The sequence below is a fragment of the Teleopsis dalmanni genome, chromosome 1 (assembly GCF_002237135.1).
Source record: "Teleopsis dalmanni isolate 2A chromosome 1, ASM223713v2, whole genome shotgun sequence".
NCBI lineage: Eukaryota > Metazoa > Arthropoda > Insecta > Diptera > Diopsidae > Teleopsis > Teleopsis dalmanni.
Genome location: NC_051846.1, coordinates 68,650,868 through 68,722,956, shown reverse-complemented (window position 1 = coordinate 68,722,956; position 72,089 = coordinate 68,650,868). Strand labels below are relative to the sequence as shown.

The 72,089-nt window shown below is 30.5% G+C and overlaps 5 protein-coding genes across 5 annotated transcripts; 2 read left to right on the top strand and 3 right to left on the bottom strand.

The window, feature by feature from the left end:
* Positions 1-8,353: 8,353 nt before the first annotated feature.
* Positions 8,354-9,230, bottom strand: LOC119672240. The gene is made up of 3 exons (XM_038083244.1): positions 9,065-9,230; positions 8,706-9,006; positions 8,354-8,623 (listed from the first exon to the last, which is right to left on the bottom strand). Exons 1-3 carry the CDS (start codon positions 9,109-9,111, stop codon positions 8,525-8,527), a joined length of 447 nt encoding a protein of 148 aa, XP_037939172.1. The 5' UTR covers positions 9,112-9,230; the 3' UTR covers positions 8,354-8,524.
* A 15,995-nt stretch (positions 9,231-25,225) lies between these two features.
* LOC119683910 (beta-1-syntrophin) lies at positions 25,226-65,722 on the top strand. The gene is made up of 7 exons (XM_038097801.1): positions 25,226-25,376; positions 27,909-28,118; positions 43,465-43,754; positions 43,810-43,895; positions 55,448-55,556; positions 55,936-56,289; positions 65,518-65,722. Exons 1-7 carry the CDS (start codon positions 25,226-25,228, stop codon positions 65,599-65,601), a joined length of 1,284 nt encoding a protein of 427 aa, XP_037953729.1. The 3' UTR covers positions 65,602-65,722.
* Positions 31,997-34,341, bottom strand: LOC119672018. Its single transcript, XM_038082968.1, has one exon. It carries the CDS (start codon positions 34,249-34,251, stop codon positions 32,119-32,121), a length of 2,133 nt encoding a protein of 710 aa, XP_037938896.1. The 5' UTR covers positions 34,252-34,341; the 3' UTR covers positions 31,997-32,118.
* LOC119672020 lies at positions 37,610-38,656 on the bottom strand. Its single transcript, XM_038082970.1, has one exon. The coding sequence runs from the start codon at positions 38,553-38,555 to the stop codon at positions 37,773-37,775; it is 783 nt and encodes a 260-aa protein (XP_037938898.1). The 5' UTR covers positions 38,556-38,656; the 3' UTR covers positions 37,610-37,772.
* On the top strand, positions 44,150-45,688 carry LOC119672019 (tubulin alpha-8 chain-like). The gene has a single exon (XM_038082969.1). The coding sequence runs from the start codon at positions 44,289-44,291 to the stop codon at positions 45,645-45,647; it is 1,359 nt and encodes a 452-aa protein (XP_037938897.1). The 5' UTR covers positions 44,150-44,288; the 3' UTR covers positions 45,648-45,688.
* Positions 65,723-72,089: the final 6,367 nt, after the last annotated feature.

Here is a 72,089-nt window from a genome sequence, read left to right as displayed (position 1 = left end):
AAATTGTGTTTATTTAAAAAAAAAAAAAAAAATTTTATTGCAATTTTTTTAATATATTTCACTTTTTGGTTATTGTAAATTTTACTATATTCCAAAATTTTGTTTAATTCACTTTTAGTAATTGTAAATTTTAATATATTACAAATTTTGTTTAATTCACTTTTGGTTATTGCAAATATTTTGTTTATTGCGATTTTTAATATATTTCAAATTTTGTTTATTTAAAAAAAATTTATTGCAATTTTTTAATATATTTCACTTTTGGTAATTGTAAATTTTACTATATTCCAAATTTTGTTTAATTCACTTTTGGTAATTGTAAATGTTAATATATCTCACTTTTTGGTTATTATAATTTTTACTACATTGTGACCGAAAAGTTTTCGGAGGTTCTCATTTAAAATTCGCGCGCTGTATATTTTTCGATATTTTAAGTTTATGTAGTTTGGCAGCACTGTCCTTAATTACTATGCCAAAAATGAGCGCGATCTGTCAGACAGTTCGTTTACGGCAGCTGATGAAACCAGTTCACCTCAGTAGTGCGTTGCGAAAAAAACAATGGAAAAAAATATTGAACAAAGAGTTTGCATCAAATTTTGTTTTTCGAACGAAATTTCGTGTGCAGAATCGTTGCGAATGCTACAAAAGGCTTATGGGGAATCAGTTTTATCGAAAACTCAAGTTTATGAGTGGTACAAAGCCTTTCAGGACTGTCGTACGACCGTCGAAGACATGCCGCGTTCTGGACGACCTTCGACCTCTACCACCGACGAAAACATTGAAAAGGCAAAGGAAATCGTGTTCAAAAATCCTCATGTGAGTGTTAGAGAGATAGCACGAGAGCTAGGCATCGGTCGTGAGATGGCTCGTTTGATTTTGGTGGACAATTTGTGTATGCGACGTGTCAACGCCCGGCTTGTTCCGATTCACCTCAATTTGTTCAACATTATCAACGATTTTAAGGCCAAACATTCAATAAATACCATCGAACAGCCACCGTATTCACCTGATCTTGCACCGTGTGACTTTTTCCTGTTTCCCAACCTCAAATTACCACTCAGAGGAACGCGTTTTGAATCCATAGAAGACGTAAAACAGAATTCGCAGAGGGAACTCAAAGCCATACCGGAAAGCGCCTATAAAAAATTTTTTGATGATTGGAAGAAACGTTGGCATTTGTGTATCGCTTCTAATGGAGCATATTTTGAAGGAGATAAAATAAATATTGATGAAGATTAAGAATTTTGCGTTTTATTTAAAATTTCCGGAAGCTTTTCGGTCACAATGTATATTCCAAATTTTGTTTAATTCACTTTTGGTAATTGTAAATCACAAATTTTGTTTAATTCACTTTTGGTTATTGCAAATATTTTGTTTATTTTAATTGCGATTTTTAATATATTTCAAATTTTGTTTATTTTAAAAAAAATTTATTGCAATTTTTTAATATATTTCACTTTTGGTAATTGTAAATTTTAGTTGGGCGCCAATTAATGAGTTCTTTACGATTTCTTTTCTTTCGGATTACTCCGAACCGTTTATTTCTAAGATTGATAAAAAACTGATTTGAATAAAATCTTACATTAGTTCTTATAGTCTAACTTAATAATAAAATATGCAGCATCAACAGGAACTGTTGCTCGCGTAGTTTCCCACGAGAAATGCGATCGTCTGCGATGCACGTTGCATCTGCAACAGGTAGGGGCAATGATAGTAGCACCTGCATGCTATTTAGCATGAATTGAATTATATTGTCGACGCTGCAAGCTTAGCTTAATTAGGTATTTGTGACATTAAGTGTCACCGGCATTAACTTATATACCACATGTGAGTGCATTTTAATATAATAATTGCATGTTTTTTATATAAATATAGAAACGAACTCATCTTGAAGAACTCCTTTGCTACTAAGCAAGAAAAACATATACTTATTAATCTAAAAAATATACTTAAATAAATTTCAGCTGGAATAAACATTGAAACGTTATAAATCTACTATAACATACCTATAATGAGTTTAAAGAGTGGTAAAACTTATTATAAATTATTTATAAAAACTAGAAAACATGTGACTTCTCTGTTGTGCATTGAATGCCTCAAGTCCTAATTTTATGGTGACTTTTTTTGGTTACTTATACGCACAGAGTAAAGCTAAGCTAATACTCATTTCAACGGATCATATAAGTTCAGATTGAGCGGTATCTATTTTTTCCACCTCTTAAAATGTCCAAGAAGAAGTGTTTCATAACGAAAAGAGATTCCATAGACTACCACATATTCATGTGGGTTCACATCAAACAGTATCTCATATTCACATCCCTGATAGCGCCATGGAAGCACTCAAAGCAATATTTTATAAGGAATACATATTCCATGTGATGATGGGCCCTAATAAGTAAACTTATACAGTTTGGGCTCTCTGTTCGCACTTTGACTAAGTAGTAGTTATATATAAAAAAATGTAATATAAATACCTTATCTCTAGAAACTAAAGTAAAAATATTAAAAACACTCACTGAAGGCAATCAATCAAATCGTTTAGCTCTACATTCAATGTAACGAAATTACCCATTACCAATATAAAATTAAAGAAATAAGTTAAGTTTCATAAAATACTCATGAAAATATATTCTTATATGTATAAACAAAACCTAATAATAATATATGGTACAGTACTAAATATAAGAAAACTTGATGCTGCTCTTTAGATTAGTGAGAGGAATAAATAATACTGTTGGAATTAAGCTGTACCAGTAATATATATAAAACTTGAAACAATTTTTGATGATTTATATCCCGATAAGGACAAGTAATGAATTGTTTAAGAAATTAAAATACCATTCATTAATGAATTCTATTCATTAATTTTATGAAATTCACCAAAGTGATATCTTATAAATTAGATAGATAATCAAAGATCTTCAGAAACAGTAATTGAGATTGTGTCTAAAGTTATAGCGAACTGTAATTTGATGTGCCTATCTATCTTCAGCTAGTAGATAATTCAACATCTTAACAGCCCGACCAGATAGAGCTGTCCTTCAAAACTAAGGATATAACCAAGATTAGTGACTTTTTAGGTGCCTTCATTTTTACTCAAATGGAAGAATAGTGCCTGTTTTCTGCAACATTGTATGCGCACTTAGTTCTTCCGTCCTTTTTCCTGTTGTGGTGATCCACATAGTATGGCGTATGAATCAGCATATTATTGGTAGTATCTCAACGAAGTATTATTCGTGCTCAAATAAACTTAAATGTGTACAAATACGTAATTTTCTTATAACCTTTTATGAGTACTTTTCCATCGTAAAACCAGTGCATATTATATTCAATCTACATAAAAACATATTATAAAATGTATTTAAAGTGTCAGTAATATCTTTATCAGTATTATATCGTCATTGCTAAGGGGTTAAGCGACTTAATGCATTTTTTTCATAGCATTTACGGTATAAAAAAAGATATTCAGATAAATTCACACGTCACTGGTTTGACATCACGCAGCAATTGATTGGATATGAAAATGAAAAATTTGCAATTTTGCTGCTGCAATTTTTGAACTTTTTTCAAAGATTTTTTAAATATCAATTCAGAATTAAACTGCATAAATAATTAAGGTATGCAATTTTGCATAAAATAAACTTCAATTACGCAAAACACACATTTTCTGCCACTGGAAACGCAAACACACAGATTAATTCATGGAAAACAGACCAAATTTACTGCATAGACGCGTAATGAAATTAGATTTTTATTCCACTCAGCCGCTGCAACCACAAATTTCAATTGTAATTAACGTTTGTGTCTGTTTACGTATAAACAAATATGTATTTAAATTGAATCGAATAAAACAAATGTAATTATTTCAGATATTTTAAGCCATTTTGGTAACGGGCACAAAGACACAAGCGACCGTTCAAATGAATTTTGGTGAACCTCGAACAATAGTTCCATTTCAGCAAACAACCCCTACGCCCAAGCCCAGAGCCCAGTTGTTCTGTTATTTTATATTACACAGGTTTTTGGAAATCTCTGGTTCTTTAATTTGGCTTAAAATTTTTAATGTATAACAATATGAAATTTTTGTTATGTTACTAATAGCTTTGCAAACCAATATCCTAATATCGGAAATTGCGGTTCCAAAAACACACATTGTTGGTAAATGGAGGATTTTGTACTTTATACACTGTATTTTTTGATATTTGAAGTTAATGAACATGTTTGTAATTGACAGAACAGAAATGCACTGGAACTGGATTAAGGTAAGGATTTTTGTTCATTCAATAAACTTAAATAAACTGAAAAATGAAAGGATTTAGAATTTCTAACTAGAATTCCGGATATTCATTCAATTATTTTTAATTTCTATCAGGAGTGCTTAGCTGCCAAAAATAAAGTGAGGTGATGAGCAAACCAAATAATGTTCAGAATTAAATTTAATGATAAAATGGACTTTTAGGTATATTACCCGTAACGAATTTTCACTGATAAAAATAAAGTTTCATATTATGCATGAGGTGGTTTTAGTGTAAAGAATTGTAATGATCAAACCCAAAACAAAATTAAGTAAAATACTTTAATCCGGTATAAAATTTTAATGAAGAAAATCCACTAAATAATACTTTATTGTATTGAATGAAAAGCAGAAATATAATATATATAAATAATATATATATCGAAATACTATTTTTATCTGGTCCAACAAATTATGATGTACTTGAAGGGTACCCTAGAACAGGCGTAACACAACGAATAATAATTCAACTTTGTGTGGTATTTGACCAATAATTAAACAGGGTTGAAATTGTCGATGCCATAAATACCGAATAAAAATTATTTGGAAATATTTTACATGTTAAATTACACAAAAAGCTATAGATATGATATATGTCACAACTACTAAAAAATAGCTCTTAAGAAAAATATTATGGACTTAATTAATTTCATTGATTATAGATACAAGATTTAACATTTTTGAGATACAAATTTATTTATATTATTTTTTGAAATGCATATAAAAACAATAATCGTAAATTGGCCATTGTAAAAAAACCAAAAATATTCTATGACATTATATCTTTCATAAAATTTATAAAAATATTACCTAATTGAAATAAAAATTTTTAAAAATATAAAATCCGTATACTTTACATACAGATTTGCGCATATATTCGTTTATGAAGTTTGCTTGATAGATTGGTTTGACTCATGAGTTTCATTGAAAAGTTTGATATACGTAATAAGTTATCATGGTACCTGATTCTCCAAATATTTTTGTTAACAACACTATTCAATCCAGTCATTGCAGTATACAGATCTAAATTTCGTCAATATTAAATTTTACTAGCTCCCCAAAATTATTGGTTACCCTAGAGATGTGTAATTAAGGAATTGCCGTAAAATCATATCATCGAAGCAGAAAACAAAGCAAAAAAAATTATTTTAATTCAACCAATTGAGTAGAGTATTAGATTCTCCTATTTAATTGTTTTATTAGAAAGTGATTCATTAAATAGAAAGACGTTTAGAACCAGGGCATCAAACTGAAACCGAACCGAAAACCGGAAATAACCGATATTTTTGCTGGAACGGAAACCGGGACCGAACCAAAAAAAATATATCGGTTTATTTCGCTTCAGCACCGAAATAAACTATAAAATAATATAGTTTGGTATCTGTGCATCTGTTTCTTCAGTTATTGATTTATTTATTTTTTTGAAAAATATTTGAAATTGACTAAAACTTACTACCATTAATGGGCGTTCTTTTGAAATGTTGGAGTAACTTTTAAATAATAAAATCTACATATATATGGCAATACTATAGCTTTCAAAGAAAAATACAAAGAAGAAAATGTATTAGAATTTTTTACTCACTTGATTTTTACTGCTTTGACGTCGGTTGCAAGCATTTTTTATTGCTGCTGTCGTCTACTGCAGGTGATGTTTTTGACGCTGCTTCTAGAGATGTAGCTTTCCTTTCATACAAAACTCTTTAAGTCCGACCCTGTTTTTCAATTTCGTACAAACGAATGTTTTATTTTTTATTCTTTTTTCTAATATCACATATATAATTATAATTAATTAATATTTAAATTTCACTGTATATTTAATTAATGTTATCTATTTATAACTAGCATTTTTTTACTATGCCTCATATTTTGATGCTTTTTAAGACAAATATACATACACATATTCACCATTCACTCAATATTTTGTTAAAAATTTCAACACCAAACTTTTGTTAAATTCCCACTTTTCAACTTTTCAATAATTTTTTTAAAATAAATAATAAATTGTAATAAATATAAATTTATTATTACAATTATTAATAAATTTAATTAATAAATTGTAAAAATTTAATTATTTTAGAGTCACTTTACCAAAAAATTTGTCATTCTGCAGTGAAGCCTTAAATAAGAGCAACTAATCGTAGAAAAAACAGTGAACTTTCAACAAAGCTGGAAACAATAATCCAACAAAAACAACATTGCCTTAAAGTGTTAGCAGAGAGAAAAGAAAATAAAAAAAAAATTAATTTCATACACACTTTTATTTGTGATCATTGAAGTAACGGAGACTTTTTGCATTGATATAAAAGCTAAGAAGAAAGTAAAACAACCTGGGGAGTAAAAGGAAAACTGACCCTACACCAACGAGGTATGTACAAAACTACATACACACGTTTGAGCACAAACTTAAAAAAAGAATATATTAAGTAAAATATGTAAAATATGTAATATGTAAACAAAAAATTAGACAGTTGATTGAACCTCCCTCTCTTACTTGTGTACATATAAACACAGAGAGAAAAGAAAATAAAAAAAAATTATTTTTAAAAAAACTTTTATTAGGGACTATTAAGGTAATGGAAACTTTTTGTATTGATATTGAAACTAAAAAGAGAGTAAAACAATGTGGGGAGTGAAAGGAAAATTGGTCCTCTATCGACGATACATGTACAAAGCTACATACATAAGTTAAAGTAAAATCTTAGAAAAAAATATATATGTAACAGCAAAGCTCTCTCTCTCTCCCTAACTTACTTGCGCTTTGATGACTAAATGATAGCCTTTTAATATTTAGTGTAAATATAATTATATTCGTGGCCGATACTTCTTTCTTTTCTAGTCAGTTATTTAACATCGAGTGATCTTTAAAAAAAAAGCTAAGCAAATAATGATAGTTGTTCCGAGTCAAGTGTTGTTGTTGTTTTCGTTTTGGTTATTTCTTGCCAAATTAAGTGCTAATAATTTTTTATCGTGGAAACGCTTTTGTTTTATTGTTAAAAAAATGTGTTAGTGTTATTTTTTGCCTTTTAATTTTTTTTTTTCACTACGAGTGCTTCTTTTTTATATCTTGTGTTTCTTTTTCATATTATTCCTAATAATATATCAATTTAAAAAAATTTTTATTGTGAAAATTATTTATCTGCTGAAGTGAAAATATTAATTTTTTATAGGTAAAGACTTTTAACACTTTGTTTTAATAATATAATTTTTATCATATTCATACATGTTTTTATTTCAACTATAAATTGACATCAAATTATTAAATTTTTTGTGTTATTTTATAGCATTCTTTTAATTTACCTATTATTACAACATTATGACCAAAGCTTTCTAACATAAAAGGTAAGTACCGTTTTTGATTTTTTATTCAATTTCTTCTTTAATACCTATAATACCTACATAAAAAATATTTTCTATTTCCCAAAATATAATAAAATTTTAAAACTAGAACTATATGAATATTAACGGTAAATGATTAAATTAACTGCCGTGCTTTGTAAACAGAACGTTCTACAAGATATTCAAAATAAAGAACATGGAAAATTCTATATTTTTGAACATCCACGAAAGCCAACAAGCATAACCTAACAAAAAAAATGAATTTATATAGTATTTGATAATAATATAAAAAAATAAATAATTGAAACTCTTATTTTGACAACTTTTTATCAAATACTAAATTTATCTCATAGATTACTTTACATAAATGAAAACGATCGTCTATAATTTAAAATATTAGATTTTAATAATAAATAAGATGTGATATAATGTAAAAAACGAATTTATAATTTGCAATTAATATACATATATATTTATAAGAAAGCATGATTTTTTTAATTTTAAAAGTTGTAAATAAAAGTTGTAATATATGAAAAAATGTCATTTTGTAGTATATATAGTATTATATAAGTGAAACTGTAATTGACAATAAATTTTGTGTAAACACTGAGAGTCCTTATACTATATACTTGTATACTTATATCTATACTGATCTTTTACTAATGAATTATTTTTATATAAAATTTTTTTTTTGTATTATAATATATCATATTTATTGTAAATTTAATTTCAAATATATGCTGATCGAAAACATTTTATATCAGTATGTAAAAAATATGTAAGCATCATGCTATCTGAGGGTTATATAGTTCAAAAATACAAACAAAAAATACGGATGAGCTTCACATTCAAACAGGTATCAAGTTGAATGTGATATGCAAATTGTTGTACGATTTAAGTTGGAACGTGTGAGTCTTCTCCAGTTTGTAAACGTTCAGACTTAGCTTTCTCCTTCTCAAGTTTTTCCCGAAGTTTATTATAGCAATAATTGTTCTACAAAGCAATTAAACGAAGTAAAATGATAACCAATATATAAGAAATTTAATACTACTAAGCAACTTGCAACTAAACTTACTTCACGTATGAAAAAGGATTCCTCATTGGAATTTTTGTATTTACTTTTGCAACAAGACTCACGTATTACTTTAGAGGAGATAGTTTTTGCAGCAGACTCTGCTTTACTTTTTGCAATGGCTTCACATTGTTTGGTTATAAGAGTTATACCATTATTACGGATCTTTTTCAATAGCTCAATATCCTGATGGTTAAAAAAACGTTCTTCTACAATGCGACCCTGGTACTTATCAAGACCACCACAAGGACTAATGATTGGAGAACCCTTTTTATCATCTGACTTATTCCGGACTATGTTATTGCTAAAGAAAATATATGATGTAAGTATAGATTGTTCTACAGGTAATTAAGTATTATTACCTATTAAAAATGGCCCTTGCAGCAAGTCTCGTAAAATTCCTGAACATGTTAAAGCCTTTAACCTTTATCGTACAACCATATATATATTTTCACTAAAATTTTGATGAAATTTAAAAACTGCTTAAAGAAGAAGTATTTGCCGGAGGGTTTTAAAAATGTAATTTATTTTCATGAAGTAAAATAAATAAATTTGTTTTAAACGTTAGTTAAATTTAAAAAAAAATTCTATATGGTTTCTTTGATTTAAAAAAATATATCATTTTATGTGAAAATGCTACATATCATCTAATTTTGATAAATATCATCTACGATAATTTATTATCTAATTTTGATAGTTAATTTATTGGCCCACTAAATGAAAATAACTGTGAATGCGTTTATACCAGGAAAGCAAAGATTTAATAATCTCATGTTTTTAGGGTTATGTTGCCTTTGTTATTCTGTATTTTCGGGTAATATTTAAAATGAACCCTCTGATTCACAATTTTTTTCCAATCATCTTAGCAAATAAATACATCCCGAGGTTAAAGTACATTAGTATGAAACAACCCATATTTTTTTTTCAATATTTGGAAATCATCGAAAACCACCAGAGTTTGGCCGTCTGAAATCTCCTTTTGAACATAATATGTAAAAAGTGCATATGTCTATTGTGCCCAAAACAATTGCTCTGCTCAAGAGAGTACTACTCATTTTATTATGAAGGAAATATGGTTCTATACAGTAGATACTCGTATAAACCGTGACAAAATGACTTTTTTTTCTAAAGCAAATAAACCTTCAACCGTCACTGCCATCCTTCAGTTGAACGTAGTTGCAGTTAAATACAGGGTACCCTGTATTTACATGTTGAATTATAACCGAAATATTTTTTTTATTTTATAGTACAATTTAATAGTTTTTCTTTTAATATTAGTACCAATATTAAACATAACATTTAAACTATTAATTCAGTATTAAAGTAAAAACTAGAAAACAGTTGAAACACTATTCGTCTCAAAATTTACTAAAATGTAGTGAAATTCAATATTTTCTATTTAAGTTTTTCCAAGCAAATGCATCCCAGCGTTTGCGACTATCAACAAAAATATCAAATTTCAGAAATCATTCTCCCGTACTCCTCATAGTGGTATAAGACAAATACTCCATTAAATGTGTATATTTGCAATGACAAAAAGACCACAGCAGAATAGAAAGCCACAAAACAAAAAATTCTAAAAGTATTTGGTTAAATTTGTTGGTATTGCTCCCAATTAAGGTTGAAGATACACGTTCGCAAAATATTTAAGCTCCTCTGCGATGCCAAATATCGTAACCTTGGAGTTTTATCTAAAAGTCAAAACGCACATAAGCCAAAATTGACGTACAGCAAACACTGCATCCACCATCCACACTCGCAGCTATTCCATCCATTTAGTCCTCGCATACAAGTCCTCGCATATATAGTGCAACGATATGCTCGGAATTTTAATGGATTTTTCGTATATGTAAGCAATTTAATTTATAAGTAGGAATTTCATGATAAAGTAGAATGACATCTGTCAAATTGTGTTCTGTGCGCAAATTTGTCAGATAAACATCATCAAACCGTTTATGCTTATTAAATTTAAGGGAGCTCATTTAAATGCATTGTTTTATGTGTGGAAAGTTTCACTTAAATCTGATATGAGAACTAATATGAAAATGAAATATTTGCTGAAAGCACAGTTTTCTTTTAAGAAGTCTTAACAATGGAAAATTCTTCAATGTAATGAAAATGTAAAAACTACCACAATATAAGGAGAAAGTCAAAGGTGCGATAATTATCACAAAATTTTCTAAGAATTTATTTAATTTCAAGATGTTTTTTAAGAAGTAAATCTCAACATATGTAAAGTTCTTTGTTAACTTTTCAAGAATAGAAGGTTCTGATTTCAATTAGTTATATTTATTGACTTAGTATACATTTGGGATTGAGTAGGAAATACCAGGAGCGTAGCCATATAACAGATCAAAAACTGATAACATTAGAAACAGATGGCGTGCGATCGATAGAAAAACTTATAAATAAAGAAATTACTTAATTAAAACTAAAATTTCTATATATTTTAATACTATAATATTATATAATATATTGTTATTACAATAATAAATAATAAAAAAAAAAGTAACCTAAAATTTTAGTGAGAAAACATTTTATAGTTTTAAGCAATGAAAACAATTATATTTGCATTTATAGTATTGAGATAATAAAATATACGAGTAGAATTCACGATAAATAAATAATATTTTGAAACTATTAGGAAAACTGGTACTACATCTCAGGAAAGTGCTGTCATTATCATCAAGTTATGTTTTTCATTCATTTGCATAACAATAAACTTGGAAACTTGGATCTGCCAGCAGGGAATCGACATTATTTTATGTGTTTACATCATGTCTCAAGTTCTAGTTTTGGAATATTTAGATCATGTTTTTATGAATCTAATTGTTGTGATGAGATTTAACCAGTTGCTGTTCGTCTGTCACATGATATGTGGCAGTGGCAGTGTTTCTGTCTAACTAGCAGAAAAAAAAATTGATTAGAGGCATTAAGTCTTTCATGCTCGTTATTGTGTGCACGACAAGCCTAAACTAGAGATATCTCACTGCCATCACCCGATTTGTTGATATTTTACGTACACTAACGTTCTTAATTGAAAGAGATGACATAATATTGAAAACTTTCCAACAACATGAAAATTGTACTTCTGAAAACTTATATCAGAACAGGCTCTACCGATAGCAAATAGTCCAATCTACTTGAGATGAAAGCATGACATGGAACTTAAGAATTCATATCCACAACTATAGAACTAAATGCTAACTTATTCCTTTGTACTTTCCTCTTCAAGATAGAAGTTAGTTTATGCCCGTTGCAAGGCATATCGTAAAAAGCTTTTATTTTGTATTTCTACATTTGCTGCCGCACTGGTTTATGCAACCAAAGTCGATGTCGTCCTTTTTTCATCGTACATTGATTATATTAGGGAACTGTTTATGGGTATCAGCAGTGATATTAATGAAATAAGGTAATCATAGGTTTGTATAAAAAGTGGCATCAAATTTACATTGGAAGAATATTGAAATTGAACGTTCTGTGTCATATTTACCTAAGCTTCTTTTTAATGAATTATATTAAATTGATTTTGAACATCCGTTAGTAGTAGTGCAGTAGTGCACTGCAACAACAAAAGTTTTTATTACTTACTTAGTTGGCCATTACAGACGTGTGTCGTCCTTGCCCGCGTCGAGTAGCCTCCGCCAGTCAGCCCGATTAGTTGCCTTCTGACGCAGTTGGTATTACCGAGCGCCCCCAAATCGTTGATCACCTGGTCCATCCACCGAAGATGCGGACGTCCTCTACCGCGTTTTCCACCTGCGGGTATCGAATCAAATACCTTTCTAGCCGGAGCACTTTCTTCCATTCGCACGACATGACCAAGCCAGCGTAGCCGCTGAATTTTTATGCGCTTAACTATGTTAATATCGCGGTATAGCTCATACAGCTCATCGTTCAATCTAATTCGATACTCGTTGCCAACGCGTATGGGACCATAGTTCTTCCGAAGAATTTTTCTCTCGAATGCTCCTAACGCCTTCTCATCACCGTTGGTAATTGTCCAAGCTTCTGCACCATACAGCAAGACAGGCATAAGAGATTTGTAGAGTGTGATTTTTCTTTGTCGAGAGAGGGTTTTATTTCTCAATTGCTTACTTAGCCTTAGTAATATTTGTTGGCAAGAGTGATTCTTCGTTGAATCTCAAGGCTGACGTCATTCTTGTTGTTTAAGCTGGTTCCTAAATAAACAAAATGTTTCACAACTTCGAACTTATAATTGTCAACAGTGACGTAGATCCCAAGACGCTCAGGAGATTTGTTTGTTGACAGAAAGTACTTTGTTTTGTTTTCATTTACCACAAAACCCATTTGCTTTGCTTGTTTTTCTAAGTTGGAAAATGCCGCACTGACGACGCGGATGTTCAGACCAATGATATCAATATCGTCGGCATATGCAAGCAGCATTACACTTTTGTAGAATATTGTGCCAGTACGGTTTAAATCTGCTGCTCGAATTATCGTTTCCAACATTAGGTTAAAGTAGTCACACGACAAGGAGTCACCCTGTCTGAAATCTCATTTGGTATCAAACGGCTTGGAGAGGATCTTTCCAATTCTAAAGGAGCTTACATAGCCGTATAAGTTTTGCTGGGATACCTAATTCAAACATAGCGGCATAGAGTGTGCTTCTAGTCGTGGTGTCAAAAGCAGCTTTGAAGTCGACAAATAGGTGGTGTGTGTCGATTTGTTTTTCTTGAGTTCTCAGATTGTATTCATTATGATCGGGAGGCGGGACGATTATTTCATCGTCAACGATTGAAAATTCGGGATCATCTTCGCTTTCAGTCACATTGCTACTACCGCCATTTAGTAGTTTCGAGAAGTGATCCCTCCAAATATTAAGCATGCTTTGGACATCTATCACCAGATTACCGTTTTCATCTTTGCAGGAATTAGCTCCGGGTTTATAACCATTTGTCAGGCTTTTAATTTTTTGATAGAATTTCGAGCCATATCCCTGTCGCCCAGCTTCTCAAGCTCTTCGTACTCACGTCTTTCTGTTTCCTTCTTTTTTCGCCTGAAAAGACGTTTCTCTTTCCTTCTCTTTTGCCGATATCGCTCTTTAACAGCGCGCGTCGCAACTGACCGCAGGGTGGCTTGATATGCTGCGTCTTTCTTGCGACACTCTTGGTCGTACCAGCTGTTTCTTTGTATACGGTGATAGCCGATCACCTCTTCTGCAGCGGTACGCATAGAGTTAGAGATGTGGTTCCATTGCGCGCATATATCGGCTTCTTCAGATGAGTTTTCTAGATATTGGGAGAGTCGAGTAGCGAAGTCATTAGCTGTCTGTTGTGATTGCAGCTTTTCGACGTCTAGCTTTCGCTGTGCTTGTTCACGTACCTTTTTCATCGCACATAAACGTGTGCGGATCTTGGCTGCAACAAGGTAATGATCCGAGTCGATGTTGGCTCCACGGATAGTACGTACATCCAAGACACTGGAAGCATGCCTTCCGTCTATCACAACGTGATCAATTTGAGATCTTGTGTTTTAATCAGGTGACAGCCATGTTGCCTTATGTATGTTGAGATGCTGGAATCTGGTACTACTAACCACCATGTTTCTAGCCGCGGCGAAATCAATCAGCCTTCTTCCATTATCAGAAGTTTTCGTGTGAAGGCTGAACTTTCCGACAGTAGCACCAAAGATACCTTCTTTACCCACCTTTGCGTTGAAGTCTCCAACAACTATTTTGATGTCATGATGGGGACAGCGTTCATATGCTTGTTCAAGTTGTTCATAGAAAATTTCCTTGGTGTCGTCATCTTTATCTTCCGTCGGGGCGTGCGCACATATTAGAGTGATAAAGAAAAATTTTGCCTTAATCCGGATTTTTGCGAGCCTTTCGTTTATTTGTGTAAACGTTGAGACCAAATTTCTCAGCTTTTGGCCTACCGCAAATCCGACTCCAAACTCGTGCTTTGTTGCATGGCAGCTGTAGTAGATGTCACAATGATCTCGTTTAGAGCATCCTTGTCCCGTCCATCGCATTTCCTGGAGAGCGGTAATGTCAGCCTTATATTCGTTGAGGACATTAACCAGCTGTATAGATGCACCTTCTCTGTAAAGAGTTCGGACATTCCAGGTGCATATTTTTAAATCGTGTTCCTTAATACGTTTGCGTTTGTCGTCATCAGTAGATCGTTTCCTTATCCGAGGCTGCCTCTTCGTTTGCATTGAAAAGGATTTTTTTAAATGGTGGGTTCCAAGCCCGACGCAAAACCTCATATATCCCTGAGGTGGATTTCGCTGCACACATTAGTTCACTACGCACGGATGATTGTAGCTATCCAGAGGGGCCACGTGGAGGCTGTGTGTCAACTTGGAGAGAACAGTGACAAGGATCGCGCTGGCATTTACCATGTTAAATGCAATCAGACACTTTACCTTGTATGTTCAATCCCATCCCCCCATTAGGAAAAACTAGGAGAATAATAATAAGAAATATAATTTCACATCAATGGATAAGTTTGTTCTTTAGTAAATAATTCAATTGCATCACGAATCCATAGAATTGAAGAAAATTAAGATGATTCCAAACAATAAGTTAGTGTTACTCTATTTTATGTCAAGAATTGCAAATTTAAAAAAAAAATTAAAGATACATATCGGAGCACATTAGGAATGTATCAATATAGTCCATTTCAATTTCTACAGCAATTCATAACACAAATTTCAGAAGAAATTTTGTGATAACTCAGATCTACTTAGTAAGTCATGCAACTGTAAATATATATTTTAAAAAAGTTTTATTTACCTTGAAATCGATAATAAATAGAGCAAACATATTCCTTATAAAATTCAATTTATTTGCTACTTTAATCCAATATAACGCAATGGTCGTGTAGGGTCTAAGTTAAAAGGTCAACTAAACTGATTACTACGTGGATTCACAACAAGATTGAAATACCTTCCCTCACTTCTGAAGTCATCTTCTGAAATTTCTAGGTATTTTATGAATACAGTTTTAGATCAAAATTACTAACTCAGGTTAAGTAGATTGAATGCATGAGTGAAGTTTTGACTCAGTGATTGAACTGGCTTCGATTTCAATTAAATGGCAAAATTTTTTTGAGGAAACAGTAATTAAACGTTAATTACGTTAATTAAATTAAAATTATTGAGATAAAACAATCTTGTATGTGATATAGGAAATAATGAAATAATTTCTTATATTGACTTTAATCAACTGGAATGCGGTTTAGAAAATAAATTATCTCACTATTGTTACTTTTGTTTATAAATACATATAAAAAAATACCTCATTAAGTTAGTGTTTCAAAATAGATATATTTTATAAACAGAATGCAAAAGCTTAATAGAGGCAATAAATTTCAACAGCTGAAAAACTTTATCAAAAGTTTTTGCTATAAAAAAAATACTTGATTTATTACAACAATTACAATCATAATTAAATGATCATTAAATTTTGTTTGGTACCCACAAATGGTGTTCAAGAAGTAACTACTACTTCTTTCACTTTACTCTCCATTTGTGAATAATTCTGCAACACTTTTCTTTCCTTTCCCCTCCTAACTACATTTTCATGTTCTGCTCTGGAGTGGTGCTGGGTCTCAACGAAGCCATCGAAATTGCATTTGCTTACATTTTAATAAATTTTTCATTGCAAATGTTGGTTCAATAAAAAATGCATTAGAATCGAATCGAAGTAAAGGAAAAACGGGAAAAGCAGGAAAAACAGGAAAAACAGGAGCAGGAACTTTAAAAAACGCAAGAGTTTTCTACGCCGTGATGGGGCAAAAATTCCCAGGACGCGACTGTTGGCGCAAACAGCACATGCAGCTCAGCACTGAATAAATAAAATTAAAATAAAATACGCAAAAAAATGCAAAATAATGTAAAGAAAAATTGTACAGCATATGCAAAATTTTTCACCGAAAAATTCAGTAGAGGAAAAGCAGTTAAACTGCTAAAATAAAAAAAAATAATAGAAAGGATATGATGTTTTATATGAAACACTAGGACATGTACGAATATGGGACTTGAGCTACGAGTTTATATGGAAAAATCTGTATTTTATTTACAGTTTAATTTCTTCCTTCTAACGGCAAATATATGCTGCATAATACTTTGCTTAGATGATCACATTTGACAGATAACTTCCAATATGACAAAATCTAAATAAAATCTTAAATGCAGCGTGGCCTAATTCTACTATAAAATCACCTAAATGTCTAACTCTATCAAATACTTTCAATGACAAATACATTTATGGACATAATTCCTGGATTTCCAACCAAGAAGGCAACAAATTAGAACAAGGAGTAGCTTTCGGTCCTGAAAGAACGACTATCTAATTATTATTAATTTACATTTTTCCATCATTCCACAATCCATCATTTTCTTTCGATTATATTCAAAATTTTGGAAATTATTTTAAACACATTTTTGAAAACCTTTTGGCATTGATATCTTTAGTACTCCTTTCCAAACATTTATGAACATTTTTATAAAAATTTTAATGCCCTTAGACTTTAGAAATAAAATTAGATATTGGTTTACAATTATGTTCACTTCAGTCTTGTGCTGCTGGTTGACCTTTATTATATAAAATGAAAAGATTGAACAGGTATTAAGAACCTAACTGACAGAGAAGGTCACCATGTGCTAAATTTTCTCTCTCTATCTTTTTATGTGCCTTTCTTTCTCACTCTCTTTTTTCTTACCCTCACTATCTCCCTTTATCTTTTTCTCCCTCTCAATCTCTCTCCTTCTCGCTCTCTTTTTCTCGCTTTCCCTCCCACCCTTTCTCTCTTTTTTGCTCTTCGTCTCTCTTTCTCCCTCTCTTTTCTAACTCTCTCTATCTCCCTTTATCGTTCTCTCTCTCTCTCTTCCTTCTTCACACTCTCTTTTTCCCGCACTCCCTTCCTCCCTCTCTCTCCTTCTCACTCTTCGTCTCTTTTTTTCTCTTTCTCACTCTGGCTATATAATTATATGCATTAATGAAGCTAAGAAAATCAAGTTAGAGTAGCCTAGAGGTTCTAAATTTTTCTTTTCAATTTGGATCTCACTGATTTATATATATATTTTTTAAGGCTATATTATTATAGAAGATAATCAGTTTCATTGATCGCAGACTTCAGTTTGAAAAATACTATATAAGTTTGCAAGCTGACGGCATTATCATACACTCTTTGAAACTAAATAAATAATATATGCCACATAAAATTTAAGACTCTTATTTACTGAATGTAGGGCCTCAAAGATAAGAAAATAAAGCATTAAAGTTAAATTACAGGAACAATAAAAGGGCATATTATACAAAAACAAAAAGTTAACATTGTAACGAGCAACAGGAACACACAAAACTTTGCAACTCAGCGCAAATGTTGCAATGTTTTGAACCAATAATGCTCACGCTCTCGACTCCTCGTACTGTGATGCCGTTTAAATTGCTGCAATGTAGCATATGTTGCATTATGCGCTGTTCTCTAGCACCTTTTTAAGAATTTTCCATTTTTTGTGTGTTTTTACACATATTGAAAAATTCCAAACGTTTCATTCTTTCAAATATTTGTTTATTTTTTTTTTTTTTTTACTTCATTCATTTTTATTTGTTTGCACCCTCGAGGCAAAATTTAATACAGTTTCTGCTTCTGCCGCTACTGTTGCTGTTGCTGTTGCTGGTTGTTATGCTGTTGTTGCTTTTACAACTGCTGATGTAGCCATTTTGTTGGCTGTTGCTACTGCAACCGTTGCCACTATCGACACTCCAAATGCTTTAGTTTTCTACTGCCACTGAAACGCTTGTACATGTACGTTCCCGTACTTGGATGCTACTAGTTTACTTTTGTATGACTATGTTATTTGTTGTCTTATTGGCATATTAGCATCATTGGCAACATCATCAGCCAACTTCTTTGTCGTTCCTGGCAACATTATCAGTTCGTCTATTTTTTGATTTTCATTTTCCCCTTTGATGTCTCTAGTCTTGCTGCTGCCGTTACATACTTAACAGCAAATTGCAAGTGCACTTAACAGGATATCAGGTGTCAAACTGACTTCATTAGTAGTTGCTAGTATGCAAGGTGCATGTGTGCAACATTGTTGCAACTGACAATCAAGAAGCAAGGAGGTAGTGCATATTTTACAAAGTTATAAACCGAAAATTGGTAAGAAGTTCGTTAAGTACTACTAAAAGCATAATAACTTTTGCTTGTATAACGAGTGAATTTTCTTTCAATTTCCCCCTTTTTTTTTGTTTTTGTTGAGTTGATTTCAAAATAATTCACTACCTTTTACTCAGCACGTAAAAGTTAATTAATGAGCATGAAAAAATTCAAATTTAGTCATGAAAATTACATCCTTAGGCTGCATATGAAAAAATAAACTTTTTAAATAGGTTATTTTAATTTAACAGACGCTAATAAGGAGATTGTGCTATAATTTACTTAATTATATAAATAACATCTGTCACCTTTTGAGCATACATTCCCTTCTTCACTATACTTTTATACTTCTTCACTATAGAAGTCTTTTCGATTTTTATTTTTAATTCTGCACTTGCATATAATACCGTTAGAGACCGTAGCCGGAATGCTATAACATGCTGCTACAACTTACGATTGAAAACAACATAGTCTCTCAGAGAAGCTTAGTTACACTTACTGATCGATGTCAGTAAGTCTCATAAACATAGCTTGTTCAGTAAGCTATCCTATAACCACTGCACAACCAAATCAATTGGAAAACCAGAGTCTTATTGTGCGATATGCTAGTCAATAACTGAGTCTCTGGTTTCAAAGTGAGTTATAACCGAAAAAAATTTTGAAACATACTAAATTTCGGATAACCTGATTAAAAACTTAAAAATTTGGTTTATCTTTAGAACTGTAATAAAATAATCTTTCTCCGCAAACAGATCACCATGGTCTGCAATATTATCTCAGTCAGACATAACTCCCTAACTCTGTGAGTTTCAATCAAGGCTTAGAACTTAAAGTGAAAACCTAAAAAATGAGTATTTTTAAAATCCTTTTTTGTTTTAAATTTATATAATTTTATATAATTTCTAATTAAATCTATATAATTTTATAAATCTATATAGGTTATTAAAACTTTTAGACTAAAAATCCGCTTTGATGCGTTGGTTTCAACAAGAAATATGAACTAAAATTGCTATGCTTTGATCCAGTAGGGCTAGGCTTTTAAACTTAATTCTGTTCCAATAATCTACTTGAACTTATTTTTTAGAGAATTTATTTAGAAATAGCTTCGTCTGTTGGGTCTGACTTAAGACAGTCTCTTTATTTGTTATTTCATTGATTTAAGATTCTATGCCATGTAGAATAAAATACTATTTATAACTGCGTAAATATGTCTGCTCTTTTAAGATTGGTTTTTAGAAAGTAATTAAAACATAAGATATAACTACTAAATAAATTAAATTCAAGATAATGCTAAAATATATGAATTAAGTAGAGGTAGGAAAATCATTTCAAATGATCAATAGAAAATGAAAAAAATTAATTATCAAGTCTTTAATTTTACGAAGGTCATTTATTTTTTATTTAAAGTGTAGCTTAGTATATTTAAAATAAAAATTTGGTACTCCTATTTTAGATACCTTCAAATTAATTTATTAAAAACTGGAAAAATTGATTATTTCTATTATTTTATTCATTATCATCATCCATATGTGCACAGTCCATTTAGGACTTAAGCTTGTTTTACGACACTCCCCTCTTCTTCTATATTTAATCTTCCAGTTATTAACATTTATACCTCGCAGATCTTAGCAAACAGTGTAACTCCCTCTCTTTTTCGGTTTTCTGTTTCTTTTCGCTATTCTGACTTCACTCTCGTGGATTCTGGCTGCTACTCTTGTATCCGTACAATGTATCCTATTCACTTCAGGCGATGATTTTTTATGTGCTTGAATATTGTGGTCCTAATATTTTTCTCATAATCCTTCTCTCAAATACCACCAGTTTGTTTACTTCGGCATAATTTAGTCCCCAGGTTTCACTCCTATAAATGACTACAGGCAATATAACTGTTTTATATAACAAAATTTTGGTTTCTCTCGATATATTTTTAGATACCAGATATTTTTTAGAGTTTTTTTACACTGTGAAAGGACATGTTTCCAGATTGCATTCTATAGTGGATATTCGACAGCCTTGTGTTATTCTTATTGCTGCTCCTAAAGCTATTCAAACCTTCAAATTCTTATGTGCCGATTTTAATAACTTCATTTCACGATATAATCATGTACTCTATTTTATTACTATGGATATGTATGTTATACCCATCCTTTTGAGTTCTAATTTTAATTTTTTTAAATACTTCCCTCATGCTACTTGTGTGATCAAAATTAATCATCAGAAGAACCGCACAATAGCGTCGATTGGTTTAAGTTTGTATTTCTAGAATATATCTCATAGACATTCGATCATTTGTTTTATAATTTATTTTATTAATAATAATTTTATAATATTCTATTAATTAAATATTGATTATTATTTACACAAATTTAATTAATTTTTAGAGGATAGTTCTCTTTTCTTCAGAACACATCTTATTTGAAAATGATGCAAATAAGTCAATTATTTTTCTTCACTATTATTCCAAAACCATACTATTTGATCCAAATCTTTACAAATCGATTTCGATACACTTACAAACCGAACAATATTTTAAAGCAGTTTAATATTCCACAAATGGAGTATTTATTAGTTCAATGAAAATCAGATCAAATTTACTAAAGTTTCATGCAATTTAAATCAAATTAAATTTGTAAACTTAACTACATAACATCCATTTAAAACCTGAATGTTCAGAGACCACGAACATAAATCTTTTCTTCCGTGTCCCACACTTTCCCGCAGTCTTTCAAAATGATTTCCCTCTTAAAATTAATTTTAAACCCAATTGAGTATAAAACGCAATTGCAATTACCATTCTAAGTAACTTAAAGGTAAACGTTTATCACTCAAGATGCATTTAACAGGTACGAGGTGTACATGTGAGGTGTCGATGTGCAGATACCAGTGCCTCCGAGGCGGAAGCGAATACATGCATAAACCCGTGCATACGTGCAATTCACTGCGGCAAGTCAAGGTACAACTAATTTGTATGATTTCATCGATCGATGCTGCATATCAAAATTATTCTACTTCGCTGTTACAAAAAGGAAATAAAACTGGAAACATAAAGGAAAAGAAAGAAAAAAATGGCGAATTCAATATATAAGTAAACAACAAAAATAAAGGATAACTACAAGAACAACCAGAGAAACGCAGGAAAATGCAATTTGTGTAAGCAGCACTTCACCTGTTGGTACATGTAAAGTGAATGACGAAGTAAGGGGAAAGCATCAAAAAACACGTAAGAAGAAAAATATGTAATTGTATAAACGTAGAAAACGTGAGCAGGCAGGAGGAATGGAAAATGGAAAACCTGAAGCGGAAAACGTAACAAATTTACTTGCTGTCAACGAGGTCGACATTATAATTTGATATCCTACAGTCTCCTGCTGTGTTCCGGAAGATAACAATTTTTAATGGCGCTGATGCTGTTATTGTAGTTTTCGTTTATTCTCTTTGTAGTGATAGTTGCCGTGTGCCGGGTTCCAGGTTTCGTGCACCCCATCTTCTGTTTCTTCTGGGTGGCGGATGGTGCGACAGATTTCTGTAGCTGCAGTTGCACAAGTAACAAATTCGTCGAAGTTAAATATCGATTACATTGACGATAATGGCCGTAATAGTGGCACAAATGTTGTCAACAACAAAATTGCTCGGTGCAAATATTTGTGTGATGCAAGACGAGGAAGAAGAAGAAGCAAAGAAAATCTTTTTTGTTTCAAAAGTTATAATAAGATAAAAAAAAATATAAAAAATTTCATGTTTTCGGTTTTAGTGGTATTAACTGTGATTTCTATTCATTTGTTTCTACATTAAAAGACTTTATCCTTTACTCTAGAATAAATGAGTAAAAATAATGATGCGAAGGGAAGACTGCATTTCATTTAAAATAAACTTGGCAACATAAACTTAAATGAGGAAATCAAAAAAGTTAATGTCAAACTTTAGTGTTTTAGTTTAGAACCTGAAGAATAAATTATACTCACATACACTATAAACTTAAATCATTTCTTCTTCTACACAAAAATTGAAATACTTTATGTACAAATAATATAAATTTATTTTTTTTTTTTTAATTTTAAAGGTAAACTTAAAACTCAACTGTCTTAAAAATAAAATGAATTTACTATTTAAATTTAATTTTTTTAAATCAGTTATGAAAACTATTTAACTAATAGAAAGATTTTAAAATATTAGTGCACAACAACATTATTATTCTTTTATTGAATTCTTTGTATAAATATACATCTGTTTCGAGTATTAATTGACAATACATACGCTAAGTACTTTGAACCTGCCAAATAACTTCACGGATTTTAACAGAACGAGCCAAACTTAGGTAAATTGGATAATAGAGTTGATAATGGAGTTAAGCTACCACCAGTCTCACGTTCCTTAGGTCAAGAAACAGAACAGAAAAGACATTAATTTCCGGATTCTCAGAGGACAATCCGCCCTTCGAATGAAAGCCAAATTTTCATCCGTTGAGGACCTCATAATATCAGGAGGAGACAGTAATTCTCTACCCACTGACTTCCACCTGGCCTAGATCAAGGCTGGAGAGAGATTGTGACTGGAAATCTTGTCTGCTTCTAAGCAGAGTCGGCAATCTATCTCTTCATACAGACCCATTTTGTTAAGGTGATAACGCAGATCGTGGTGATCCATTCAATATCCCACTGTAGGGACGAACCAGCTCTTTAACTCGACAGTTACCTGGAATGTCGCGCCAGCAGTCACTTTCTTTCAGTTAAAAACCATTTTTCAATCAGAGACCTAGTTGTAAGTCCTAGTTTTGAACTTACTAAACTATTTTATGAATTTGTTTATATCGACCAAAGCGTTTAGAACGATCAAAGCGTTTAAGGTGTCACGATCGGATTAAATTTAGTATACCAGTCAAAGTAGCATAGCAGTGGAGGCAAGTCGTAATTATTTATATAACTATTTTTTTTGATACCGATCAACCGGAAAAAAATGACTAAAAAATTGATTGTAGCACGAGCTATATGTGTTAATGCGCCGTCTTGTTGAAACCAAAAGCTCTGCAAATCATTTTCACGAGTAATGGACATTAAAAAGTCGGTTATAATAACCTGCCACACTGTTTCTTTTTAACAATAAAGAGGTGTTATTTCTATGTAATGTGAGGATTTGAGGATTTTCCAGCGCTTAAAAGCTCATAACTCATAATGATTGTATGCCAAATATCCTTCTGTTTTCCAACTGTTTGGTATTATTCTACAACAAAAATTTTTTAAGATTGGCGCCTAAAACAAGTTCTAAACAGTCACTTTCTACATTCCTGTCATAGTAACAGTATTATCAGATGATTTCAATCCTGTATATAAGTTATAGCAAGGAACAAGCTTTAAGTGTTATGTATCAAAGCTCCGAAACAGTTTGAAATGAAATTGGCAAATTATAGTGATTAAGGGGATGTTAGTCTTTAAACTAAGAGCAAAATCTATATTATTTGCGCTTCCTTCAATGACTTTTAAAATGTTAAAATAAATCTTTTAAGCCGAAATGAACTATTTGTCGTTAATTTGCTGAGTTGAAAACTCCCAAGAAAGATCCACTATACTAAATGATTTAGATGCCCGAATTTGGTGGTTATTACAAAAACATTAAAACATTTCAAAATAATCCTACTATATAACCATTAGGACAAATTCGAAATATTCGAGATTAAATAATATCTCAATCATTAGAAGTCAGATTAAAATCATTTTAGTTAATAAACTTGTAAACTTGTTAACATATTCCATATTATCTTTTCTAATCCAAATGGAGAGATTAAACAAGATCTCTATCATTAGAAGTCGGATTAAAATCATTTTAGTTAATAAACTTGTAAACTTGTTATTTAACCATTAAGACAAATTCGGGATATAACATATTCCATATTATCTATTCTGAACCAAATGTAGAGATTAAACAAGATCTCTATGATTAGAAGTCAGATTAAAATAATTTTAGTTAATAAACTTGTTATGGTATCCTTGAATTGAAACTAATATATCTATCTAAAACACATAATTTTTGTATTAAATTAATAAAAAAAAATTTAATATATATTACTTATTCCATTATAAACTCGTGTAGTAAATCCCACGAGTAATGGATATTGTTTCCATGCCATAGAATTTATGAAAACTTGTGCAAACCTCCGCAAAATATGTCAATTCCTAAAAGTATGAGTTTTACAAACTTTTATATGGAATCTAATAAATTACGTTTTTTATTATAAAGATTATTAATAAAATATTAAATATATTTTTTATACATTTATTTATTAGTGTTTTTCACTATTTCGTTGCTGCAACATGTGCTGCAAATTATATCTGGAGTTAAAATTTACGGCGCTGGTCTCGGATGAAAATTTATTGCCAGGAAAATGTTGTCGTAATGGTAAATTGTGCGAAATTATTACGAAAAAATATTATTGACAATCTTAATGGTTATAAAATGAATGTTTTATGTTCTCGTTTTTTCTTTCTATTTCACTATGAAAAAGTGGAAAACTTGGAAAAAGTGGAAAAGTGGAGAAGTGGAAAACGTAAATAAGAAGAAAATTCAATTTGCAATAAAATTAGTCAAAGTGATTTTTTATGCAGCATTTACATGGCTTTTATGTGTTGCCAGTTGTTAAGACTATTTTTACTATTATTTGGCTTAAAAGGACTTTGCGTTTATTACAACGGAGATGATTTATAATTATGGGATATTGCTCCTACTAATATTCAGTTAGTACAACACAACTGGGACCACAACAAAAATATAAGAAATTTTCTTTATTTATTAATTTAGTAAATATGATTCCCTTTGAAGTATAGAATTGAAAACATTTTATGGTATATTTAGCTAAATGTATATAAAATTAATAGATATATCAACTACAAAATTGAAAAATGTATTATACATTAAGATATATGTCGATAATTAAAGAGAAATTATATGCCGCTTGCGATTAGTAAATTTTGAATAACTTCCTCAATTGAGATTCACTTTTAAAGCAATTTTCATTTTCGATTGGTAAGTCTCGAGTGAAATTTATAGTACTCGAGATCAATTTATGACACTCTAGATATGTTGTCAGAGCAGCAAAATTAACCTGAAGTAAACAACTGTTTTATATGACTTGACAAATAAAGTATAATTTGATTCGTGCTATATACATACCATATATGAAAAATATAAATGTTTACTAATACTACTACAAAAATATTAGATTCCTCTACCAATGTTCGATTGGGCAATAAATATTGGCAGATCGAAAGAAAATCTAGATTAAGCCAAACGAAAAATAATTTACAAATTAAAAGAATTATTAATTACTTAAATATTATATAATTAATTGTTTAAATATAAATTGTTTAACATATATATATTGTCTTGACGGATTTAATTGATAAATGTTACTATTAAAAAACGAATAAACAAAATGGTTTTATTGAGTAAGAAAAGTCCTATCTTTCCTGCTGATCTGTAATAGTTTTTGTGTTATTTTTTTTAGTATTTATTATGTATAATGATCTTCTCGGTCTTTTCTCAACTAATTTATTTATAAAACTAAAATTCTCCACTTTCCAAACGTTAGTAGCGTTATTTATATACTGAACCTAGAAAGATTCAAGTGTGACTACTAGTAGGATCGCACTACTAAAGACTGAAATAAAACAATTGCAACTGTTTCTTTAATTATTTTACTATTTATATTTCGGACCACAACTTTTATTTAACATTTTGTGTTAAAAACCTTACCCAACAGGGTAATGCAACCTAAAGTGTGCTGACATTTTATTTAATGTTTGCTTTCCACCATGAAGAAAACTATATACAAACATACAGCTTTAATTATTATTATTATTATAATTGATATGGGTTATGGCACTGCGACCATCAGATCAAGAATATGTCTCCAAGCACCGTTGCTTTGATAAAGAGTATTTTACAGATTTAATTGACTCTTCCGTAAGAGTATACATTCTCAAGGCCCTATTCGGTATATGAGTCTTCATATTCTTTACTGAATCCGTTTGCATCCGTATATATGCCCCGTCTTGCAAGGTGGTATTTCAGTTTACAGTGACCTGTTAAAATTCCTGTGATGATTCTGAGGTCTTCTTTTGATTATTCCATACAATCCTGGTTTCAATAAGTAATTTGGATTGTTTTAGTCCTGGTAGTTCATTCCAGTTCTGGTTGTTCTACATTTTTATGAAAGAAAGTAGGGTGCTGTTTCTAATCCACGTCTGACCCCACCAGCGGCGTGGCTGCTCCTTTCTTGACTACTATCTCCGTATTCGTATTCAGTATGTCCCGGTATCTAGAAATTTGGTTCACCGAGCAGGTTTAACTTTACAAGGCAGTCTTGAAATCACCTGATGCGACTAACCATATTATATCACTTTGGACCCTAGAAAGTTCATTTGACTATGCCTACGAGTGCAATATTATGCTTATAAAACCCATACTATTCTTTTTAACAAATTCTTCTAGCTTCTGTTATCAACTACCATAGAAGTTTAAGTGGTTATTTACCTAAGTATAGAATTTAAGACAAAACAAGTTAAATATATTAAGTTTCTCATTTCTCTCAATCTGTACCGAAATCAACAACATTAGCAGTTCATTGCAGCTCTGTTTTATATTAGTTTTATTAATAGTATACTCAATTATATGACTAATAGATATAGTCAATAATTTCCAAATATATATTATTATTATTGTTAAGGGATGTGGTACTGCGACCGTCGGGCTTATTGTGCCTATGTATTAAAATTTGGTAAATAATTTTATAATTAATTTTTTTATCCAACAAATTTCTATTTATATATTTTTAATCAATTATTTAAATAATATACAACTTCTTGAATTACTAAAAGAAAACATATTTTATTATCAATACATCAACTTTAATCTATAGTCATCTTCAAAGAACTGGCAAATAATTTTATTCCCATAAAAAACTTTTTTTTAAACAATATAATTAATCTCTGTATTAAAAAAAAATTATTTTCACTTTATAATAAACTTTTATTCATATACAAAAATTCTAACCTAATATTTTCATTTTTTCCATTTTCAGTTAAATTTTTGCGAGAAGTTACGCCATACTTTCGTAAGGCCAGCATTATATCCGAAGTGGGTTGGGAACTGCAACGTGCATTTCTATGTCCTTTGGGTCCGGGAGCACCAACGTCACCGCCTGCACCAAAAACTACACCCAGAGCCGATACGCGTTACATACCGTTGCAGTTGACACATTTGGCGCGAAATTTGAAATACATTGATCCGGGTAAGCACAGAAATTAATTAACTAGAGATATGCATATAGCAACGACAGAAAAAAAATTTTGAAAAATAAAATCAAACACATTTCGCAAAAGCCTTCACTCACCATCACCATCACCAACAACAAAAATAAATGATTTTTTCATTAAAGCGCGTAAAAGTTTGTCTCACACTTACACGCAGACACAATACTCTAGAACTAAGCGAAACGAAACGAAACGAAAATTTTGTGCTTAAATTTCAATAGAAATTATCTGAATTCCCAATGAATTGCAATCAGTGTAAAGCTTGTCACTCACAAACTCACACACTCACACATATAACCGAACACCACTGACAGCGAACTTCTATGCACACATACTAAACTTAACTGGAACTGAAACTGAAACTGACAAACAATGACGGCGTTGCCATCACTGCATTTTATGCAAAAGCATATGCTGCGTATTTTTGTACTTTTGCAATTTGTTGCTTATCTTTACGCCATGTTGATTTTATGCTGGTTATGAAAGCTAGCAGCAGCAGAGCGACGCAGCAGAGTACTCATATGGCAATAAACGCAACAACACACATTACACACACATACAAATACACAATTTCAATAATATAACGTGTAACATGTCGTTATGGTCTCGGCAGCGTTTACTTGTTGTTATGAGTTGTTATTGTCATTTTGTAGTCGTTATTATTGCTTTTACTTTTGCTTTTGTTGTTGCTGTTATCATTATTGTTGTTGTTTTCGTTTTTGTAAGCTTTAAACGTTATGTTGTCGTTATTGCAATTTGCAATTGTTTTTGATATTCCTGTGCCAACACAGACAAATAAATAATCGAAATTTATTGATACTTTCGATATTTGATTTTGTTCCGGTTTGAGTGTCAGAACATCTGATTTTAAGTAAATAGCAGCGGGTGGGAGAGGAGCGTATTTTGTTTGGTGAAAAAGCAAAAATAATCCATTGTGAAATAATTTGAAGAAGGCAAAAACGATTTTTGTGGATTTTAAAATTTAATATTTTATGCAAATGTAAAATACACTGAAATATTTTGTTTGTCAATGCGAACTTTGGTTCTCATTCATTTTTTCCTATTGTGAAAAATCTCTGAATTTATAGGAAACACAATAGCAATAGATCAGTGCTGTGAGATACTAGAAGAATGGCTTTGAAATTCGATATTTTATTTTTCAATTCTCGTTCAAAATATTTCTAAATAAATATTTGAAATTTTTATTCTATTAGAGAGACATGTAGATGGAGGTGGCTATTGACTTTCTTAGTTGGGAGTTAACACACTAAACCAAATTGTTCCAATGTGATATCACGTAATTCTAATAGGATCCCTAAATCATTCAACCCCGCTGGGTCATTCTGTTGGTGTAATGAATCTCAGTGGTTGCCTAACACATGAGATGTTCTCTTTACTTGGCTTTTTTCTATTTTTGAGTTAACTGTTCAAAACTTTTTTTGGGTTTCAGAAGCCTTACTTTTTTTATTTTATTTTTATCAATTTCATTTAATATTTATTTGTTTAAAAGACAACAACAAAATTTAATAAGAATTTTGTGTCCTAATAATATTATATACTTCACAATTACATACATATTTAACGAGTTCTTTATTCAACACTTAGTAAAACAGCATAATATTTATTTATTTTGTAAAACACCAGAAAAACCTAGGTGAAATTTAATTTTATAATTTTTTTTGTATTTGGATCTTACCCTATACCCTATATAGTACCACACTTTCCACATAAAAATAAATATTGCTATAATTTAATAAAATATATTATTATAAGAAATATGCCTATCAGAATAATATTCATATGCCTCTGGAGTATTAAATGCATAGTAGTTTATTTTAATTAATTGTGACTAATTATAGGTGGATTACTTAATTACTACGTATCACCTAGCAGTAAACTAGAGATATCTTTGTTCTAATTTAACACTTAATCTTAGTAAAACAAGACCTTTTAATTTCAAGACGTATTGATTTTATTTTTAATTTATTTTTGCGTGTACACTATTCAAGAGCAATCACCACTGCTTATAATGCTGTCTTCTTCTTCTTTCGTACTCTTCTTTTTCTTTAATTCTTTCTATGCTGCAGTGTACTTACTTGACATACGTATAAGTATTTTACCTCTTACCCCGTAAACAATTTTTTTTTTATTTTATTTTTTCTACGATAGCTAGAAAACATCGACAGTCTCAGTGTGTAACTTTCACTCACTAAAACCACCTCTTAGGAATGTGACTTTAACCCACTAAAACCATCTTAGTTCTTAGGAATGATACTTTCATCCACAGAAACCACCTTTTCAAAATGAGACTTCAACTCAATAAAATCAATTCTTACGAATGAGACTTCAATTCACTAAAACTACCTCTCAGGAATGAGATATCAACTCACTAAAATCACCTTTTAGGAAGAAATGGAAAAATTTCTACTACTAACACGGAGGCCGCGTGCTAAACGTTATGTCAGTAATTAGGGGAACTTTGTAATTGAGACTGAGTACATAGAATTGTAATTTTATGCAAACCTGAAAGCATGGGCGTGGTATAAGGGAAAGGAAGGTACATCTATATGATGAGGTTAGGCTAATCTACACAATAGCGAGGATTATGTTAATTGTAGACTCTGTGACCACGATTACAAAAGATGCAATTATAGATTGGATGACAAATAAAACCATCTAAAAGCCAAATCACAAGATCAATTACACTTGAAATGCATGACTAACAAGAAGTCGATGCGAAAAGGTGCTGAGGTTTTAAAGGTCAGGAGATGTGTTATACAACATGAGAGATTACCAACAGGGCGACAGTAAGAAAGTACTCATAATTGGCCCTTAACCGAGCTTACTTGTATACGGCGGGTTTAAAAAACTTCTGGCTGTCAGGCTTGCGGTTGCAGTTGAACCGTAGCAAGGAAATTTGACAATTGTATCATGTTTATGCGGTCGTCTAACCGGCGTTTTATCTCTAATTAACTAAATCCTTACCTTGGGACAGTTATTAATGAAAAATTTATCTTAATCCCTTCAACATTACTCTCGTAGCTCAAAACCAAAATTACTCTAAAGATTCTACACCCCACCCATTGAGATAGAGTTCGAGAATATCCGCAATCTACTTACTATCAAGCTTCTTTTAACTTAGGAAAAATTCTTTTTAAAGAAATTTTGTAAGAAACTATTTTCTGATCTTTGGGTGCTGTTTACTGACCATTTTTAGTACGGTTAGTATTTCTGTAAACGTCTACTAAAGAAATTTTTCATGAAATTTTTAATGCTGATGTTTTGACTCTCTAATTTAAAACAACTCTATATATACTCTATTATCATATATGACTTTTTTTTTTTATAAATACCATTGTAAGAATGAAAAGAGGTGTATTAAACTACCACTTGACATATGCCTACAGGCATCAGCATTCTGGGGTTCAACAGGTTTCTTAACACGCATATAAATTCCTTTCGTGAATTCTAAGGCAAATTATAGAGAATAACTAAATCATAAAATATATTTTTTGAAGAAGAGCTATATCAGTAATTCTTTCGAAATAAAAACTAAATAAAATTCTATATATGTGTACACAATATATAATATATATAAAATTTAAAATTCTTAAAAAAACTCAGACATATATATACTACGGTATATTGTGTACTTTGATTTCATGAAGAAAACAATGGGATGGGGCTTCCTATGGTCTATTTATGGCTTAACAGTTTCAGATATTGTTCTTCAAATGATGGAGTGTTTTTTTTTCATTTATGGGAAAAGATATATAGCTTCTTTTAACTTGCATTCTGTACTACAACGTCTGATTTTTTTTTTATTTTAAATTTGAAAATAATTCTTATAAAAAAATTAGATTTTGTTTTCTGTTTAGTAAAATTTAAAGTAATTCTACACAATATTCATTAAATTACACAAACGCGTAACATTTGAGTCGTAAAGAAGTTTTCAAATAAAACTCCTTTGATCTGCATTCAGAACAACTCAGTACTCTCAATAATAGATACGATATTTTCAGCGGCATTGCACAACTGCTCATAAGTGTGCATATACATTGAGTCTCGAAACGCTTTTCTATGTTTCATGGTCTTAAGACAAAACTCTTCAACTTCAATTTCATCAAGTTCTCCAAATTCAAACATTTTGAGAAAAGATAACATATCATTTTTCTTCTGCTGTTTTTTTTGCTCATCTTGATCTTCTTCTTCCTCCTCCTCTTCTTCTTCTTCAGCCATCGCTTCTAATTTACTGTAGAAACTTTGTAACTCAGCTTTTAGGAAAGACTCTTCAATTTTTAATGTCATCTCTTCCCAATCATCAATTGTACCTGATATTAATCCACGTACAAAAAGGAAACGCGTACGATCGCGATCTGGATTTTCTATCAATTTCGTTTCTACATCTATTGGCTTTCCTTTCATCTCTTCTAATATACTTAGCATCTCCTCAAAGACATTCGCACGATCAACAGCTCTTTCAAGGCGCAGTATCATTGATTTTAAAGTATCTACCTTTAAATCCCACTCAGGTTCAACAGGTTTCTTAACACGCATATAAATTCCTTTAAGAGAAGTTAAATCTTGCATACGTTCGCAGGCAAAGCCAAGATTGTAGTATTCAAAAAGCTCAGCTTCAGTGAGGGTACGTTTATATGGGCAATGTGCTTCGATTGGTTCAATTAACGGTGTTATTGAAGCCAATCTAGCTGTTACCTTATTTAACATATCCAAATTACTATTTAATAATATCATTTGTTCTTCTTCATCTAATTTGCTGGCGTACTCTTTTGATGGTTTGCAAACACCATTCAATTTTATGACAATAGCATCAACCTTACGACAGAAGAATTGCGGATCTATTTTTATCACCCACTTTTCTTTCGTTATGTCTACTACACGTGGCTGAAATTTCACTATAACGTCTCGAGTTTCACCTGAAGCTAGCCGAAATGGTCTTTTATCAAAAAGAAACTCATCGGATGTACTCATAAGTAAAGTTTTACACTTGAAAAAATAACGACGCTGCAATAACTCAAAACTAACTACTTTCTTACCGATATTCTGCAACTGAATTACTCGTTTTCTCACTTCCTCAAATGGAGCACAAGTAAAATTCATTTTTACTTCCATTGATTTCGAGGAACGTTTAAAGATCTCGTTAAATAATTGACCATTTATTTTAAGGCCATACTCTGGAGGCGTTTCAATTGTAACCTCGCGAATATCAGGTGTAGACTCTGCTGAAGAATCTGGGGTGTCACTTGAAATTTCCAACATTGATTCTGAGCCAATTAATTCAATTTCCGAATCATGTTCAAGTTTCTCTTGCATAAGTTCCTTTCTGATTCCCTCACCTTGTATTTGAATCTCATCAATATTTGGAAAAAACTCTACGACTCGTTTTATATCCTTTTTCTTTCGTTCAATCGTTTTATCAAGTTCTTTTGATTGTAACCACTCCCTCATTCGTTTCTTTTCATTCGAGGTTTGTTTAGAGACTAATTCCTTTTTTATTATTTGTGGTAGACCAGAAATTTCAATTTTTGTTGAACCAATACGTTCAGCTCTTGGCCATGTTTCAGTTAATTCTGGTATATGTTGACATGTATCTAGTTTTTCGTACTCTTGCCATTTCATTGTTTTCCGAGCCCTTAGTGTTAATGGATTAAGACGTTCTGCATAGTCAAGTACACGTTTTACAGTTTGTTTATCACGTTCATCTGCATTCGTGGCTCGATGTAAAAGCACACCACTCTCTGTCTTTCCAATTTTGGTTCGAATAAGATGCGCAACTTTATTTCGTTCAGTTAAGTGATGTCTCCAATTTCTTAAGCGTGGATCACTCTGCGGTGATTTAACTCTTAACTCAATACTGGAACATGCCGAATCAGATAGGGTGTCTTGTAAACCCTTTTCCTCATCAAACATTCTATCGACGATCTCTTCAATAACCCTGCGGCTGTCATGTTTCTGTACCTCAAGAGAACCTTGTGATGTGATTGATGGCGAAAACAAATTGCTTCCTGCCGAACCTGCATATTTTTGTTGCCTTGATTTTTTGGAGATTTTCCTCGAGCTCCTCCTTTTGCTTTTACGTCGGTTTTCCATTTTTGTTCAGATTTACCAATTTACAAAATAAAGAATTCCAATCAATTTTGGTTTATTTCTAAAATATGTGAAAATTTTCATATAGAATTTTTAGTAAAAATTCTTTAAAAGTGTTTTTGATTTGACATTTATAAAAGATGATTTCATTTTTCTCAAAAGAAAAAAAAACAAAATCAGAAATTAGTTATTAATATTTATAAAATATATATGTTCCATGAAAAAACTTCTTTCGAAAAAGAAAAGAGATAGTGAAGAAATTTTTTAAATACGAAATACGGCTGTTTTTTAAATGTTTTAGACAACTATTTAATTAATCTTACATATTAATATTATTTTTAAGACTGTGCCATGAAAAGAGTCTTCTAAAGTAGTGGTGCCAAACTTCGTTACTTTTGCGTATTTGTAACTACCCGTTACTTTTCGAGTATGTATTCGTTACTCAGTATTCGTTACTGCGCTTTCGTTACTGCGCTTTCGTTACTGCGTTTTCGTTACTTCGCTTTCGTTACTGTGTAGTCGTTACTAAAGTTTGCTTTTTTTCGGCAATAAAAGAAATTTTTAAAAGCATATATATTTATTATAATAAATTATACATTTAATATATTAGAATTATTATTTTATTGAATTGTTTGATCCGCATATTTTGCATTTAGCTTTTCACGTCCTACTGGTTCAAATGAATCCAAATTTCACTTTTTTATATTAATATTTTTAAACATTTTTAATGAATTTGATAGCGAAGAAAAATTTTGTTAAAAATAAAGTAATTATTATTATATCGCAAAAACAATTGCTTAAAAGTAATCGTTACTAAGTACTTGAAAGAGTAGTTATAATAAATATTACTCATTGGTAAAATGAGTAAAAGTAACGAATACAATAAAAAGTTTGTATTCGTTACTCAGGTATTTCTTGAGTAACGAATACAAAGTAACGGATAGTTACATTTTTGGCACTACTATTCTAAAGTTTGAACTGGGATCTCGATCACAAATACTGCATATACGACCTAATTTGCTTTACTTAAATGTAGGTTTTTATTATGGCGTACACTTTCTATAAATTACGCATAAACCACAGCTATAACAAATAAATTAATTATTGTAAATTTTTGTAATTTTTGTGTCAAAACTATGTTTCGCAGAAGAAATTTGTACTCATTTTGTCTAAATTGCTTGCATTAGGCTGGGAAGCGTCACATGGATATATAATATATACACTTCAGTTGAACCGTACAAGATTAATCACGAAATTTGAGATTGGCAGCGGTCACAGTTGCCAATACCATTACTTGAGATGAAAAATTACTTCGGGTGGTCACACGTAGTCTCAAATGGCAGTGAATAGCAGTGCGCTCAGTAAAATAAACATGATCATTTTAGACTTTATGAACTGCTCAACGGGGAAATTTTTCTAATCAGAGAACACAATGTTTGGAAATTCTCCAAGCGTAACAACTTCTTTGCTCTTTTGAATCCAACTTTTTGATACTTTGGTGTAAGATCTTGAGGCTTTTGTAACGTATGTTTTACCTTGAGCTTATGTACGTTGGATGCTTCGCTGAGATATTTTGAGTTCTTTTACCATTTGATTACCACTACAACGTGATTTACAATCAAGCCGAGCCTTCACTATTCAAACCATTTCAGGTGATGTTGCTCTTTTTTTTCGTCCACCACCATCGCGTTTGGTAACGTTCCTTGTACTATTATAACAATTTATGGTACGATACACACATTTTGTTCACTTTGAGGTGTTTGAGCTCATAAACAATGGCTGATAGTAAACAGCTGTCATTCGTATGGCTTTCACGTAGTTGGTAATATCAGTTTGACAGATATACTCTTCTATAATTGGTAACACTTCAATCGATTAACTGACTAATATACTATACTGATATAGCTCCGTGAAACAAATTAAAAGTCAAATAACAATTTGGTATAGATTACATGATATAACTTGTCATAATTTGTTAGCATAACTTGTTTAAAGTCAGAATAATGTTTTATTATTCAGTAATATCAACACTGAGTGTTAAAATCGTTGACCCATTTATAAGAGCGAGTTTCTCTTTTAGGCTTCATAGCAACAGTCCCTATCATTGTCAACTTACATACAATTTTTATGCATATGCTACAGCATATTTCCTACTGAAATATCATAGATTCTACTAAAATACAAAAATAAGAATATGACAAGTCTTGAAGTGACCGTCCATCCCACCCCAGTAAAACCAAAAATGTGATGACATATTTACGAGCATGTACTTCTATTGCAATAAATAGTGGCAGATACAATTACAAGCCAACAGATACTTTGTGCTCTTCTTTTTTTGAGCATCTTTCAACTTAGAAAAGCACTGTTTCTATAATTAATCAATCTTGATTTCAAATCTTTTAATATTTTTAATTAAATCAAGACCTTTTTATACGAAGTATTACTCGCATAGTATGAACAGAAAATGAAAAAATTACTAAGTTATAAAACTGTGAAAGAAGTGAGAAAATGCTGAGTCATTGACTATCCAGTGACGAATTGTTTAAACCCTTAAATGTCAATAATTATATATAATTGCAAAAATTGAGTCATGTTTCTTTTTTGGCGTTCAACTTATTAAGTTATGTTAAGTTGTTGAACATATTCGCGGAACAATATGACAAAATATGATTTTCCATATAAACTCTTTCAACTTCAATACACTTATGTATTCTAACATTTGTACCATTTATGGATCTCATCTCTGTAGCGAAACTCTGCAAAATACTACTCAATGGCGGATATTATCTATTTATTTGATGAAAACACATTTCTAAGTAAAGAGTTTTGAGGTGAAAGAATTCCAGCGGTCAGAGGAAGTTAAATCTTCTATGGTAAACAGTCTGATTTTTCTTCTAAGTTTGTGGTTTAGTACAATGATTTGAGTGATGATTTCTTTTACTCTCTGAATATTTTAGTGAAAAATAATTTTTTTCTTCCAGAGTCGAACCTTTTTCAATGGATTATATACAATTGATTCTACATGTAATAATAATTTCTATTTTTTGTTTTACTAGTTTAGAAGTAATCTACCAACACAATTAATTTTGTTTTTAAAAAACCTAACGCTATTACGCTTAAAGCTAATTTTTGGATACAAGTTAGCTTTGGAATAGAACTTTACGCTATTTATTATCTTTATGTTTTGCTTTAAAATGAAGCTGACAGATTTCAAACTAATTCATAGTAATAAAATGACACACAAAATACTTTTTATCTTTGCTAGAAGACTCTGAATATTACTGACAATGTATTTTGGTAGCGTTCTTAATGAATGCATGAAATACTGGGTACACAACTTTTTAGAATTCAATACTCGATATAGAATATTGCTCACAAAGCAGAATATATTTAAAGTCTCTACATGATCTGTTAATCAATAATATCCAAAAATTTCTGTTCTATTATCCTGAACTGAAGCCTTATTTATTTCATCATTTGTTCTGTATTTTAAGTCATTGAAAAACTCCCTCATTAAATTTGAATTATGATCCCCATCCAATCCCCTCTCCTTGTATTTGAATCTCATCAATATTTGGAAAAAACTCTATGACTCGTTTTATATCCTTTTTCTTTCGTTCAATCGTTTTATCAAGTTCTTTCGAATGTAACCACCCATTCATTCGTTTCTTTTTATTCGAGGTTTGCTTGGAGACTAACTCCTTTTTTATCATATGTGGTAGACCAGAAATTTCAATTTTTGTTGAACCAATACGTTCAGCTCTTGGCCATGTTTCAGTTAGTTCTGGTATATGTTGACATGTATCTAGTTTTTCGTACTCTTGCCATTTCATTGTTTTCCGAGCCCTTAGTTTTAATGGATTAAGACGTTCTGCATAGTCAAGTACACGTTTTACAGTTTGTTTATCACGTTCGTCTGCATTCGTGGCTCGATGTAAAAGCACACCACTCTCTGTCTTTCCAGTTTTTGCACGAATAGCCTGCGCAACTTTATTTCGTTCTGCTAAGTGATGTCTCCAATTTCTTAAGCGTAGATCACTCTGCGGTGATTTAACTCTTAGCTCGACACTGGAACATGACGAATCTGATAGGGAATCTTGTAAACCTTTTTCCTCATCAAACATTCTATCGACGATCTCTTCAATAAGCTTGCGGTTGTCATGTTTCTGTACCTCAAGAGAACCTTGTGATGTGATTGATGGCGAAAATAAATTGATTTTTGTTGAGCTTAAACGGTTTGTTTGTGCCTTGTAAATTTGTTTTGGCTCTATTGACGCCATCTTTTCCCTTTTTCTCCGCATTTTCATCTGCGATTAAATAGGGAGACTTGATGATAGAAAATTACTAGAAATTTTGATTTGGTTAGAAAATGCTTAAAAATTTTATGCAATTAATAAAAAAAAAATTTATTTTGACATTTCATAAAGAAATAAGATTTGATTTCAATAAACTTATATACCATGTAAGCTATTATTTTAAATTATAAAACTTCTCAGACGTGCATGTCTACTTTTTGTAGTGATTTGTATTCAATATATATTATTGTGTAAGATGTGGTTTTAAATTCCTAAATCATTTATTTTTTTTTTCATATATTCAACTTCAAATCTGCAAAAATATCTATCTTTCTGATAAACTATGGTGGTCTTCGCTGCTTTATTATTTTATGTTAAACCATTCAGTAACTCTCTGTGTAAAATCTGCGTATATATACGCACTATATATATACTATATATAGTAAAATAATATACTATAAAAATAAATAAAAAAAGATAAAAACGGTATGTTAAGTACGCCAAAATTTTTGTAACTCATTTAAGAAAACGTCGCAAACCTTATAAAGTATATATATTCTTGATCAACTCAATGACCTAAGTTCACTTAATACTATTCTTCTGCTTGTTTTATAAACCATATAGGCTAGCCACTTTAATAGTAGCCAGTTAAATAGCCAGTTATAGCCAGTTTTTGAGCTACTTGAATGAAACTTATATAGATTTTACACATATTTTTCGGAAGAAGATACTGATTATTTCTCGGTTTTGTCAAAATCGGACAACTATATTTCTCTGTCTGTCACGCAAATTAAATCTTATATGAGTTTTCTACGTTTTAAATAGATATATTCGAATGAGATTTTCATAGAATATACTTGAACTTACATGACATTTTAGAATATTCCAGATTTCGTTCAGATCGGTTTAGACCTGAGCCGAATTGGACACAGGTTTTTGTTTGAAAAACTTTTTTAATTCAAAATTTTATCAAATTTTAAACTTTCACGTGAATCTAGTACCCAATGTAATGTCTAAGTATTTTGTACTATTTTTTTAGTTATTATATAGGTCATTTAATATTGTTTTTCTTGGACATTGTTTGTTCTTTCTGGAGACAAAAAATTGCGAATTGTTTTTTGAACATGGATTTAATCATACATTTTTTTGTAATTTTGAGTTAATTACAATATTTCGGAAATTAAATACTATGCTAGCTCCTCTGTTATGACAGCGCATTATGTTAGTCTCATCTACATATAACTCCATCGTCTTGTAGCGTTGTTTTGTGATGTCTACATTGTATACATTCTACACAACAGGATATAAGGTGAGCCTTGTAGTAATATAACCTTCAAAACTCTTATCATCGAAAGATGATTTCCATCTGTAGTCAAATTTTCAGTTTTTCGGAAAATTTTATATTATTTTGAAAGGTTTCTGTAGATTTCCGATTGCTACAATAAAGCTTAATGGTTATTATTATTATTACTATTATTGACATGTGATGTGGCACTATTGTACATTCCTTCTGTGTTTAGAGTAAGTGTCGTAGCCCTGTTGCGTCAATAAAAAGTAGAATAGAATCTACTTTACAAAACTTTATTGCCTTTTCCGTAAGGGTATACATTCCCAAGAGTCTATTCCGTACGTGCATTATCGTAAGGCATTCTAATAACAAATGTATAGCTGACTCTTAAATATCTTCGCAAAATCTACAGTTTGCATTCATATACAAACTGTATACAAACGTATTCCGTACCCAGTCTCATAAGGTGGTGTTTTAGTTTACAGTGCCCTGTTAAGATTCCTGGAAAGATTCTTGTTAAGATTCTTGTAATGATTCTTAGTTCTTCTTTGATAGGTCCATATAATTCTTGTATCTCCTATTTTTATATGTATCAATAAGTGATTTGGATTGTAGTAATGCTGGTATATTAAGTGTTATGCTTTAACCAAAATTTTTTCGATTTCAAAACAAAGTTTACTATAGCAGTTGGCGTTTATTATAGTTATTGATCTGGATTAATGAAGTTCTCTTCTACAATATCGCATTAATCTATAGAAATTTGATTTCCTTTCACTGTTTCTTTATGGTATTACTTTTTCTGTAGTTTAATTTGAGAAATTTTTCTTCCTATTTAATTTAAAATTTTTCTTCCTAATTTTTCTTTCTATTTAATATTCATTATTTTTACCTAAACTTTTACCAAATGAGAGGATTTTGAAAAAAAAAAACGTATGAGAAACTTATGATGATTTTCTATTTTAATCATACTTTTTGGAAATAAAATTTCTAATATTTTTTTACCATTCAATGATGCTGTAATCATTGTTAATTTCATGAATATTTGCTAAGTTTAAAAGTGAGTTTTCTGCTTCATCTGAGAGCAAAATAGAAATGTTGGAAATTGAAAGCAAGTCGTACCGAAAGAAAAACTCTTAATTAAATTTTTCATTTGCGTGCATTTTAATTCGTTTCATGCAAATTTCATATTTGAAAAAATAAATGAAACTGCAATAAACCACGAGGAACCACAGAGAAACGCTCTTTTAGAGTAGAAATTTCACTTCATTTAATTGAAAACAACACAAAAAACTTTTCGCAAATAAAAATAAGCACGAAAACAAAGGCGAATGCAATCTCATTTGTATTTAAATGAAGCGAAATTAAATTAAATATGTGCGGCTGCTGTGGTGCCTGCGAATGAATCTGCGTAATGCAGGGGCTCTGAGGTTGTTACTATAGAAGTGCCTCGTTCCTCATGCGAACGTAGAAGCAGATTATAAAGTTAATAAGTTTGTCAGTAATTTTTTTTCTTTGAGCATTGGTGTTAGCATCGTTGATGTGGCAACTCTTTCATTTCACTTAACGAGAAATATTAACTTAATTTGTGAAATGATAAAAGGAAATTGATTTTACTTTTTTCTTTTAAAACAAAATACAAAACAAAAAAAGTTTCTTTCCTTTTAACAGAAGTAAAGTTAATTATTATTAAAATGAAATAATTAAGCTCTTTGTGTCAAACTCTTGATATCATATAATTAACGTGGGCTGACTGATTATAACAGAAAATATTCACTTGTCTAATAATGACAAATATCACAGAAATTTAGATTTAAAAAGTTCTGGTACTTTTAATAACAATGTTGACATCCTATTATACATAACTTTTAAATGATTAGAAATAGCAATTTTGAATTAAAAATCATTCAATTAGCATAATATTTTACAGTAACGCATTTTACATAAACTTCTGTGCCCGTCATAGCAGTTTTACGCTTTCGTTTGGTCATGACAATGAGAACATGTTATGCATACAGTCAAATCATAAATTTAAATTTCATGATTGTTTGGTTGCAGTAATAATTCAGCAGATATCTACTCACTTTACTGAATTAAGTAAACAAATACTAAATCCTTATCCTTCCCATTGAACTCAGTTAATTTAACAGATCTTTGGTCCTTACCAAAGAAAACTTGTTTAACCAAAAAGTAGACATTTACGGAAAGAATGCTCTGTTTTGCTTTGTAATATCTACGATGTATACATTGAACAGAACAGGATTTAAAGGTGAGCCTTGTAGTATTTTAACCTTTAGAGCTCTTAACAGGAAAAGATAATTTTTCCATCTGTAGTGAAATTCTTAGTTTTGCAGAAACTTTTTTATTATATAGAATAGTTTCTGCGGATTCCCGATTGTTACAATAAGGCTTAAGGGTTTTGCTTTAACCAAAATTTTTTTTTGATGTCAAACGAAATAGTTTACCTACAGTATTTGGCTTATATTATAATTATTGAATCTAAGAGATTTTGATTTTCTTTTATAATCAACGCGGTATCTACGTGTAAACCACCTGAAGGTGGCACAACAGTTAATATGCAGTGTAGAATATCTAAAGCAATGGGCATGCTAGCTTGCAAAATCAATAACTACATTTATGTTTTAATAATTGTACATCAAATCTCAAACTATTGTATGGATTTTGTAATTACGATAGTGTAGACGTACTGGTTTAAACCCGATATACAGTAACAAGCAAACTACACAAGTTTTCGCCATCTACTAAACAAACAACTAAAAAAAATTTATTTGGATTTGTCAATATTGATTCGTAGAAAATTATTTGGAAATGAGATATTTGACACACACATACGCTATAAATATTATTTGATATAACACATTCCGCAGGATAGAGCTTCGAGGAACTTCATATATTAGCAATAAACTCGCACAAGTACAGATTTTGCGTTAGTTGCATGATGGTATATATAGTGTGCTCTTTAACACACTATATGTACTATATACACCATATAATATAACACACTATAATACTCTATAAAGAGTAAAGTATTAGACTACTTTTTAGCTGCAGATTGCTATAGAGTATATATGTGAGCAACTTGTTAAAAATGACTGAATCATTTATAACAAAATCACACAATAGACTTTTGTGTAAGTTTGCTTATAACCGCTATGATTTCAATTAAAACTAAATACATATATATATGTGCGTATCTTAGTTACATAAACCATTGAATATGCTCAAGCTTAAACACTCTTTGGCCCCACCAACAGCGAGATATGTAAACTCATTCATTCCAAAATTCTGACATATCTGTCAAAAAAAAAAAAATAAAAAATTTTTTTTTCAGATTAAAAATTTTTAAAAATATATCGCGAAAATTGGCTTTTTGAGCTGAAACTGAACAAGTGGTCCACTCAGTAAGAGTCGCAAATGATTTCTACATCTATTTTCTAACATAAAATCCATCTAAACTTCATATTTTATTGCAAAAATATTCCGCGCTCTATTGCTTCATGCAGAAGTTTTTGCATAAAAATTTCAAGCAAATTTTTGAGTTTATTTGTCTGGCAGCACTTCTAGCTCTCGGATTTACGCAGGTCTCATGATAATCCCTTTTTTTTTACATTACAGAAAATCGTTGTTTGGAATTACATTCTCCGGATGGTGTTCATTCATGTATTTTGCGTGCGTCTGATTCGGCGGAAGCGTTAATCTGGTTTAATGCGCTGCACTCGGCCATGTGCACAACCACCCAACGTGCGCTGACTGAAGCTAATCGAGCGTTGATGAATGTGATTGGAGAATTAAAGCATATTGGCTGGTTAAGTCGGCGTTTGAGCGGTAGTGCAGCTGGTAGCAGTAGTGGTGGTGGCTGTGGCGGTAGTGGCGGCAGCGGCGCTAGTGGTGGAGCCGGTGATGTGGTAAGTATAATCCAAGCCTTTACTAATTGTTTTGTCTCATAAAAAAATTTTGCAGCCAAGTGGGCGTTCGAGCTCAGAGAGTTCAGATGAAAATGATAAATGGCAGCCAATTTTTGTTGCAGTCACCGAAAGAGAATTTAGGTAAGTAATTCGCTTACAGCTCCTTAATATGACCTGATTAGGTAACTAAATTCATAATTATGCCAAATAAAGGTGAACACATAATTTTTCCTAACACACCAAAAACTAAAGACTTCGATTTTAGCAATTTTATTAATAATAAGAAAATTTTTCACTCAACTGTCACTTGATAAATTTTCGAAAATAAGCTAAATAGGCTTAGATTTTTTGAAAAAATTGATACCCCAAATATATTTTAATATATTTTCATTGTATATTTTGTAGACGTTCAGTCAACTTCAAATTTGTTCGTGTGAAGTATTTCAAATATTTTGAAACTTTTTTAAGTTTTTGGCTGTAAAATTCTAAGTTTTTTTTTCAAAATCTATTTGTGATTTTTTTTTTTGCGACAAAATGCGTGAAGTCTTATCTTTACATATTGGCCAAGCCGGTTGCCAAATCGGCAGTGCCTGCTGGGAGCTTTACTGCCTGGAACATGCTATTCAACCGGACGGAATGATACCATCTGACAAGAGTGCTGCCTGTGATGAATCTTTTGGTACATTTTTTAATCACACTTCAGCTGGTAAGTATATTCCTCGTGCCATTTTTATTGACTTAGAGCCGAGCGTCATCGATGAGGTGCGTACTGGTACTTACAAACAATTATTCCACCCTGAACAACTTATAAATGGCAAGGAGGATGCTGCTAATAATTACGGACGTGGTCATTACACTGTCGGTAAGGAGATAATAGAACAGGTACTTGATCGCATACGGAAGATGGCTGATCATTGCTGTGGCTTACAAGGGTTCTTGATGTTCCATTCTTTTGGTGGTGGTACTGGATCAGGTTTCACTTCCTTATTAATGGAACGGCTTTCCATTGATTATGGTAAGAAATCGAAGCTCGAGTTTGCTGTGTATCCTGCACCTCAAATCTCCACCGCTGTTGTGGAACCATACAATTCAATACTGACTACTCATACCACGCTGGAGCATTCCGATTGCGCTTTCATGGTAGACAATGAGGCAATATACGATATTTGTCGGCGTAACTTGGATATTGGTCGTCCTACGTATACAAATCTTAACCGTCTCATTGGGCAAATTGTGTCATCTATCACAGCTTCATTGCGTTTCGATGGTGCGCTCAATGTCGACTTAACTGAATTTCAAACCAATCTTGTACCATATCCTCGTATTCATTTTCCGCTGGCTACATACGCTCCAGTAGTGTCATCGGATAAAGCGTACCATGATCAGGGAAGCGTAGCTGAGATAACAAATGCATGCTTTGAACCAGCCAATCAGATGGTTAAATGTGATCCACGTGTTGGCAAATATATGGCGTGCTGTATGCTGTACAGAGGAGATGTTGTTCCAAAGGATGTGAATGCTGCAATCGCATCCATCAAAACCAAACGAGCAATACAGTTCGTCGATTGGTGTCCGACTGGATTTAAGGTTGGTATTAATTATCAACCACCGACCGTTGTACCAGGAGGTGATTTGGCAAAAGTTCCAAGAGCTCTGTGCATGCTTTCAAACACGACTGCCATCGCCGAAGCTTGGGCACGCCTAGATCATAAGTTTGACTTGATGTTTGCTAAACGCGCGTTTGTTCATTGGTATGTAAGTGAAGGAATGGAAGAAGGGGAGTTTAGTGAAGCACGTGAGGATTTAGCTGCTCTTGAAAAAGACTATGAGGAGGTGGGTATGGATTCTGTTGAACCAGAAGACCAAGCTCATGAAAGCGATTCTACTGATTAATTATTATAAAAAAACCCTACATAAAAAAATTAAGGAAAAAAACAAAAAAATACAAAACACAAAATATTACAAAAAAATTCCTGATAAAGGAGAAGGACAATATAAAACAAAAAAATGGCACCCTTTAATAAAAAAATTCAACACAAAGGAAAAAATTTGCAAGCTTAGTTTTTAGGTACAAAATTTTGATCTGGAAGACCAGGTCGTGAAAGTATATTGGATTTAGAAAAGCTCTGAACTGAGAACGACAAAATTAAAACTGTGGCCCTAAAATTTGAAACGAAAAAATATATAAATAAGAATATATATAAATATATATATATAAAGGAGAGTAAAAAGAAAAAATAAGAAATATGAAATTTACGAATCTTTAAAAATGATAATTTAAAAAGAAATGTGTGGATTGTGTCTTTTAATTGACCCCTAACTATGATTGAAATTTAGAAAAAAATATGTAAATATGTAAGAAAGAACCGGAACAAAACGAATGGATGTTAAAAAGAAAAAAAGAAAATGGAAGGAATGATTTTGATCAAACTTAACTTAACATATAACAAAAGGAAGTGAAAACAAGGACGTAAAATGAATGAAGAATCTGTAACGTAGTGAAGAAAGATTATTGAAAGTTAAAATTAAAAGAAAGATGATATAGACTTTGATTAATATATGATTATTAAAAATTATAAATAGTTAAATGATTGAATAATACTGATTAAAAGCTGAAAAAAACTTGGTGGCGTAAAACTAGTACAAAATTGAATGTGAAATCGGTGTCCCTGATGATATTGGCTCTGAAGAAACTAAAAACTGAGATGAATTAAAAAAAAAAACCATGCCCTAACCTCCTCTGACATGTCTTGTTTGTGTAAACTATATTTAAATGATGTGGAACCCCTGACAATTCGACTTAATCCATGAACAACTATTGATAAACTTAAACGTGATTGGATGCTCAAACGGTAGTAAAGGTCCAAGCTACTAAATTGTATTTGCTATAAATTAATGAACTTAGTCAAAAATTCTAATGTTAAAATGTCTTGTTAGTACTTGTCAAAACACTTTAGTCTAAAATTAATGCATTCTAAAAATATATGTGAACGAAATGTTATATATTGCCTTTTACTTATAACGATAAATGTATTGTAGATCATAAGCAAATTACATATATCTTATATCGAACCAAATTTTGAAAGTTCACATTGTTAACGTACCAAACTGTCCAAAAGGTATCACATTGCTCCAGAACCAAGAATTGTAATTATAAGTTGACTAAGTTCTCACCCTCATTTGGGTTCCTGGACGTAGGAATATCGTAGGGAACGAGAAAACCGACAGTTAAGCCTGCTCTGGTGCCTCCCTAGATGTGTCACTGGCGGTACCAGTTTATATTACCCTGGAGACCATTAAAAGAAGTACCTTCCTCTACTTTCTGCAACTTGTCAATAACAGACGGATTGTACTTAAAATAAATCCTCGGAACTCATCAAAAGAGACCGCGGGAATAAAATAATTTATTCTGTAGAATTTGGGATTTCCTTACAAGTGAAAAAATTTTGCCTAAAGATCTAATTTTGCAATTTATTTGTAAAAAATTTAGAGAACAAAATCAAGGTCAACAATAGTATAAGTATAACATAATAAATAGCACAACTATAAACAAATTTTGACCATACTTCTATTTCATATTATTGCTATTATAGTGAAGTGCCAATATGGATATGGAAGTAGATAATGATGTCGTTCCATATATACTTTGTACTTCTTAACTAACGCACTATTGACTTCCTTCAGATAATGGTTGGTGCATCTGGGTGCCGAGAATCTTGTAGATTTCATCATAGTGTTGTGTAATATTAAAAAGTCACGAATGCAGATATTTCAAATTTTGTAAATAAAATTTAAAAAAACATATATATTTGACAGTAAAAGGAAAAATACATAAATTAATATTTTTAATACAAATAATTTTATTTCAATAAAAAACTCTAGTCAAAATTGTGAAATTAGAAAATAATGTTTAATTCATATATCATATTTTGTTAATTTTCGATTTCAATGTGTCGACAGTGAGAAGTGTAGACATATGTACTATGTCTACCATAACCTTACCATCGCAACTCCACCGACAAAAAATCGATGGATCTTTATATAAAGATTTTATATAATGGATATCATATATAAATATCAGATACAAAAATATGTAACAAAGCCCAAAAAAGATGCTTAGCTTATGACTTGTGACATTGTCCGACATGGACACCGTGGAAGTTTATATTCCATATCCACATCTTTAAATTAACTACAAAAAAAATGTTAATATGATTAAATTCGTTAATTGTTTTTGTCAGACCTACATCAATTTTAGATGACTGTGAGTATTTCGCACTTCCCAACTAAGGACTATATTATTCAACGATTCTTAGTGCAAACAATGGTCTTTTAACAATTACTTGTTGAACATTTTTATGAGAAACTTAGGAATAAAAGGGAATTATTTAAATGAGGTCATTACTCCAATGAAGTTCTAGAATTTCAATTAATACACCATTTTCCACAAAAAAATTAAAATGTCATTACAATAAAATTAACTGCTGTACGAGAGTGTGTGTGTATACATATGACCACATCCTCGCTATCGATATATCATATTAAATGATGATCATTTTATAATGGGCCCTTTTTTCTTAATAAATATTATTTCTAAAACACTCTTAGGGAAGCAACTGCTGCATATACCCCATTGACTACATACATGTATTTCATATCAGCTACATTTTTTACCACTTTATGCGTGTTATAATAAAGACAAACTACCGATAACTTTAGGTAACCACCAATATTTTTACGACGTACCAAATATATATTTATGCTATTATTTGAAATATATCAGGGTTCGAATATATATCCTAAAATGAAGAAAAAATGGTTTTGCAATGGTATCAACTTTTTTAATTCATAATAGGCTGGTAACTACTTAGGTCTATGTTAATATATTTCCGGAAAGAAATTTACTTCGCGAGGTGCTTTCAAGAAATTTTCGAAATGATAAAAATAATTTTATACAGTTATAGAGTTATATTACATTAATAATGTATACACTTTAATGTAGTACTTCGACTTCGATTCTATAGATCTTTCGGTCATCAAGTACCCTCACTCTCCTTTAGCTATATGCCTGTTTACAGCTCTTATATTGATACATGGATATATCAAAGGATGCAAGGGATTTTCATTGGTAGTAAACAAAAATTTAAGATTTTTTTTGATCACATAAACTTCATGTTGTAAAGATTGCCTGTTGCAATATAAAACTCATTTATTAAGGTTTTGCCATACTCGTCATTTTATTCAATGGCTGTGATAATCGTTCGATAAACGATAAGCAAGATTATTGATAGTTCACAAGTATCGAATATGGAATATGCACCCACTTAAAAATCAAGGTGTATATCTGAGCACATAATTTTACAAAATTCATTATAGTCGGCACTCATTTTTCGGCTCTATTTATTTTCATTTCCTCTTGTGCCATTATTATTACAATGGACGCAATTGATACACAGGTAATTGATAGAAGCTGGCAATACTTTCAGCGGTAAGATAGAGTGTGGTAATATTTTTTCTTCGCTCAATATTGAGTTTTGTGCTTTGAAGAAATATTTCATATATGCTGACCTATGGTATATGGTATATTCTATTGAAAGAATGTCGCAAAGGACATAAAATAAACACTACTTTCGATGATAACTTTGGAGAAACTGGAATTTTTTTGTTTTGATATCTGACAGATTTATATATGCAAATACGCAAATACATATAACTTCTGCTCAAAAAGTATCAGGATTTTGTTGTTTGTTAACTACTCCTTAAGTAATAGACCTTTTTCAAAACCTTTTGAGCGCCATCTGTCAATTAGTTTGTTTTCAGCAGCTGTTAATGTGAAACTACCTCAAGTGCATTTAGCGATTTTTACTATGGAAAATTCTGGTTGTGAGCGATTTTTTGACCAAACACGGCACCACTGTCATCGCCCAGGCACCATATTCGCCAGATCTGGATCTGTGCGATTTTTTCCTGTTCCCGAAACTCAAATTGCCCCTTCTTGGTAAGCGTTTTGAGTCTATTGAATCGGTAAAAGGGAATTCGCTGAAGGAACTAAAAGGCATACCTTCACGGGCCTACGAAAAGTGTGTGGAAGTGTGTGTGTGGAAGATTGGGTTAAGCGTTGGCTTATGTGTATCGCTTCAGAAGGAGCATATTTTGAAGGAGATAAAATAAATTTGGAATAAAATTTAAATTTGTGTTGTATTTACAAAATTCGGGTATTTTTTGAACAGAATGCTAAACACGTGATAGAATTTAAAGTTGAAAATTCGAAAATTAATAAGTTTTCTTTGCAAGTATTGGTAAGAATATTTCATTTTCTACATGATTGTGGATAAAAGTTGTATTTTCAGGCTTTTTAAAATAATTAACAAAGGTGTAGGTTGACAGTTAACTAGAAATTTTGTACGTTCTTCCAAAAATCGTTCACAATTGACGAATTTTTAGACTTGGCAACCATGCGATTTGAGCTGCTTATTAATTAGGCGATTTCTTATTATTTATTTTAAAATGCATGGTTGCATTGAAAATTGCATTGTTGCATAAAAAATGAAGCAATAAAAAATTCATAATTATACATTATTTCAAACTTTCATTTCATTAAATTTTCATTAACAAACACAAATTTGAGAACTTCGAAAGATTATAGATAGGAAAAGATAATAATTTTTTTTATTGATATCTCTATATGTTTCCTACTACAAATTTGCATTTTTTTACTAAAAATTGCAACAGTACATCAAGTTTTCCTTAATATTTTCATCATGTAAGGATGATTGCTTAAGATTAATAATCAAACAATTTTCCCATCGGTCAATTTTTCTACACAATTTGTTAAAGAATGTGGCTTTATAAATATTTGTGCAAAATTCACATTTCCCCGATGGACAATTTCAAAAGAAAATTACCGGAGATGAAATATTTTTTGGTTCTTGCTACTTTTTTCTTGCTAACCTTTTACAAAATAATAAATTTTTTGTTATTATTATTTATATGTTTACTATATAAATACACACACACAGATGCTTATTGCGTATGTATGTGTGTATGTGTACTGCATACATAGTTAGTGTTAGTAAATGCAGAAAGGAATATTGAGGTATCCTGCAGTTTTGTTACATTTGCATTATTCATAAACACACACCTAACAATCATGCACACACACACACACACCACACACATACAGATACATGTCTTCATATATATATGTTCACTCACTTCCATACGCAGACAGGATGTTTAAAAAACACTTCCTGTCTGCATGTCGGAAGTGAATTTTACTACTGCATGTGCAGCAGCGTTGATATTGGTTCATTGTTGTTGCATTCCATTTTGAAAATATTTTCCTTCCTGATTTTTAAATGCATTTCTTGCACTCACACACAATCTTTCAAAAATAATTTATGCAAAATTCTATGTTCGAGTAATTTTGGTGTTTTTCATTTCACTTTGAATTTTCCCACTCGTCCTTTTCTTTTCCGATTTTTTTTTTTTATTTTTTTTTATTTTTTTTTGACAATTTCTATTTGTTTCCGTACAAAATTGCAAGTGACAGACACCTGCTGATATTCCGGCACTAAGAATAGACAAAATAATTTCAAAACATTTTCATTCTGAAAAATTTTAAATATAAATTCATTCATTCGATTTTTGTTAAGGAATTAGAAAACCAAAAAAAAAAGAAAATGGAAGAAGTAGAGGAGATTTTAAATCTACGTTGATTGAGCAATTTAATTCCCACAAGTTCTGCTTCAGCTGTCCTGTGTTGTCCTATCCTGTCCTGTCCTGTCCTGTCCTGTACTGTACTGTACTGTACTGTACTGTGCAAGTGGGGGTGCTTTCGTTTGGGACAGAAATAATTTGTCATTGATTGATGATGGAGCTGGTACGTACTAAGGACTGTGGCCACAAAGCATTGCAAAATGAAGCGCACGAAATGGAGTGAAAACCAAAAAGTGAATAAACTGTAAATCGTTTTTAAGTTTCAGTTAAAATGTAGAAAAATGTAGAAAAATGTGAAATGAAATGAAAATCAAACAAAAACTCCATTGAAAAATGACCAACGAACTCGAAACGAGACGTTAAATGGAAAACATTTTTTTAGATTTTAAAACAAAGAAATTATTTATAGTTTAATATCCTTTTTTATATTGGAAATATGAGTTTGAGTTTATTAAAAATAGTTATTATCTTTTGTCTTGCTTAATATAAAATCAATCATTTCAATAACTACTCTCAAACTATTTTATAAATTATATTAAATTTATTCTCTTGGATTTTAAATTAAATTTGGTTTAAATTTATAAGATATGACTACAAAAGATTCACAGTCTTAAAAAAAAAAGAAAATTATTTACGAATATTTAAATATAAGAACTAATTCCAAAACCATTGATGATGGGTGTTTCACACTATTCGAAACAACTGTATGGTCAGCCAAAAATTTAATTAACTAAAAATAGATAAAAATTTTGTTTACTACTGTTTTCACAACTTTTTTCTACACTCCTTTTTTTTACTTTTCACTAATATTCGAAAACACTCAATTATAAATAATTCATTTTCACGTTTTCTTAAATAAAATATACATAAATAAAAGTTTTGTTTACTACTGTTTTCACTACTTTTTACTACACTACTTTTTCTACTTTTCACTACTATTCGAAAACATTCAATTATAAATGATTCATTTTCAACTTTTCTTCCCAAGTCATATGTCGTATACTATTATTCAGTTTTACCAGACGTAAGAAGAGCAGATTTGTTATCGAGATTTAGATCAAATTGTTATTTTTAAATATTATAGCAATCAAATCATTCGGTACTGTCTATAATGTATCTTTAAAGTTTTATATTGGACATCTTAGGGTACTAGTGTTTTGTATAGTCATTCTCGAATACTTTTCGGCATAGAGCTGGCAATACCTGACTGACGAATATCGAGAATTTGATAACACACAATCATGATCTTGTATATAACACAAGTAATGTGATTATACACGTCTGAAAAATACACATCTGCTCGCGTAATAAAGCCAAACCAGGTCATATTATATGCTTATGGCACCATTCTGTTGAAACCATATACATTACATAATCGTAACTCAATTTCATGTCAATAAAGAACTGCTAGTTCTTCCGATATAATTTCACTTTATATATATGACAGTATATAGCTATATAGCATGAAGTAACTTTTGAAATTCCGAGATACCATAGAGACCCGGTTATTTGTCTAAATAGTTTATTTTGTACTCACTGATTTTTTTCGATATTCGAAGAGCAAGTCGAGCTCCATAGTTCAATGCCGTAAGACCAGTTGGATTTTGTAATTGAATTATAAGTTGGAAGCTTGTTTCTAAAGTTTAGTTTTCAATTTCCGTTAATTAGTCAGTAAAGTTGTTGTAATTTCAATTTTATTTGAGTCCTTTTATTCTTGATATGATAAGTTAGTGTCACTCCTCTATCATGTAATACTAAATATGAGAAAAAATTAACGTTTTATTAAATTATTCTGTTTATCTGCATTTTTTCCGGTAACAATGTATTAACAGTTAAATATACCTAGTATGTGTTATATGAGTCTTATATGTGATATTTAACTGTGTGTATAATTCTACATCAAACCATATACCTACGTATAATTATCAGCTGTATGTGTATAATCTGTTCAGTTTCAGAACTATGCAGTACTGATCACTATTGTAATTAAATCACTCTCAATTCCTAACTCCAAGGCATTTGGAATTACTAAAAAATTATTGGAAACTAGAATTGAGTTGCTAGTTTACAAGTGGCATTGGAATTGAAAATCCCAATTCCTAATTCCAAGTAATTCACAAAAGTAATTAAAACAAAAAAAAAGCCTCGGAACTTCTGAGCGTTTAAAAATTTGTTGGATTTTATATCATTCGTTGCTTCTTCTTCTTTTAATTAGTTTTGCAAATTACTTGAAATCAGGAATTGGGTTTTTCAATTCTAATTCCACATGTAATTTTACTACTTAATTCCCAATTCGAATTACCCCGTAACTGTAATTGATTTTGCACAACTTTGAAGCAGTGTGCATATATATTACTCTTCATCTTATTATGAGAATCGTATTTCAATTTTAAGTCCAAGGCTCTCAGCAATTGCCGATGCACAGTTTGACAAAATTAAAATTACACGATCGAAATTCGGTATTTTCTGAACTTAGAGAAATATTAAAAAGAAATTTTTCTAGAGAGGTTTTCGAATAGTAGTGAATTAAAACAACAAAAATTTATTTTATATTATTTTAATTAATTGAATTTTTGGCTGAACATACAGTTATTTCGAGTATAACCAAATTCCCATCATCAGTAGTCTTGGAGATAATTCTTGTATTTAATTATTCATAAATAATTTTTTGAGACTGCAAGTATCAGGAATCGAACTCGAGTCCTGCCAAATTTAAAGCTCAGAGTTAACGCACCTTAACCAACTGACCCACTGACAACTAGACTTATATCTTCATTATGTATTTTTCTTAAATAAAGTTTTTGAGATAAGCCTTGTTTTAAATACCAGCAAGTCCATTGAGTTTGAGTACTGAGTACTGATTCAGAAAGTACCGAATTTTGAACTTTTCATTTTGCCATGCTGTGTGACGCCTTAAGTCTTTACTAAATACTATATGTATTAATTTTATATTAAAATATTTAGTTACTAAATTAATATTATATTAAGTTAATAGTGTGTAAGATATAAGCCATCATATAATAACACAAAAAAATCAAAGCCAAGAATCAAATAAAATAGTAATAAAATTCATACATAAGAAAGAAAATCAAATACTAAACAAAAGTAATAAATGTTTATATAAAAAAAATAATAAATCAGGAACAACAAACAAATTTGGTAAATCAACATAAAAAGAGCAAAAATAAGTGTAAACAGTCCTTTCCCAAATTCACTCCGAATATCGTAATGCAATGCACCGCAGTACAAAGTATCAACAAAACAGAGTACACACAGCTCTTTTCCACTAAAATACACAGCAAGGATAATTATTTGGTTTGGGTTAGGACACCGGAGGGAATATAAATTGCTCACTTAAGAAAACATTGGGAAACAAAGAATATTTTGCTTTACACTTGAGCAATAATTCACGCTTTCTTTTTGTCATGTGCTTTGCTTTGTTCTGTGCTCATTTTCTCGTTATACGTTTCTCGCTTCTCGCTTCTCGTTACCCATTTCTCGTTACTCGTTGCCCGTTTTTCGTTAGTCATTTTTCGATGACCCACCAGTGTTGCCCTCCACAGCACTTTTAATGTGCGCTCGTATGTGCTTTGCTACGCATTTGATTTTATCTCGGTGCGTTTTTAGAAGGAGAAGCTAGACGAAGCTGGAATCTAACTTATGGAGCATTCAAAATAATTTCGCTTCTAAGTCGTGCATATATAAAAGGAAATCTTAACTTTAACACAAGTAGATATATGTATTTAGATACATAGTTAAAAGGCACAACCGACTATGTGTGTGTTAGTATCTATAAAAAAAGTGTTTGTATATAGCACTGTGTGCATTTATCTTCTATTAAAACTATTTTTGCTCCATTTGCGTACACTTTACAACCCTTTTATGTTTATTTCATATTCCTTTTTATACACATTTACTCAACTTTTTTGTGTATCTGTGCTTTATATCTATTTTATTATATTTTATTTCTTTAGAATATACGAAAGTGCACCGTGGTCGGTGGAAGCATGGGGACGTCCATTGGAAAGTTTTGCATTGGCAACAACAAGACTGGCTGGAGCGGGCAATAACTCATCTTTGAACGTAAGTTTTAAGTTTTAAGTGCTGCTGTGTTGTTTTGTATTGCAGCAGAAAGGGCAAGCAAGAAATTCACAAACTCTGAAAAGAATATCTAAAATTAAAATAAAAATTAAATAAGAAAATTAAAAAACGAGTTCAGAAATTTGAAATCCTTATTTAAAAGCGCTTTTAGTTTAAAAACTGAAAACTTCATACTTTAAAACTTTTTTGGTCTTTGTGTTCATTTTTTAATCAAAGAGGAAAGACATTTTCATTAGCAACTGCTAACGTTATCCTCACCGCCTGCCTGCTATGATTACACTACGTACTTCTCTTTAATTTAATGTTATAAATATATTTTTTTTCATGCTAATTTTTTGTTAACCTATTCTTTCCAATCTAGGGTCAACAGACCACTGTTTTTTGTGTGCGCTGCGGCACAACTCGTGGCGTTTTAGTATATTGGCTACGCTCCGAAACGCATCGTGATATGGCTGCTTGGGCACGTGCACTTGTGCAGGGTTCTCATAATGCCGTCAATTATCAGCGAGAATTTTCATTTCGCTGCCTCTACCAAGGACGGCAATGTCAATTGGTTGTGCATCTGAATCGTGGTTTTTGCTTATACGAGTGCGGATATGCGGCGCCAGCCCAGACCAAAACTCAATTGTGGCAATTTCCGTTTGACAAATTAAAGGGTTCGGCCGACGATGGTAATCGTATGTTGTTTTTGGACTTTGGCGATGATGGCGAAATTGTAAGTATTTAATATGCATAAAATTTTAACATTTTAATTATTGAATTTTTAATTAATTCATTTTAATGGTGTTCAGTCAACCATTTAGAAAATCTATAATTTGATTAGCAAATTTAACGTACGAATGCCTATAATGCAAACCTTGCATTATACGTTATGTTGTATTGCATTCGTAATACGGTTATTTAATTATATTGATACATATAATTAATTTAATTGACACATTTTACTATTTTAATGTCATTCGATTAACCAAACATTTTGTCTGAGGGCTGCCTCCCCTCGTTAAATCCTACTTCCAAAAAATTTACGTCACTCATACGCAACCGCGAGCAAAACAAATAAATTTGCTTTTATTCAATTTGGCTGTTCCATTAAGTAGTACAAACATTATAAAAGTATAATAAGTTACGACTTAATTAGAAAGAGTGCAAAATAGTGCAATTATTGATCAAATAAACACAATTTGATTATTCAGCTTTTTAACTATAGCCTTCGTATTTGTGCTATAAAAATAGATAGTCAAGTCTTAATTGTGAGGTATAAGTTTTGAATTAAATCCTTTAAATGTCATATCTTCAATCATGTTTTTTTAATAAAATTATAAAAAATTTAATTTGATTTTAACGTCCGTTTTGACGAAAGAACTAGATTCTTAATATAAACTATTGTTTTCAATAGAAAGATTTTTCAAATAGTATTAAATTTCAACAAAATTAGAAAAAAATTATTTTATATCACAGAAAATGTTTGGGAAAATTATTTGATTCTTTTATTTTATGCTTGGCTTTGATTTTTTTGTGTTCTTACGAGTAATATAATATTAATTTAGTAACTAAATATTTTAATATAAAATTAATACATATAGTATTGAGTAGAGACATAAGGCGTCACACAGCATGGCAAAATTAAAAGTTCAAAATTCGGTACTTTCTGAATCAGTAGGGATATCACAATGAAATTTTCTTTGGAAATAGTCTCTTAAATAGGGATTTCTTTTAAATGTATTTCAAACTCAATGGACTTAGTGGTTTATTCAAAAGAAGGCTTATCTCAAAAACTTTATTTAAGAAAAATACATAATAAACATAAAAGTCAAGTACGGCCTTGGGTCAGTTGGTTAAGGTGCGCTGACTCTGAGCTTTTAATATGGCTGGACACGAGGTCGATTCCGGTATTTACAGTCTTTAAACATTATTTACGAATAATTAAATACGAGAATTATTTCCAAGACCACTGATGCTACGTATTGGGCAATACTTTAAAAATGCATGGGCAGCCAACAATTCAATTAATTATAATAATAATATAAAAATGAATTTTTGTTGTTGTAGTTCCCTACTTTTCGAAAACCCTTTTTATATATATTTATATAACACTATGCAGTTTCTATTATTAAATTTTTTTTTGCCGAAAGTGAAGATTCTTATGAAGATTCTTAGAAACTATTTAAAAATTAGAAGGGTTCAAATAGAAATGAAAAGACAACAATATAGCTTTTATATATAGTACACAACAACATTGCGTAGCTTCTTTGTAAAATTGCACCTAAAATGGGCGCTTTACATATAGTAAGTAAAAATATGCATAATACTATGTCTCTGTAAAAAGAATTGCTTTGAAATAAAAATAGGTAACCTCAAAAATCAGCCTTCAATTCGTTGAACTTGTGCTTCCAAAAAAAGCTGTATAAGCTAGTTCTAATTTAAAGCATGGCAAGTGCTTTGATTGTGTCACTTAAAAAATGAAAAATAACAAAAAACTTGAAACTTGAACATTGAAAGTATGGGTAACCTTGGTTACTTGTGGAAAAACACGATTAGTCATCGCTAGTCCAAAAAAAAATATATACGAACTATAAACTAATTAAAAATAGATTCGAATATTTCCTAAGACGATTAATGATGAGTAGTTTGCAATACTCGAAATAGCGTTGTATGGTCAGTCAAATTTCAAAATAAATTAACTAAAATTTTTTGTTGTTATCTATTCATTTCTATTCGAACCCATCTAACTTTTAAAACACTTTTTGTTTTTTTAAAATAATAAGAATTACTTATTTTAAAAAATATCAAAAAGAATTTATTATTCCTACTTAAATAATTTATTAATTAACAATTTTTAATTACAACGAGGTCAATTTATTCGAAATAAATTATTAAATAATGTTTATTTATTTGATTTTGTTTAAAATTTAATTTTAATTAAAATTTAATTTTGATTAAAATTTAATTTTGATTAACATTTGATTTCATTTAAGTTTAGCTACGTTATCTATTTTTAAATGTATAGTTTTTAATTATTAATAACTTAATATTTGAGCTCTAGTCTTGAGTGACTAGAGATTTGGATAGGAAAATATTATTAAAAGAAATGTGTGAAAGTATATCAAAGGCAAAACCCTAAAATTGATCGATTCCTGTTTATTCATACGATACTTCAGCCTACGATCTCTTATTAAAATTCCAGTTATCTTCAGTTTCTCTATGTCAAATTTAAAGACAGCTAACAACAGCTTAGGTTTAAGGTTAGTATAAGCAGTTTAATATGTAATAAATAAATATTATTGCTCTAGTGTAGTCTTCATTATTCTCCTGCGACAGTCTTCATTTACAATAAGATATTATCTTCACCAATACCATATTGAATATACAAACAAAAATGCTGCACTTTTTCTGGTAAGTTAATCTGCATTTTTAAGACACAACTTCAACCAACTTTTATTACTACTCTACTACAAGGCAGCTCATTAGGTCAAAATACCTTGCCGGCTGACTAATTGTCAGTCAAGATTGCTATTATTTAGATCCGTTAGTTATAAGGCACATAAAAGTATACACAGTTACTGTTTATGATTTAGAGACGATAGTGTTAATGCCAAGCGATTTCAGCTGTCCTGTCCTGACCCATTTAAAACTGCCCTGACGCTTTCATCAATGAGTAACCCATTCCTATAGTATGTTGTCATATGATGGTACATTTCATAAAATTCACGAATGCTTCATGAAAATTTATGGCAACACTGCGCTATAATATAATAAATGAGTTGGCAGCACCTCACTATATTGAGTAGTTGGAATAAACACATAAACACAAATGTGGCGACAGACATAATTTCTTGTAAGTTCTTATTTTTTAACTTATAACATATTCTTATAAATGCCTAGAACAATTAAGTCATTTAGTTTTAAAGAAAGCACCGTAATAAAATATTCTTGTAGATTATTATAATTCAATCAAATTTAAAACAATTTATGAGAACGGGTTAGTTTTTAAGATAGAGAGGTGTTTCTAGTATTGAGAAATACCGAACATCAGTTGTCATTGGAAATATTTGCTAGGCTTTAATACTCAGAAATAATTTTTTTAAACTGCAAGTATCAAAGTTGTACTAAAACCTTGCCAAATTTAAAGTGCAGAGTTGTATTTGTAAACCAATGGACCTAGCACTATATCTGACTTATGCTGTTCTTACTTACAGTTTTATCAATTTTTTAAGTTTTCCAATAAATTTAACTACTTTCAATTATTTTTAGTAATTATTTAGTATAGTTTTAATAAATATGCTATGTAGATAAATTATATTCTTTTATCAAGCTTTATTTAACAACAAAATACAATTACATTAAGACCGAAAAGTTTTCGGAAATTCTCATTTAAAATTCGCGCGCTGTATATTTTTCGATATTTTAAGTTTATGTAGTTTGGCAGCAATTAAGGAAAATTACTATGCCAAAAATGAGCGCGATCTGTCAGACAGTTCGTTTACGGCAGCTGTTGAAACCAGTTCACCTCAGTAGTGCGTTGCGAAAAAAACAATGGAAAAAAATATTGAACAAAGAGTTTGCATCAAATTTTGTGTTTCGAACGAAATTTCGTGTGCAGAATCGTTGCGAATGCTACAAAAGGCTTATGGGGAATCAGTTTTATCGAAAACTCAAGTTTATGAGTGGTACAAAGCCTTTCAGGACGGTCGTACGACCGTCGAAGACATTTCGCAACGCACTACTGAGGTGAACTGGTTTCAACAGCTGCCGTAAACGAACTGTCTGACAGATCGCGCTCATTTTTGGCATAGTAATTAAGGACAGTGCTGCCAAACTACATAAACTTAAAATATCGAAAAATATACAGCGCGCGAATTTTAAATGAGAATTTCCGAAAACTTTTCAGTCTTAATGTATATAAGAGACAACAAAATACCTTCAATAGTATATACAGACTGCTTCTCTCAACATTGAAAACAAGCATATATTATATATATGTAGTAACATAGAGTATTTTTTTCTTATAACAAATGAAATGATAACATAATTTCAGTAAATGATTACATATCAATATGGACGATTATTAACAAGTATGCAAAATGTTTATCTTGTGGGTAAATGAAAGACAGAGAAAAGTATATTCAAATACCTCGCGATATTAGTTAATAATACAGAATGATATTACCCTTTTTTTCCAAAAGAAGGGTTGGGAAGTAGTCACCGTGTCACTGCATCCTCGAGGATTATTGTGACATACCCACTTCAGTTCCATAGACGAGTAGCAGTTAAGAATGCCAGTATGTCCTTTGGAGAGATGTTGCCTAATTCCGTTATAAGCGGATCTGAGTCTTGCAAGACTATCACAGTGACACAATATGTGTTCTGCTGTTTCCTCTTCTTCGTAACAAAGTCTACAGCTATCGTCTCCAGTAATACCTAGATTCAACAAATGTTTTTTAACTCCGCAATGTCCAGTTAGAAAACCTGTGTCAAGTCGGATGCCACTTCTGTTCAGCATAAGTAGCTCCCTAGTTCTGGCTTTTGATCGAAACGGCATGGATTCTTTTGCTTGTCTGCAGGTAATTGTATTATCCCAATCATTCTGAGCTGCTCTTTCCAGCCATTTCATTATTACCCTTATTGCAAATGTAGTATATTTTTGTACTTAAAAAACTTCCTACATTTTGGTGTTGCATACTTAATTTTTTTGAAACTCGTAAATGTTAAAAGCTGTATTAATTTTAAAACTTTTGAAAAAAATTTATTTACAAATATTTTTTGGAAAAAACTTCTTGTCCATAATTGACTATATTCTTACAACAGGTCTCTGAATTGAGTTATCTACTACTATTTTCTAATTTTTTATTCAGAACCAGTTCTGTTTAATTCGTTTCACAAAATAATTTTATTTTATACTTTATATTTTTAATGTGTTCTTATACTGAAACCTTTTAAAAGAAAATAATAGTTGAGAAAAAAATTCCATCGATCCCATTAAAACAATTAAAACATTTCATGCTTTCACAAAACCCTGGAGCAGAGGAAAAGCAGTGCAAAATTGCCATTTTAATTGTTATCGTAACTGTCATTATAAATCTTAATACTTTGCGTATTTAAAATAATAAAGAAAAGTCGTCAACAATTTCCTTTTTTGCCTTTCAATCAATTTTCATTATTTCTGAATTAACCCTTCATTTCATTAAAGTATAATTAAATTTTAATTTGACGCTGCGTAATAAATTTCTTTACACTTTCAGTTTTTCGCTATTTATTTATTTAAAGAGCAGTTTTTTTCTTCTTCTTCTTGACAATTTCACGCCTTCACCATAAAACCTTGAGCAGCTCAAGGGTTGCCTTTAAACATGTCAGTGTCATAATCAATAAACCGCCTTTTTACGCTTGCTTACATTTACTGCTCGCAATGGTACCCTGGCGTAGTCTTCTAAATCAATTCACGCCTCCTGCCACCCACCTACTCGTTCATGTAATAAATATACTTGTTATGACCTGTTTCTTTACTCTTTGCAAATGTTATCAAGGTATCAAGGTGCTCTCCAATGGCTTTTTTTATATTTTTTTATTATTTAGTTTATTTTTGTATTTGTTTTTGTTATTTTTTTGTTTTACCTTTATTTTTTATTTTAAAGGAAAATAGCAGAATATAATTTTGTTGCCACTGAAAATGGTTTGCTGCTATTGCTTTATTATGATTGCTGCCGTTACTCTTGTTGTATTTGTTGCTGCTGTTGTTATTATTGTTGTTGTTGTTACTTTTGCACACGCAACAATACTTTAATTAAACTACCTTTTTGCTGAAATTTATTACGTTCGTTAACGGTGTTTAACAGTCAAGAGTGCATCAAATGTTCTTATTGCCATTTATTTTTTTTTTTGTTTGCTTTTTTTTATTTGATTTTTATTTTATTTTAAACTTTTCTATTGTGCACTGTCTAACAAAGTTAGCAGGCATTTTAGGGTATCGTTCGCACTGATAACCCCTTCTTTGTGAATATATCTCAAAATAAAGGTTTTGAGTCAATTATATTAGTTAAGTTCATTAAGAAGTAGATTCTTTATTATGTTTATTAATTTTTCTTACTTTTTTGAGTTGTGTTTTTTTAAAGAATAGATGTGAAAGTAGTACAATAACTGTACTTCATAATTTTAAATTAAATATCATTCTCTAAACAAATTCATTGTAACTTAATGTTAATTAATGTTATTTAGACCTCAAAATAACATTACTTTATACCAGCTATAAACACGCAGGGACACCAATTTGTTCATTTGTCTGAGTTTGCTATTCGATGTTCGTCAACTCGTCACTCCCTGAAAATCAGAACCCGGAATAAAACAGCAATGCGCGGCATATAACAGTTTTTGCATATTTATTATTTTTTTTTTATGCCATTTGCTATGAGTACGCATATTAAAAATTATTATAAATATGAGTAGGCAAGCAAAGCATGATATGCAATATTTAAACAGCAATGATTAACGACAAGCACTAAGGTATTATACCGACAATGTACCATTTGATGAATTTTTCGTTTTGCTAATGTTGAATTTGGAGACGAAGACAACGAGTTTTATGTTTCTTATAGATGTTGTGGTTTAGCTCTTTTGTTAGACTTTCAAAATAATCAAGGCTCTATAATATGTATGTGTCTAACACTTTTAATGAACCTTTTTATGTCGAGAGTTAGCCCGACGGATTCACGGTTCAGTCCTACAGTAAATTTATTTGTACCGAGCAATGGACGGCAGAGGCTCTTTACATTTGATGGATTTGTGACAGAAATGTGAATCTCTTCTTCAGTAATCTCTGCTGAAGACGAAATGCAAATTTCTTTCTTGTGCTTAGGCAGCACTAGAGAGAGGATGTGATTCTTGGCTTCCCAGTCTTGATTGCATTTTTGTTGCGTCTTTCATACTGAAGAAATGCAACATTGTTCGTGATTTTTACGGAATTTTATTTACTATTATGAAGTATTAACTTTGTTATTGTTATAATTCAATTTTTTTTTCTATTGATTATAATTTTTTTTGTTTATTAATTTTATCTATATTAATTGAAATTTTTATTTTGCAAGAAAATTTTTCATTAAAACACATATGTTTAATAATTATAATTTAATATTAAGTAATTAAATAGTATTTACATTTGAAATATTGCTACTATTTTTATCAAAGTTAGTATGCACTTATAAAAGGAGATAGTAATCGTTACAGAGTGTAAGCCCCCATTCCCTGTTTAATTTAATAAGAAGCTCGGAGGAAATTTAGGGTAAAGATATTATTTATAATCCTGATTAACCATAATTTTAAAACACTTCTGAGACATATATTAGCATCCATTACTTTATGGCCAAATATGTGGTAACTAATTATTGATGTTTTATGATGTTCATAATATTTTATTTGACATATTCTTGATCATATATGTATTCAACATATGTTAGCTGTCAAGACTTCAGATTGGACAACCAAGACTATGATTTCTCATTTGCTTCTATTATGACAAGCAATCTTTTTAACTGTATATTAGTGTCCCGATTATAACATGTATCAACCTAACGTTAATACGTTTGATCTCCAATTTTCCTAAACGTATTTTTTTTTATATAAATTTTAACTTCCGTTTCTGTAAATATGGCTCCTCACTGGATGAGGGTATTTTGATGATTTTTTATAGTTGTCAACATCGGTACAATGATGTAATTTCAAAACTGTAATCTCAAAACTAGATACATTGCAACTAATCGAGATTAAACAACTGATTTTAAATTTATGTAGCCATTTACATATAATACGAGTCTATCATCTTCTTTTTGAAAAAATCAAATCATGTTTGTGACGTTGGAGCCTAGAAGCTGCTTAGTGCAAACACAGCCTAATTCTGTACTCTTAATATGGTCTTGACAACGGTGAAATCTAGCTTAAACTAGATTAGCGATAATAACGCTTTTTACTATATTGTGAAAGATTATATATATATCTAAGTTTATTTAAGTGCATATAAAGAAATCATTTTTTTTTACGATATATTATTATTGTTAAAGGATGTGGCATTGCGACCGTCGGGTCTATTGTGCCCACTCCTGGGCTTAGAGTAGGTCTTTAAGCCCTGCTGCGTCAATAAAAAGTAGTATAAAACCTACTTTACAGAGTTTTGTTGCTTCTTCCGTAAGGATATACCTAGGAGTCTATTTCGTATGTGCATTAGCGCAGGGCATTCTAAAAGCATATGTGTGGCCGACTTCTCATTCTCTTCACAGAATCTACTGTTTGAATCCGTAAATATTTCCAGTTTTGTGAGGTGGTGTTTGCCCTGTTAGGATTCCTATGATGATTTTTTAAGTTTTTTTTTTTAGTTTTTCTTTTGATAGGTTCATACAATCCTGGTATCTCTTGGTGTTATAGGTACCAATAACTGATTTGGATTGTTTTTATCCTGTTATATTATTCCAGTAGTCCTTTTTATTCTGATTGTCGTTTATTTTTATGAGATTTGTACAATATAAATATTCTAAATATTTTTTAATTAAACTTTCAGATTATCTTTAAATTAATTAAAATTTATAGAGTGAACTAGTAATCAGTGTAATTCAGCTAATAGTAAAGAAATAATTTTTCCAATCTATTTTGAACCCCTTTGTCTCTAAGGCAAAACAGAACTTCTTATTTTTACATTAAAGTATTTCTTTAATTTCCTGAATAACTTGCTTTTTATTCCCAACTGTCATGTCTACATGTCTAGTTTCTACAAATTGATTTTCACTTTGACATAATAAAGTATTAAGCGATGTAAAGAAACATGTTGTGAGATATGTTGATGACACTTCGGAATTAAAAATTTTAAATTAAATACAAAACAAATAAAAAAAACTCAAAAAAGTTAACAACTTTATCCAGTTAATTAATGTAATTCTTTTGTAACATTCTTTTTTTTTCGTTTCAGGAACTGGACATGGAATGCTGCCCCAAGCCAGTCGTATTTGTGGTGCACAACTGTCTTTCCGCCAAGGTGCACTCAATTACTTAAATGAAGAAATGAAATGATGAAGAAGTGAAATGATGAAGAAATGAAATCATGAAGAATTGTAGAAGTCAAGACATTGAACATTGAAAGTAAAATTAAGCATGAAAAGTGAAAAGTGTAGTAAAAGTTTTTTTGTAATTTCATACTTTTGAAAATATAAAATAATTAGTAACTTACATATAAATTATTATATAAGGAATAAATGTAGTTTGAAATATACATAATGTAGTATATGAAAAAAAATAAATAAAAACAAAATACAATTATAATTTAAAGAACAAAGCCAAAGTGCTTCCTCTTGTTCTAACTACAAAAAAAAAACAACAAATAAATATACATATATCTACACTTACCCTGTATATGACTGTCTCTTCAAAACATTTTTCATATAATAATATTTTCTTATTGATCCAGCTAAGAAAAAAAAAACAAAATAAGATAAAATTTATTTAACAACTCAAATTTTATGATGAAAAAAAAAATTCTTTCAAAAAAGCGAAAAAATTTCGAAATGAATGTTTTATGATAATAAAATGAACTCAATTAATATATTATATATAAATGATTTAATTAAATGTACTGCTAAAAACTTACATATCTGTCAGACGCATAATTAAATTTAATAATAAAAAAAATGAAAAAATTTACAAAAATTACATGCAAAAAACAACAATGAATTTTTATAATTAATTTCGATATTAAAACAAAAAACAAAAAAATAAAAAATTTCTTTATTATAAGCCTAATTGAAATTTACGACTACGAATGAATATGAAAAGTTATTCAATATAATCTAATTATATTTAATAAATTATTTAATAAATTTTCTTTTTTGTTATAAACTCCTAAGTGTAAGTAGTGTTGAAAACTCAAATGATGATGTGCAATAATTATAGTAAAAACTCAATAAAAACAAAATTATTAAATATATGCATTTTTAATTTATTAATTAATTATTTTAATATTAACATTCTCCAGAGGTGGGAAACCATTTAAATATGTAATAAAGATACAAGTGATATTTTTGTGTGGGTGCTAAACACACACTTGAAAATGACCCAGTTTTTCAGAGAATTTCAATTTTTAATTTAATTGCTTATAATATAGTAACACTCATATTACAAAAAAAAAAAATCATATTAAGTCCTGTCCCCATGAGAGAAAGTTCCAATTCGTACCAATAAACAATCCATGGAAATTTAAATAATACTTTTAATTTAGAAAAAAGTATAAGAGAGATTACTAAGAGAATTCAAAATGCAAGATCATCTTCTCATCGATCTCGTTCTATCTATCGCCATAACTAATTTGATCTACTCACAACATTTAGGGCTAGCATTCGAAAACGTTATCGTTTAAGACAGCTAGGTCTCAGAACGGGTGATGCAGGTAAGTTAATGGAAGCTAATAGGTCAACAAATTTAATCACAAAAATTATATATCAGTTCCAAAATCAAAAATGTGATGATTTTCTAAATAATATTGAGACTGATGGCAATGCTTTTTGGAGATCAAGCAAATACATCCGATTAAATGTAAATTCTGTTGCATTTAGCGGTTGGTGTTACACTAAACAGAAAAAAATAGAATGTTTTGCAAAGTCTAGAGATTTTCTAAAACAGTTAAAAATGCATAAAATGAGAAGGAAAATAATAGAATGGTAACTGATATTCTATCAATAAGATTCAAGTTGAAACCCTCCCTTTAAAAAATATGGAAGAAATCTGAATTCGTAATTATTCAGAAAAAAAGCAAATATCCTGGACTAGCCGAAACAATAACATGTGTTTGAAAAACCTTTTGTAGTCAGTAATAACATGAATCAAACACGTCATTATTACAGTACCCTCTTTGGATGACCTACCTCAAATCTGGAAAACTGCAGTCATAGTAGTTTTTCCGAAGCATGGAAAAGACATTTCTTTGTTTGAAAATTAAAGACATCTTAGTTTGCTGCTTGCTATAGTTAAAGTGGCAGAAAGAATAGTACTAGCAAGACTCTAAAATAAAAGTAGAATTTAAGATATAATTCCCTAAGAAAAGTTCGAGTTCCAAAAAATCTTTCCACTAAATTCAAGCTACCAAATAGAATGGGAGGACAATGGTAAATACTTAGCTCAAACTTTCAACAGAAGATACACTTGGTTAGAGAATATAAGGGTTAAGAAGTTGGCTTGTAATATGACTCTGTATGATCTAAAACCATTAACACAAGGAAAGTTGATTACAAAAACAAAATTTTGAGACTCTAGCTCAAAAATAAAATTCTGAGATGCTAAGAGCTCTATGGTACATCAAAACTGAAGACATATACAAAGTTTTGAGAGTCTTTCGAGTGTGTCGAAAGTCAAGAGTATGCAAAAGTATATAAATTACAGGGTCCTCAAATTGTTCGATTCTGTGTATACCTACGCCAATTCAGATTTGCACTCTTTCAGGTCAAATGCAATATAACCAGGAGAAATTGCTGAGCTTTAATCCATACTTCTATAAAATCATATGCATAACTTGTTATCAGAATTCTTCTAAAAGCAACTGCTCATTCCATATACTTTCTAATGACGTTTTCTAACTTTAATTTATTTCAATATAAATCGGCTTTTTGCTGCTATCCTTCATTGTAAGACTTTTATTATATAAATTAAATTGAATTGAATAAAAAAATTAAAATATTTATAAAATTTATATAATTAAAAATAAATTTGTAGAGCTAAACTCTTTACATTGCATTTATTGCATAGATTGACCATTTCATACTTACTCTTTGGTATTAAATACCACTTCCCATGTTCCTTTACATAATTTGTAATCAATTATTTGCTATCATTAATTAATTAGTTTAATTAATTAACACTAGATATTTTACATAGTTTAAAGACGTTGTCTAATAACCAAATGCATTTACTACAAATCTTGTTAAGCAAAATCTACTCAACAAATAAGAAAATAAATGGATTGTTCAATTTGCTCTGACATTAGGAAAGCACATATTTCAAACATTATTATAGCACTTCAGTTACACTTATTCCTCATACTAATTAGTCATACTTAATTGAAATTAATTAAATGGCAAACCGCTCAAATTCTCTCAAGGTAGAACACAAAACGGGATAGCCCAGCATCTAATTGTGCCTTTTTACCCCTCTGTGGCGAGAGGAAAATTAATTAACACAATTGCTCAATACCCAAATTATCATTAAATATTTAACATTATGCAAAAATAATTATTATTTAAAATTAAAATGGCAATAATAATAAATTTTTTATAAATTACAAATATTTGCAAATAATTCAATGAAATAAATATTTTCAGGAATAAATAAATATAAAACAATTCCTTTAGAGATTAGAAAAAATTTATCTATTTTCATTATTTTGAGTGGTTATTATTAATTGCTATTATAATTACTTAATTCCTGTTAGTTTTAATGGTCATTATTAATTAATTCATTAATTATTTCATAAATTTTACAATAATAATAATATTAAGAGAAAAATGGTTACCGATAAAAGTGTTTGCGATAAAATCGAACAAAAATGAATGCTTCTCAATAAATCTGTGGAGTTAACCTTAGTTAGCGGACTACGAGAGCTACTAAATAAGTAAGTTGCTGGAACTCATTATAAGTGAGATATCACATGAATTCATTATTTAAAAACCACAATATTGAATGAATTAATTGTTGTTCGGTTACGAGGGCAAAACACTAAGTTATTATAAAAATCATCCTCAATACCCCCGCACAGTGGTGTAATGAGAAAAAAGGTTTTACGGTTCAAATCTTCTTAAAAGAAACGTGAACCCCCTCCGCAACATATTAAACACCATTGTAGGCTAAATTTAAATATTTTTTTCCAACTGTATGTATTAGTATGAAATTTGAATAACTTTTGCTCCTTTAAATGAGTCTCTGTACACACCCATATACCTACTCGCAATGGGGTGTATGATTACTATTCGACCAAAAGTATCTTCTAACATAGTTTGTCATTATCAAAATTCAAGGAGAATTGAAATAGTTGCCTTTGTATGAACGATTAAAGACAAAAGCTAAATCTTGCCTTGATAACTGCCACTCATACTAATTACCTTGAACCCTGAATCTTCAAATCATATCTAATAATCATATCATATCTAATTTTTATCAATGGATTTAAAATATAAAAACATTATACATCTAATTGAAAATGTTCCGAAATATTTTATGGGTATCTGAACCCACTCTGGGTATCTGAACCCAATCCCTCTCTGGTGTACGTCACTAAAACAAAAAAATGTGATATATGGTGTTGTTTCTAGATTGATAACATGTTTAGGTCGTTCATCTAGAAACCTTAAAAAAAATCTGAGTAGCATCCCGAAATTAGTTATCTGGAAAAATTTTTTTTTCCTATATGAGTATTCACTCATATGCTATAAAAGACATTTAATTTTAGAAAGCCCATGTGACTTATTATAGTGTAAGCGAAATCATCAAGTAAATAAAATACATCTACGTTGATTACAAAGTAGAGTTATGGCGTAACCTCTTAGAACGTGTTTTGTTTTACTGCCAGAAGACCATGTTTTCTGAAATATTTTTAAATTATTGTCGATAATCATTCTAGCATATATCATTCGTGAGATACAACGTTAAATATTCGAAAACATTATGGAAAAACTTTAGAATATTATGTTTAGTTATTGTGAGATACAGCCTTAAATATTCAAAAACTTTGTGAAAAAAAAAATTGAGCTACAAAGAGTTCTTAAAATATTTCCTTAGTAAAATCATTAATCTTTACATCTAAATAAATTTTTATTTGGAATATAATTTTCCTCAAATTATATATGTTTTTATTGAACTTGATATGCTAAATCTGTTTAAAAATAAATAATTTATTTGATAAAAATCCAATAATTTTCATTTTCCCGACAAATTCATTGCAATAACATTTGTGTTCACCACATAAATTTTTTTTCAATTGAAAAAATATTTAAAAATAAACAAAATGAGGAAAAAAGCGTTCAACCTACAATGCTCAAGATACGCTCTTGCTGATTACTTGATTAATCGAACGATCGAATGAACTAGCGAACGATCATCGACCACAAAATAATTATCGCGATCGCTAGCAACAACAATCATCATAGAAAAATCGATCATTCGTAGTACAAAATGAGTAGGCGCTCAGCAATAGAAGCAGCGATGCTTAAGCAATTCGTACCGCTTTCGAATTGTTATGCATGACGCGCATGACGATCGCTCTTGCGGAAACATCGCGACTGCCAATGTGGGACGATACTATGTCTACATAAGCGGAATAAAGACAGACAAAAACGCTTTAGGTTTTGTTATTATTTTTAATATTTTTCTCTTCGCTTAGCAAGTGATGAACTCTGAGCAAATCAATTTAAAAAAAAAATTTAATAGCTGGGCGGGAATATAATAGCATGGCTTGTGTGAATTTAATTTGTCGAAAAACAATTAAAATTAATTTAATTTTGATTAAATAGAATTGTAAATTGCCTTTGAGATAGAAGGAAAACTTATTATCAAAGTATTATGTGAAGTTCTTTCATAATAGCTAATAATAGTGTTTAACAAAATTAAGCAATTACTTCTTAATTATTTAGTTAATTATTTTTTAGTTTGAATTAAAAACAGTATTAAAAAAGTATTAAAAATTAAAGCTTACGTTTTTCAGATTAAGGGTTTAATTTTATAAGATCGATTGATTAATATGGACTTAATAATAAAGTGCCATAAATATTTAAAATGTATAGAAAGCTATTATGACAAGTTAAGATACCCTAATTGAAATATTATAAATAGAATATATGAAATAGAAAAGTAATTTAATTATGGTACAAATATTTTAATATTATTAATAGAATTTAGACTCGACGTATAACTGGTTTGAGTTCATATATAATAGAGGTTAATAAGTGCAAATTAACACATACATATTATTACATCATATTATTTATAATGAAAACCACTTTTTTCTTTTAATTATGCAAATTATTTTTTAATTTAAAAATATCTAAACTTTTGTAGATCTTCACTCCTTTGTATTGAGCAACTTTCTTTTACTTATCCCTCGTTTTTAAGACAGATATAAAATTATTAAACTTTATTAGATTTCAAAGTTTATAATAAATAAAAAAAGGGCAGAACATAATTTGCAATTTTGTCGGATGCAAGATAGAAGTTCAATTCCTGGAACTTGCAGTCTCAAAATATTATTTACGAATAATTAAATACAAGAGTTATTTCCAAGATCACTGATGATGGGTATTTGACAATACTCGAAACAGCTGTATGATCAACCAAAAATTCAGTTAATTAAAATAAAATAAAATGAATTTTTGTTATCGTAGTTTATTACTATTCAAAAAACCTTGTAATAAAACTCTTTAAATTAAGCTCAAAGTACTGTGAATCTACGTAGGGTACACAATAGATTTTAAGGTGGCAGTGTGATACTTAATAATAAATGACAAATGA

Bases quoted from the DNA above. Each gene is read 5' to 3' on its own strand.
- LOC119672240 (XM_038083244.1), bottom strand. From the start codon at position 9,111: ATGTTCAGGAATTTTACGAGACTTGCTGCAAGGGCCATTTTTAATAG. The intron at 9,007-9,064 runs GTAATAATACTT...TATTTTCTTTAG, and splicing joins GCAAGGGCCATTTTTAATAG to CAATAACATAGTCCGGAATA. The intron at 8,624-8,705 runs GTAAGTTTAGTT...ATTGCTTTGTAG, and splicing joins AATCCTTTTTCATACGTGAA to AACAATTATTGCTATAATAA.
- LOC119683910 (XM_038097801.1), top strand. From the start codon at position 25,226: ATGGTAAATTGTGCGAAATTATTACGAAAAAATATTATTGACAATCTT. The intron at 28,119-43,464 runs GTAAGCACAGAA...TTTACATTACAG, and splicing joins TTTGAAATACATTGATCCGG to AAAATCGTTGTTTGGAATTA. The intron at 43,755-43,809 runs GTAAGTATAATC...AAAATTTTGCAG, and splicing joins GTGGTGGAGCCGGTGATGTG to CCAAGTGGGCGTTCGAGCTC.
- LOC119672018 (XM_038082968.1), bottom strand. From the start codon at position 34,251: ATGGAAAACCGACGTAAAAGCAAAAGGAGGAGCTCGAGGAAAATCTCC.
- LOC119672020 (XM_038082970.1), bottom strand. From the start codon at position 38,555: ATGAAAATGCGGAGAAAAAGGGAAAAGATGGCGTCAATAGAGCCAAAA.
- LOC119672019 (XM_038082969.1), top strand. From the start codon at position 44,289: ATGCGTGAAGTCTTATCTTTACATATTGGCCAAGCCGGTTGCCAAATC.